Source organism: Strix uralensis, chromosome 8, assembly GCF_047716275.1.
Source record: "Strix uralensis isolate ZFMK-TIS-50842 chromosome 8, bStrUra1, whole genome shotgun sequence".
Taxonomy (NCBI): Eukaryota; Metazoa; Chordata; class Aves; order Strigiformes; family Strigidae; genus Strix; species Strix uralensis.
In genome coordinates this window covers 7995387-8067475 of record NC_133979.1, presented here as the reverse complement: position 1 = coordinate 8067475, position 72089 = coordinate 7995387, and the positions used below count along the sequence as shown (strand labels likewise).

The window sequence follows — 72089 nt, the reverse complement described above, 5'->3', positions numbered from 1 at the left end:
TTACTTTAAATTCCACTGCCACTCTTTTTTTTCTGGGCCATCAGCAGTGTCACTTACCCAACGACTATGTTTCTGAAGTACTGATGCAGTTATAAATATGAAATATAGCAGCTGTGCTGCAAACATCAACCCACACCTGTTGAAATACCAAAAAAAGGGAAAGACCTCTTCAACATCATTTCCCAAATTTTCCCATTTGGGAAACAGACTCATAAGAAACATAGCTACAGATGACACCTTCAGGGCCTACAGTTCATGTCTTCTTCAAACTTCAGTAAACCTGCAAACTCTCTAGAATTAGGACCTTGGGCTTGGCCAACCTAAACAATTGGTTTATCTCTTTCCTATTGATTACCATTACTATTGCAATTAGTTCCCATAACAGAAGTCATGCAGTGAGGTGTAGGCATCATTTCTATATAGTAGCCTTAAAAGTTATCTTTTAAGAGTGCTAAGAATACACGCTATGGATATTGGTACCTGCAAAGAGATTGAAATGTGATATGGAAAAAGAATGTGAAAGATTATTTCATAAAACCTCATGCTGCTTGCCAATATCAACATTTAGAAAGTGTAAATTAAATTTTAAAACACACATCTATTTCGGCAGAATGACAACAAAAATGTGAAGAAGCAGAAATACTTCTCATTCAGCTGTAAGCACTGTGGTGGAAGTCTGAGGACTCACTTATCTTAGTTACAGCATATTCCATAAACATGATTGTGCCCTAATGATACCACTGTCCTTTAGCAAAGCCCTGGGGCCACACAAAGTATTCAATGCCATGGACAGCAGCTAATGTTTTGCACACTGCCTAAGGCCTAAATAGGCCTTTCATATACAGGCCAGATGTTCACTCTTTCTTAGGCCAGCTTAAGGCTAGAACAAACCTTTTCAACCAGGGTTTATCAGAGTTTCTAAATTACATACTGGGAAGAAATTTAATTGGTTTAATTAAGAAAGTTTATTTCATGGTAATTCAGTTTTGTTATGCTGCAAGACTTAATGTGTCCTCTGGTAGGAGTGATTTGTTATAAATATTCATAGCAACACTCTTCCCACCCAAGCCAAAAAAAAAAAAAATCATTAAAGTTGCAGATAAAAAAAAATACCTTCAAAAGTCTGGAACATGACTAATCAAATCTCCTCACAGTAGCATCCATGTTTATTTAAGTTAGGATAATTGTCATCACTTTGTATAGTTCACACAGTGCTCACAGATTCTCTCTCTTTTCAACAGAAATGTCAAAGGCAACAAGGTGACATCTTGACTGCTTTCTCCCTATGAAGTTTTAGTCATTACTTTTCTTGACCAATTGCTGTGTGTTTCTGAGTTTTTGGATTGTTGGGTTTCTTCCAAAAGTATCATAGGAAACAAACTGGTTTATTTATTATTATTCACAACAAATAGCTTAAAGTTGATTTAATGTGTTTTGAAGTGGGCCTTGCTTGATTGAGATGCCTAACAATGCACATTACTGCACCACACATCCAGGGTTAGAAAAACACTGTAAACTAAAAACCATTCTACCTGTTAAGGTCATGATTTAATCCTTCACATTTAACAGACACCATGACTTAGCTAAAAATCCAAGTTCACATGCATCTGTCACTACCATAATAGGCCTGCAGGTCAGGAGAGACAACAGGAGGAAAACTAATGTTGATTCAGTTAGGTTCTTCTGAGACATGAGCATCCTTCACACTGTTCTTTTCCTGCCCCTCATCACTAATCATTACGAAAGTGAGGAAACTCTGAGGAAAGTTCATATGTTGAATGTATAGCTTTCCAGTTGCAGCACAGATCTATATGGATCAATAGTGGGTTCATTCTTTCAGCAGCAAATTTAATGCAGGCAGATGGCGCCCACTGACAGCACTGATGTCCTCTGCTCATAACAGATACTGCACCAGGAGACCAGAACAATTGCTGCCTATCTTGTCTCATCACTGTAACCCCAAGCCTACCCAAGCTGTAGGCAACCCTGCTCAACCCTGTAAAACAGAATTAGAGGGAAGTCTGCAAGAACACAGACCAGCTATCATAGGACAAATCCCTCAGCTTTTGTTATCATCTTTGTCAGATTTTGTATTAGACTAATCCACAAACACCACATTCAGGACTCAGGATCCTTTTTGCTAGCTGCTGTTCAAACACAGGTAGAAACAGCATTTTTCAAAAGAACAGGTAATCTAAAAAACACAAGAAAAAGTAGGGAGAAAGAGGTATACCAGAGTGTTATACACTAGAGTGACGAGGTAAATATTTTGAATCAGAACAACACAAAGTGCTAGTTCTTCTTACATTTGACTATTTACTAGTGTTTTTTCATAAAAACCAACTAGGTAGTACCCAAGACTTTCCAAAAACCTTATGTGCCAGTCACAGCATGACTCTGAAAGTCATTTATTCCGTGGGTCTCAGTTTGGCACTGAGATAAAGAGATTTTTTTTTATACATGTTACACAGATTTGCATGATTTCCTCAAGGCTTATAAAAACTGCAGCTCTCCGATATGACAAGACACACAGGTATCTTTTCAAATACTTTTACATTTCTGGGAAGTTAGGCAATGAAAAAATATCAGGATTATTTACTGGGATCCGCAGCGATTATTGAAGTTGGAAGTTACACTGAACAGACAAAAACAGAAAACACACACTATGCTCCAAGTCTGTTTTGACTTGTATGATTTGCAGCAGGCCAAGCACAACTCTTGATTCTCTGAGGTAGGGACTGACGTAGCATCAGACAACACAAAAAGACTCTTTGACACCATTTTAATTGATTTTAATCTGCTTCCTCATGTTAACAAAAGAAAAAGAAAAAAATGATCTGTAGGAATGACAACACCAGTATCTACAAAAGGGTTATTTTTAGCATCCATCAGTTAAACCACCTTTATAGGAAAGGCCCTGGGCTGGCCTCACTCATATGTACGGCCAAAAGAGACTCAGAATGAAACCCAAGACCAACTGTATTTTAAAGGATGTATGCATTTCTTCTCTGTTAATACTATACCGTGGAGAAGAGTTTATCACCCAGTCCCTACAAAAACTGCAATGCTTTCAGGAATTCATGCCAAAAAAAAAAAAAACACCAAAAAAACCCCAACCACCACTCTTTAGCAGGCAGATCAACTTTTTCTCACCTGATTAAATTAAGTGATGAGTCTTCCCTAGGTTACTAAAATCCATAAATCAGATATCTTGACAACACCTCTTTGCCAAATTATAGCAAGAAAAACAATTCCATTTACAAAAAGACCGGATTGATACAAATGGCATTTTCTTTTCAGTTCCCATGGCTATATGGGTATTTTAGGCAGCAAGAAGGTGGAATTAATATCCTTTAATACTGCAAGGGACACATTTCAGAATAAGCAGTATTATCCATCTATTCTTCTTATATCAAAACAAAAAGGATTTAAAAAAACAAAGCTGAGTCTTATTGTCAGAGACTGGAGGAATCAGGAATATGCAGCTGATGCTACTAATAGGGAAGAAACAATTACCTTCTTAGCTGGCCTACCAGCATTTTGAGGTTAGATAAGTGCAGTGAAGGTTAGAAAAGTGTAGTTTCCTTCCACAAACAAAATGTGCCAGCCTGTCATAGTGTTGCAGACAATAGATGGTTGTGTGACTACTTACTCTCTATCTGATCTTCTCCAGTTCATGATGACAGCTCTTTCTCTCAAGTTTACCATATCCACACTGCCATAATGGCTTATGACAATGCAGTAATCCATGACTACCTGCATAGATGCGCATTTATTCCTTCTGTTGACAGAAACTGAATTCATTTTTTTCAGAATCCACAATATAGTTCCCTACAACCTGAGCTAGTGAAGAACTGTCAAACCACAGTGATTTGAGTCGTTCTGAGAACAAACCATTGGAAGGAGACATTATGCAATAAAAGCATCCCAAATTCAAACATCCTCTTTCCAAAGAAAGAAAACAAAAAAGCAAAAAGAAAAAGTCTCAACCCAGAAAGCATCATCTGACATATGGGTGCCAAAAAATGTGTTGTCCTCCTGAGCTCCCAGGGTCAATTTCTGTATTTGACTGTAATTTTTTTAAACATTTGTTTACATTTGTAACACTCCAAGAATTGGAACTATAAGGAGAACCTGGTTGCTAGAAATCTGATATTTGTGGATGAGATTAGAAATCCACTGAAAGGAATGTAATAAAGGAAGTGTGGGGATGGAAGAAAGGGGAAACTTGGAACACAGTGCTATGGGACCATTATATGAATTTTAAAAATGATATAATGGACGGAGGCAGAGGTAGCAGGGCCGACAGGAGAAGTAAGAGGTTTAAACTTAGTATCGTGCAGAGAGGAAAAGCCCATCAAGAGCAAAGTATTCCAGATGATGGAGGAGATCATTTCTGCTATGAATTTTTTAATACATCAGAGAGAAATGAGCTACCTGCCAAAATAGCCAGAAAGAAAAACTCACGGAAGTCTAGCCAAAGACACCAGCACATGTCAACAAGATGAACAGCTGGGCTTCAAAAATCTTAGCTTTCACTTTAGACAAACTTAGCTGTTCTTCAATAATATCCACTTGGACACCTATAGCTTAGTTTATTTAATTCACCTCTCCCACCATCAGTTAAGTCACTGTATTAAAAATTTACTGTTAATACTTTCTAGTCTTCTAGGCTGTATAACTTTCTTATGAATCGCTGTGCATTACCTCTAATTCACCTGCAGATTTATCTGGGAACAAAAAAATTATTTAAAAGAAGTCATTTTAACATTTTCCTACACTTCTACTATTGCTTTCAATGGAATTTGGTATAATATATAGTTTTGGCAATGTATTCTGTCACTCTGAGTACAGACACACCATTCAACCACAAATTATCTCCGCTTCTCATTACTAATATTCATTCACTGCGTGTATTCTATGCAGGAACTACACCTTAAAGCAACATCAGTTCTCTGTGAAATTAGAAACTGAAGACTGTTTCATTAGCCACTTTTTTATTTGATGCCGACAGTGAATGGGTTTTAGACTTAAGTTCATAACATGTTCATAAGCGGTATTTTTTCAGTTCACTTGCTAACATGGAAAAGAACCAAACCAATTAAGAATGCTAAAATTGCCATTTCATTTTCACTAAGGAAAGAGAGAGATTCTGCTAAACTGACAATAAAGAAAAAATATCTCACTGCGGGAATTATCCAATTTGACTAGATAGGTCATTTCATTAACTAAAAAGTAACAACATCTCTAATCAGTCTTTCTCACCTATAAATTACCATTTTTATCTCTTCAAATCTTTAATTCACTGTTGCTTTTCTTTCCATTTGCTACCAGCTACAGCCTTTGAAACACTACCATCAACCACATCAAAAGCAATTTTAAATAGAGGGGGAGTTTATTTTAGAATAAACTGCACTTAGACCATTTTCCCCAGTTGTCCCCCACTGCTATATTTTACCACAAATTTGTTTAAACTAGAATGACAGTATGTCATTCATAACATACACTAGGCATCATGGGAAACTGTCTCTAGCTCAAGCAAAACTTGTCCAACAGACTTTTCTTCAAGCACAAGGAACAACATGAGAAGCTTTTCACTATGTGGAGAGTGAGGTAAATACAATCCCCAAGGAGCTTACTGCATGAAATGGTGCAAAGAGGTGGGGAGAGAAAAGACAGACACATCAACAAGGAAAGCACAATGCCCAGAAAGAAATGTTAAGAATTAATATACATATATATGTATGTGTATTTTAGTGAACGAGAATGCGTACATACCTATATACATATAGATAAAAGAAACAGGCAAGTTAAAACTGCTTCCAGGAAGTCTGAACTTATGGGACTGATAACTCATGCAGACATTGACCTTGATAGCACTGGGACCCTGGTACCAAATACCAGACATAGGTCACTGCTGTCATCTCTTCAGATATGTTTCTATCTTGTTAGTTGTCTCAAAGGAAATTAAGATTGGTTAAGTTAAAGCTGAGAGCAGAGACTTATCAGTTGAGGTCCCTGTCTATGAAATTCCATGTGTTCAGCAGAGCCCCTTCTTTGACTGCCTTCAAAGCTCAGACTGAGACCTTTCAATAGAAGTGTCTCGTATTTGACTATTTCGCCTGCCCTCTCTTTTCTACTTCTTTTTTGGCTATTTTTCCCTCATTCGGCTTGCTAAGAAAGGCTACTCTCACTGAAGCATTAAGTCCTCCTTTTTTCTGAGGTTTTATATTTACATCTGTGCAGTGTCCCAGATATAGACAACCAGCACTCTAAACAGTAGCAGAATAGATATGGAACTTCAGTGTTTCACCAGGAACCTCACAGAAGCTTCCAGCTGAACACAGACATAACAAGACACCCCAGTTATCCTTTAACAACATTTAGAAAAGAATCTAGAATCAAGTCAGAGTCACACAATTGCAACACTGGTAATTCCAGGCTCATACCATCGTCAGATATTAACCATCACTCTCAAATTACTGTCAAGGGTTCACTTCTGTTTATGCTCACTGTAGAAAGCAAGTAAATCCACTGGTACTCTGCCCTCCAATTCTGAACAACTTACTCTAGCAAATCTTCCACCAGAGGCCTCAGCATCCTCTTCTTTGGTACAAGCAGTACAATCAAGCAATGAAGAAAAAGGCAAATTTCTCTATAAAGGTGAGAAAAGTCTTTTTTTCCCACCCATAAACTACCCGGACAGAGGATTACTACAATTTACCTCTTCATTGCAAGAAATTGCTTCCTGCATATGAGTGAATGTAATTTTCAACTTTTCAAAGTACTATAGAAAGAACATGTCACTGGATTTATGCAGTACCTTTAGAAGGCCAAGAGCAGACCTATGCACCAATGATCTATGTTCAAATCAAAAGAGATTTGGGCATGCAAATTTCCCTGAATTTAACTTGCGCACATGCTTTTTCTTTCATGCAATCACTACCTATCCCAGAATAGTTAGGTATTCATAAATAGCACCCTCATTGTGTACATCCTAGCATGCTACTGAAGTGACCTGAATATTCCAGTCCCATTCCCAGGTCCTGTTCTCCTACTTGTTCCAGAAGCGTCAGTATGCTGGTCAGTTTAATCACTAATACAATAGATCATACATGGGGCACAATCCATCATGTGGGAATAGGTTTCAAAAAATTTTTATTTCACCTACCAGGGGTCATTTCCTAAGGCTAGAAAGCTGCTCAAGCACTCTCTTGGCAGATCAAAAGTCTATTTACCCTTCAGCAAGGAATTATTTTTCTCTGTTCTCTAATCTCTTCAATATTATATGATATAACTGATACTATGCAACAGTTTTTGTAGCTCTTACCACTGGCTCAGTTCTCTTGTAGAGATAATGAAATCCAGGAAATCTCTATTTTTTTCCTGCTTTAGTCTCATCATCATTTGAATGGAAGGTCATATGTAGATCATATGAAATCAGAAGTTTCTGTAATGTTATCTCAGATACGTACATTAACATCCTTTCTAAGCAGTACTAGTATGCTATCTTCAAGCAGGCTACCATGCCTTGTTAGCAATGAACCTTTTTATCTGTCAAATGTTCCATTCACTTTATTCTGTTAACGGAAGGGGTTTTTCCCCTAGCTTGAAGTACTTTCTACCAATATCCAAGCAACAATCAAAATAAAAGCCTAACAATTAGTAATACTACCTGGCATTTGTTTCAGATTTTTTTCCATGTAATTCAAACATGTCAAGATGCTGGATAATCATTATTAACTGCAGTTTATAACAGATAGAAAAAAATTACTTCTACAGAAGTGAAGCACTCTGTCACGTGCCACACAGCCTGCCAAAGGCACAATGAGGAATAAAACATTGGATTCCAGTCTCCAAGATCAATGTTTAAGCCAAGGTGAGATTGTAAATGGTCATTTGCCTACCCAAATTATCACTAAAAGCTACATGTATCAGTTTGTTGGAGGAAGCATTAGATGATTTTGGTTCTTTTCTGGCCTTTGGGACTAACTTTCTAGGATCTTCAACAAATAATCGCTATATGCCTTGGTTTCTCAGTCTGTAAAATGTGAATATCTACATCCACTCCTATGCATTCACATTTTCACCACAGGACCAAAGCTGTTGTTCTCTTGGGTTTTTGTATAGTACATCATGTTAGTTTTACATTTCTTTTGACTGCACTGTGAAACTGTTTAATTCACGTGGGATCTAACAGGATGTGAGGTACTGAACTGAACTATCTTTCAAATATCATTCAGTATTACAAACAGCAGCACGAGGCTGCTGAAAATTATTACACTTAAACAATGTCAATGAAAAATAAGGAACCAGAGTTTGTCTTCTTGCTTGGATGCAGTACATGACTCAGTGCAATGATACCTGACATTACAGGTCAAATTGAAAACAAATTTGCTGATGGAGCCATAATTTGCAGAAGATTTAAAACAAATTTTAAAACTTCAATTGTGTAAACATTTTAAATCACACAGAGGAAGAAGCAAATTTTTAAGTCATTAGTAAATATCAGCTGACATCCCTGAAATCTGGTAGAAATATATCTTCTCTACTTCCATACTCCAGCAGAACTTCCAAAAGGTTCCTGCTCCTCCAAATAAATGAATTTCATGGTCATGGCAGTTATCAGACGTATTCTATCATCCCCACCTTTGATTCCCATCATAGCAGTGAAACATAGATTAAATCAGAGAGAATGCTACCTAGATAAAACCTCTTCACACAGGGAACAGGTAAAATACCAACTTTTTCTGCTGTTACCAGACTTACACTAAGAACCTATAATACATCTCGTAAGCCACTTAAAGGCAGGGGAGGAATATGTCACTTAAGTGGAACAGTTTGTTCCAAGTGTGAACGGACTGAGCACGCAGTTCCACTCGTTCTGTTCCCAGTTCTGTCACTGCCTGTACAAGTTACGTGACTTTGTCCTTAACATTGAGTCTTCTTTGCCCTCATTTATAGATCCATGTTAGCAATGCATAGCAAGCCTGCATAGATTACACCTGATTTCCAGACACAATATGAATTATCATTCATGTCTTGATAATTTTTATACAATTTTATATAAGTACAAAAGAAATTCAGTGCATTACTTAAAAACAGAAAAGAGAGATTTTAGTGTTTCATCTGACAATGAAAAGGATAAAAATATGACACAGGACAGTGTAGGTTTGGGGCTTTTGGTCCTGCTCTGAAGGCAACTAAATCAAAGAATTTTCAGACTACAATGTGGTCTCTCAGACTTGTGTTAGATTTCTTTTTTTAAAAAATAATGTCTTCTGTGTGATATCAGAAGGCTCAATGTCACACTGTAATTTGGTTTCTGTTTGCTTCCTTTATTTTAGAATATTTTATACACATTATTCAGAGATAACTTTTTTAATTTCCTGCTTGTTGTCAAATTCTATTTGGTACATTCATAAAAAGCAGTGCCACTTTTAGGGGAAAAAAAAAGAAACACACACTAAATTAAAGCTTCTTACCCTGTGTTTTTGTTCTGCTAAGATCTTGGTATCTTTGCTTAGGACTCTGGATTGACCCCCGTCATCAGTCCTAAAACTAGAAACAGTTTTCCATACACAGATTTGAAATGTTACATCTTTGTTTTATAGATATCTACTCCTTTGATTTAATAGTACTACAGTCAAGAAGAAATTTTTGTGTAGAATATTTTAGTCTGTATTGATATATTTTTTTGACTCATCATACTGTTTATGAAAATTTAGTCTGTTCTGTGATTTAGCACCCAGACCGACACCTTCTATACTTCTCATTTGTTGAAAAGTACTATGATTTTGCATTTTACAGTAGAATCACTCTCTCTCTCAAGCTCCCTTGTACTTTCTGAATTTTCTTAAGCATCATGGAAAGAATGAATACTAAGCTCTGACATCCATCCTGCTGAAAAATCTAGCCTAAGTTGCTTTTCAGTAGAACCATAGAAAGATTGTCTGCCAGTCAAGCAGCAAAAGTATATTATTCAGAGTATATTTGTATCCATTTCCAAAAAGCAACTTGCAAATATGTCCAAGTGCAATAAATTTCTTGTGCTCCAATATATTTATGGAAGTGGGCAATCAGCACTTGATTTTAAATGAGCTCTTTTTAATTTCATGTCTTCCCCAATTTCACTCCAGCCTGTGCCAAAGAGGGAGCTACCCTAAAGAGCATCATTTTATCGCACTGCAGCTGCCAACAACTCAGTGGTTTAAAAACTTGCTTATGGGGGGACAGGGGAGAAACAGTACACGTGACCCCCCCCTTTTTTTTTAGTCTGTGTTTTAAAATACCACAGGGAATGCATTAAAATTACATAAATTAAAAAAAAAAAATATGTTAGAAGATATGCCTAGACTAACTACAGTTGCTCCTTCTCCCATCACACTGTTTTTCTCTCAATGCCCTACAATCATACAATAAGGCTTCACCTTCCTCACGTGGGCAGAACTAATTTCACTGGAAGCAGCTGGAGATCAACAGGAACTGAAGCCAGTTACCACTTGAAACCCTCTCCCTCTACATTTCATGTCTTGACCAACTTTGTAGCAGAAAAACTCTGCTCTCTGCAGGTGGAGAGCTCTTGAGGCACAGAAAAATGCAATAGCCCTGCTACACACAATAACCAACGAACATACAGAAGAGAGCTCTGTATCTTCCTAGGTTCTTCCTATGAATTCAGGAAAGGTACATATAGAAAAACAACAACAAAAGCCTCTGGAGAGAAGAACAAAAAAAAAAAAGGAGTTGCAATTTCTTCAGGAAATTATGACTGATGATACAGAAATGTCCTGGAACAAGTGCTCATTCCTTCTCTACCCACATACGCAAGGTCTGCACAAATCCAGTTCACTAACCTGTACAGCTGACAAGGGTTTCCATCCTTAGCTCCAGGTTTCAAATTCATTGTGGACAACAGGAATATCGCCACAGAGTTCAGCGTATGCTGGCTCAGGCCCATCGTGCACAGGGAATGACTTTGAGGGAGATGGCTGGGCCTGTAAAGGGAAATGTGCATCAAATGTAGATTACTATGAAGTAATAGGACTAGGAGCAATTGACCAAAATGAGAAATCCATATTAAATGGAAAAATTATGCAACATGCAGCCAAAAGGAAAGGACTTCAGGACAATTCCTAAAAGCCATAATCCTGGCTTAGGGCTGCAATTAAAGAAAAAAAAATAAAAATAAAAGGGCAAATGCATTTCTGTGTCCCATCTCCCACCAGAGTTTAGAAGAATACAAATCATGTAAGGATGTTGTTGCTTTACAAGGTACCAACTAGACCCTCAGTAGAATAGTCACCATTTTTCACTGGTCAGAGAGGAACATCTCACTGCAACTGCCCTAGAAGTGGTGCAGCAGCACTCAGCCAAGACAATGCAAAGGCAGGGAGGCTGAACGCACATGCCACATTCTCAGATATCACTAGCACAAGCGCAGCCAGCTACATGTCTGCTTATACAGCAGATGAGCTTTACTTTTTCCTTCCAATTCTTCCAGCATCTAAAGTAATCAGGATTCCATTCAGGATACAGAAAATAGGGCTAGGACCTCTCAGGCTCTTTCTATGCCTGACTGAGATAAAAATAAAAGGAACAACTGTGTTGAGCTAAGTGGCTTTTCCATTCTAACAGTCTTCATGCCCTTGAAATTTAGTTTGAAATGGAGCAGCCTGCTATTTCCACATCAAAAATCAATACAATCAACAGGTTAAAACATTCTCAGTTACAATGAAAAAGTATCTGGGGAAATAATACATGATACATTAACAACCGTCTGAAAACTTAAAGGCCATCAGAAAATAGAAAAATCTCTTCATTTGCCCAAGGCAATGACATGGCACTATAGATGAACACCACACAGAAACTTGAGGAGATAGGGTGTCTATTCCCAGCAATGCCTGTTATCTGCTCTGTGACCTTGGGCAAGTCACTTAACTGTCCTCTGCTAGAATGAATTAAAAATGCTTCCTTACCTAAAGTGGCTCAAGATCTGTATGTAGAAATTGTATTTCTTTTATGTACAGTAATTACAGCCTAGTTAAGAATCATCTAAACATCAGATGTATACACACAATATAATACAACACCACCATTTAGCACAGGGCTGTAGCAGAAAGGATCTTCCACAGACTATCTCTGACTTGCGCTAACTCATTCAAATAATATTCCAGAAAATATTGTGGATTTATGGTAGAATTCTAATTTTTATTCCTGTGAAACAACAAGGAAGCAGCTTAGTATGAACGCAGTCAGATGAGTCAACGTACCTTTTCCCAGTCAATTTAAGAAAAAAAAAATTATTAATCTCATGCTAAAATATTGACAATGGCCTGGTTTAAATTTCTTTCTAAATGACTATACTCCCAAAGCATCCAGCTTCCTTAGAGGCCCGGGCTAACACACAGCTCACTGCATTTCATCAACTGAGTATCAACTCCTGACCACAGGATGGAGGGACACATTTTTCCCCTCACACTGCCTTGAGATAATAAGTAAAAGAATAATTTTTTAATACTGTTTTTACCCCTCTTTTTATGAGACATCTGGCATGAGGATAGGAGAATGAGACTTTTTAAACAGCCTGATAAAGTAGAGATTATAAACTCTAGGAATCCCATATACATCTCTAAGAGGGTGAGTGGGTGTGTGCGTGTGTGTGTAAATAAAATGGCCTAGTTTAAAATGTCTTTAATAACCAATATTTGTCAAGTTGAACCAAATGGGTGTGAGCTCCCCCTGCTGACTCTCAAGCTAAAATGAATCGTCTTCAGATACTTCTGCAAACACTTTTGATATTGGCTCAAGGTCAAAGGAGTGGACCACTATAAAGATGTTAACTTAAGCATCGTTAACAACACAGACCAAAAACTAGCAATAAGGACATTATGTGTTTTATTTTCATGCCACTGGGGTACTTCTACAGTGGCTACCAGTTCAGATTTCAGTAATACTACTCTTGATTTACAGACTAATAGAATAAAACCATTTTGTACAATCTTCATGCTTCTAAAAAACATATATCAAATAAAAGATTTAAAATTGGATCATTAGAAGAATATGTGATGCTGTCTTATTTTAAACATGAACGTATGAAACAATATATATCCAGCTACAGGCAAACACTTACCACCTCTTTCATCAGCTGTAACATACATCTGGAGTACTGTACCATCTAAGCTAAAAAAAAAATAACAAAAAACCCACGAACCACAGTCCTCACATTTTAAAGACTATATCAGACTTCCACAAGTATGAAAGCTATGTATTGCTGTGGCCCAATCAAAGATTATACCTTTAAAAAAGACCCTAATTAATATTTTATGATTATCAAGACGAAATTTTTCCACATTTCTTCATGCCACTCTCACCAGTAACTAGGAGGAGGCTGTCCATCCTCATTTGTTGGCTATATTTTATACAGTTCCTGATTTTTTGGGCAAATGCTTTTATATCACAGAGAAGTTTGGATGTGAACAAGTCAGTTCATGTACTGCCGCATTTCCAGAGCCATTTCAAAAGGAACTGGTGACATCTACTGGTTCGAATTCTAAAATGCTCGATTTACAGTTTTTTCTTCTCAGATAAAATCTAATGGCTCTGATTTCTCTCTCAGATGATGGCAGAAGAGGCAATTCTGTTGAAATTAGGAGAAATAAACCCATTTGCTCCCATTTAGCAGTTCATCTCCTCTCTATGCTTTCTTGTAGACTGAATATTTGCTAGGCACCTACAATTTTTTGAACATGAAGAACACAGGGAACATTTGGCTATCACATGAGGCCGCTCCACCCAGAACAACACAAAACTCACACATTTTGCAAATCTAATGCAGTGCAAGACCAGCATCCTCATCCTTCTCAGAAGGGACCCAGATCCCATTCAACACTGTATTTGTGAACCTTGAGGCTGCTGCTCAGAAGCTCCGGTGCCAAGTTGGGCACTCAGGCTCTCCATGCAATGCATGTGATGCCAAGGACTCGGGGAAGGTGTGGAGGAGAGGAGCAGCGCTGAAGTGCTTCAGTAACTGATTTGATATTTCACACTGAGGGATATAAACAGACCTGCTCCCCTTGCCCTTCGCTTGGGATCAATCACCAAGCACTCATTCTTTCACAATTCAATACTCAAACCAGGTCAGCTATTTCAGGTGGCCGTGTATTAGCATGGACAATATCCCCCTTATCCCCACTCTGTATTTATACATGCCTCCTCATTACTGTCCTTTCACTTAGCACTCCGCCCTTGCTCTTTCCAACACATGGAACAGCAGGTGCCAGGTGTGCTCTGAGCATGCTTATGGAGTTGCACACATTTACAAGACAGGCATTTCCATGTGGCATTCCAGACACCTAGCTTAGGAGCTCTGGGGTTTTGGCTTGAACAGGAACAGCAGGTAGCTTGGTATTACTACACAAGCAGCTTTGCAGATGTCAGCCCAGGAAACTGTAGGCACCATAAGGCCAGGAAGAAACTCTGACTACTTTGAAAATTTTTCTTCAATAGAAGACTGTGGCAATTAGAGAGGCATACAGGTACATGAGGGTGTTTGGAGGCACAGGTCAAGAGCAGTCTATTTAGCATGCAGAAAAACTAGATCTAAGAGACAACTACCTACACCAAGCCCTAAGGTTTTCTCTCAAAACAAACCTTCTCTTTCTATACTCTTAAGGGCAGCAAATCCAATTTTTACTACTTCTCCAGACATCCAGAATTGTACTGTTGTCAGCTACATCACTACTGGCAAATCAGTACCTTTCACTCTCATTGCTAATAACTGGCCAAAGCATCAGACAAGTGGGAGGGCAATTAAAATATCACTCTGCTCCAGGAAACATTATCAAAAGCACACAGGCTTCAGTGATAACATTTAACTAGGCTAACATCAAAATACTGCAGCAGACCTAGCTAACAAAAAGTACCAGGCAGCTAAATTGAACTTCTCTTTCTGTGGTTCTTTTTCCTCTTCACACACATCTATTCTGCATAATGCAATTATTGTTACAGATTTACAAGATCTTTACTTCCGTGTAGTCTTTCAAACATATTCAAGACAGAAAAGTAGTTTTCACTGCTGTAGTTTTCAACACTTTGAACAAACTCTTGAGACAGTACATTAACATAGGAAAACAGGAAAGCACCTGACAACAGTAGGAATGCAGCAGGGTTTGGGATGGCTGGAAAACACAAACAGAATAACCAAAACCCCACACAGAGAAAAATGTGAAAATAGATGCCAGAGAGGAGAAATAAAGCTTTGGCAGACCGGATGCTGATCACAGCTAGCAGAAATACAGTACAGTGTCTTCCCAAGTCAGTTCCACAGTACCTGTACCAACAACAGGAATGTAAAAGGCTGTGACTTGCAGCCTCAACTCACTTTTACAGAAGAAATCTTTCAAGAGATGACATGTAGGATAGAAGTCACTACAGAAAGTTACTACAAATAAGAGAAACTAGCACAAGAATCTGTCGTTTTTCCTTACATCCACCAGCAGAAAAAGATGAAGAAATGGCAGGGTTGGCACTGGCTCTCTAGAGAGCTAGACTATGTTCAAGAGGGGAATGTAAAAGCATCTCCGAATATTTTGTTGCAGAATTGAATTAGGAAGTTGGCCAGGTAAAGAGGACTGAAAATTGACAGAAAATGAGAGTGTAATTTTGGGTCAAAGAGAACTGAAAGAAAAAACAGTAAGAGAAGAGATAGGCTGATAGACACCCAATGAATGCACTTTAATGACCACACAGACCCATTTCAAACAGTGCTTTATAACCTTCCTGCTGCTCATCAGGTCTCAGCCAGCCAGTAGAGGATGTGCTTGACATGCTGCAGTGAATAGAAAGGTTCAAACATTAATTAATACACACTGAGGTGTGCCCTGCCCTAAGGGCATGCAGTTTAAACTGGACAAATCTAGAACATGAGAGTAGATAAAGAAAAAACAACAGAGGACAGACAAAAGTTGAGTGCTATAAACTAAGCAAGTCATATGCCTTTTGTGGTTGTTTGGTTTTTAATATTAGTATCTGTGGTAGAGCAAGAATAAAGAGCTAAACCACAGTGAACTAATAGAAGCAAAAAGAGACACCTTAGATGCCTGACTTCACATTACAGCTTAAGGTGGTTTTGATCAGAAAAGTGAGCTCATCACAGACATGGGAAAGGTGTGGGAGTAGTCATTTTAGATGGTAAAATGACATTTTATTTCCTGACAGTGGTTCAATAGCATCCTGCTTGTTTACCTATGGATTCAGCTAATGCAGAGATATACAGCCAGGCTAAACAAGATGCTTAGTCATTTGTGCCTAGTTTGAGTAGGAAAAAAGCCCAAGATGAGGTAGACACAAACTTTTTCAAAGTCAAGAACAATTTACAATTTGAGTAAAAATAGTATACAGATAAAAGACCAACTGTGAAAAGTAAGGTCCAGACTTGCATTGTCCAAGACTTTGATTCAAGCCCATTCAAAATTCCAGGGTGTTTGTTGTATGTTTCTGTGATTGTGAAAAGAGAATATGGCTTAAGATCAGTCCTCAATTAGATAGATTGTCCTCTATTCAGAGGCCCATTAAGCACAGATGATTTTGCCAAAGACTTGATATCCAAATAGCAAAACTGCTAGAAATTTTGGAAAGGGATGAAGTGGGAGGCCTTAAAGAATAAATAATATTTTGGAGAACTGTACTTGGATTTAGTTAAAACAGAAGCATATCTCCTCAGATTCAATGTACAAAACCTTGAGAGATTGTGGTGCATGCATGGCCAGGCTCTACAGATAATGTAAGGCAGGTGGTATTATTAACTGGCCATTTCAGTCTTTTATTCAGTTACTTTTGTAGACAAATGTTCTTATGCCATTTGGCTGCATCCACGGCAAGGGTAGAAGATTGTCATCATTTCATCACGCTAACAAGGTAGTAATAAAAAAGAGCTGGCAGTGTGGAAAGAAACTGTAGAAAATGTTAATGGTGGAGCCATAGCACTGATGCCAAATATTTCCAGTAAAAGAGTAATTAATTTCAGGTACTTACTCTATGACAGAAAAGAAGTGGCTGAGAGCTTTCCTTTTTGGATCTTTGCTCCTAAAGCAGCAGTGACAAGATGTACTGAGTACGCACAACGGGCCAGTCTTGGAGCTTCTGCTTCTGGCATCCATAGTTGGAGTGACTTTAGAGACCAGGAGATTATAAAGATGCTGAGCTTTTCAATTTGGATCACCTGATAGTTAACACATCCTTTAAGGCCAAGCATATGGCTAGGAAATTCTGAGCAACTCAGTTTTCCCTCTTAATCCTTTGTCTGACTCGTGACAAGTGTCTCAGGATTAATATAACAGGACACTGAGAGAGAATACACTGAATACAAATTACCTAAGAGAGGCTACATAGCATTTCTCCCCACTTTCAAAGAGCTCAGCACTAGTGTTTTGAAATTTGCCTGACACTTTCACTAAGATGTTCAACTTCTACAAGTATTTAACAAACTAGGTGTCTGTCGGTGACATCTCTAAAGGAGGCAAATTAACTTAGTGCCAAGTAGACATTCACTACCCACCCCAAGAGGCTGTATATTCTCCAAGCAGGAAGAATAGCAAGTTCTTGGGAATTCTGCATTCATGTGGGAAGCAAAAAAATTAGGAAAAACATTGAACAGCAAAATATATGACAAAAAGAAAGAAAATCTGCTATAGGAAAATAATCCTTGATCAGATACTGTAGATTTTTTTTTGGAGCACGTAGTACGCAGACAAGGAGATATCTTTCCAGTGTTAATGGCCTTCCCTACTAGTTTTCAACAAGATCTGCATTCTTTTGCCTCAGTGAGGAAGCAAACAGCTCCTATCTGCACAGACAGTGCAAATCACTACAGCAGACCTAACAAACCTTACTCAGATGGCCTCAGGCTTAAAAATGGAATAATGCAGATCTCACCCCAAAAGCACACCCTCAGCAAGGCTGAGTTTATCCCATTTTTAGCTTTATCAGACTTTGAAATACTGGGCAAACCACTTGAAGGCTACACTTCTCACCTGTAAAATGGGCACACTTGCCCCTTGCACATAGTGCTTCAAGGCCCGATTCACACATTCACACACCCTCTTAAAAATACTAGTACCCCATCCTTTCAGAATACTGTTCTGTCTTAAAACTTTCAAGTTTCCATTTCTTTTCAGGCCATCTGCAAACGTATGCATGGATATAAAATTTACTCCTAAATAGTGTGAGAATGGTTGTGTTCAGAAATTCATCTGGAGTCCTTTACTTGCTCTCCTTCGTCTACAACTTCCTGAAATAAGTATAGACTATGCCTCAGGAAAACAAAGCTATTTGAAAAGAGAACAGCTGCCATGGTGCTGAGTCAATACAGACAGACAAAATAAAATAAAATAAAAAAACTACACTGCATCTGTGGCAATGTGTTTTTCCCCTTCCATCACAATATCCCCAATGCATAACGCCTTGGCAACAGTTTAGCAAACAACAGTTCAAGCGTGTGTTTCAAAGAAATGCATCCAAACCCTGAAATCATTAAAACAATACACTAATTCCTGCAATGGGGCATCCACGCAGCTGGTATTGCAGTACTTCTCTTTGGAACTATTTCCTCTGCCTCAATCAGGTTCCTCTTAGTCATCTGCCTCTTAAGCACTTACAAGGATGAACTGTGAAAAGGTGCAATAGTTATTTACTGCTGTTCGCAGCAACAGTAAAGACAAAATGCTCCAAAAGCTCCACCATCTTTTGCTAGCATTAGTAGAAAGGTGCTGCTCATCGTTTCCAGTGACAAGCATAGGTTTATGGGGAATATTCGTCAATGTTTTCACAAGAGAAGTTTCTCTCCACTGCAGCTATTTTCCCAGCATGGTGCAGGATTATCTACACTTGGAATTTATGCTGGTAAATCATAATCAACTAAAAGAATGCAAACCAGCACTTAACTCTTGGTCTACACAGTGACCATCATACTCATAACCAGTGTAACCTAGGGAAGACACTAGAAATGCTTGCTCAGTGTTAGGATATTAACTGTGACATCACTCATTCACTCTGTTAACTGCATTAGAACATGCACTGACCTAGAGGATATAAAGTTGCAGTAAATACAACCTCAGAACCATCCAGAAATACTGAATAAAACAAAAAATGTTGGAATTCTGGCCAGGGAATTAAGGCATTTGGATCATCCCTTCAAACTTTTGCTTCATTTGAGGCTGGAGAGTGTTCTGTTTATCTAAAAGACACCTGCAAAAAAAAAAAAAAAAGGGAGGGGGAAAAAAACCCCACTGCTTTTAAAAGTGGGAAAACCATGCCATGTGTTCAGAAGCAAAGTTTAAAAACGGCAGCTTTGTGAATGTTCTGAACCGTAAACTGGTTTTGTGAATATTATGAAAAGCAAAATGTACATTAGCAAATTGCAGCATTCATACTCTGTGAAAGAGAATTTGTACAGCTGTAGACCGGTACATTTGATCTGCAAATCTTCAGTAGAACAGTTTTTCATAGGAACAAGCCAAATTCTTTAAAAATCTTTCTTTGCTTTGGGATAGGGCCTTTTAGAAACTAATAAGCTCGCTTTTATTGTTATCCCCTTATTCTGAAAAACATTCTCATGGATGTAAAGGACTTTTCACTGGGGCATAAAGCAGAACTCCAGACATGGTTGAACAAGCACCTAATAACACTAACTCTTGTAACAGAATTTCTTATGACTTTGTACACTGCCTTTTATTCCCTTCACCACTGAAGAGAGGTCAGGGCACTGTTTCAGTCTGTTCCCCATAACTCTTTTGGAGGCCAAATCATTTTTTAAGGCTTCTACTGCATTCCTCTGCTCTGCACCTCCTTGCAGAGGGAAGGGTGGATGGGACCCTCCTCTCCGCAACTGTCTGACTGCATGAGTGAGTTTTACACAAAAAATCGAGGAAAAAAACACAGGAAAATGTATTTTATGGACACAGATTAGGAATACTGACACCACCAATCACTGTTTTATGGGACAGGTTATAATTTAAATGTCAAAAAATAATAAATTAGCACCAAAATAGAGCAAACTGTTATTAAAGCTTTCATGTTCATAAAGAACGTTTCCTATTGCACAAAAGCTTCTTTAACATAACAGAACAAACTACATTAGACTTGAATTATCATTTATATCAGCTTCTCCACACCTTTCTAGCGGCATGAAGGAATCTATACTGGGTACAAATAACTTACATTTAGCCTTATCTGTTGATATTGCGGAAGTGGTAAAGAGAGGCATTGTGGTAAGGATCGTACCTGGTATATTCACAATAGTTTTATCTAGGGATGAACTTTATTAATAGCATGAAACTGTATAATATGTATTCTAATGAGAGAAAACCACAAAGATGTTTAAATATGCTTTTGTATGCATGTAAATCAAGCACCTCTGAATTTTTATCATGCTCTATGTATCAACTACTACCTCCTAGGAGGTATTCAGTGTTGAACAGTATGGGATCTGCATTCCCAGCTCTAACCAAAAAACCAGAAATCTTCATACCCATGGAGTAACAGCTCAGTTTTCCTGAGCCTCTCTGACAGAAAACACTAAGGTACTTAGGTAACTGCATCTTAAGTCCTTTTTGCAAAGATTTCCTATAACTAAACATATGGATTACAGCCCCAGAGTTTTGCTTTCATTCTAGAAAATCAGCAATTATCAGCATGGATATTTCTAATAATAGGATTGTATTAAAATATTTGCTTAAGTCTTTTTGTCATTGACCATCTATAACTGGAAAGTATCTTTGCTTCTTACTGCTCTAGTAGAGAAATATTTTCTTTGAATGCTAACCAGGTATCTTGAAAATAGGGTTGTTATAAACACAAAATATTTCTATCCCATGTTCTTCTTATGCTACAAGTAAGCAAGCACAAGTAACTTTACTCATACAAGTAGTGCCAAAGAAGGCTATTCAAATATATACACTGTGCATCTAACGCTTGTAGGACTGAAAAGCTGATCTAAAATATTGACTGAAAACAGCATGCATTTCTTCTGTTTTGAAATATAATAAATAAAACAAATAAATAATTGATGACAAATCATTCAGCTATTTTACGTATGCCTTTTCAAAAACAAAAATCGGATTTCAATGGTATATCCATTATTAACATTTCGATAGTTGTACAAAAATTCTGGGTAGCAACATATTTCCAAAGAATGAAGGAACCAAAAAACCTCCCTGAGAATACCTGAAACTCTTAATTAAACTTGACCTTGAAAGGTGTAAGAAAAATACACTGCCAAGAAACCACTTCATCATCACAAGAGAAGTAGATTTGTTATTTCATATACCTACTCAGATGACAAGATCAGTGTTCTTTATGCACTCTTCATAGTAACTGCAAACTATTCTTATTGCTGTCAAGAGACCACATAAGCAAAAAAGCCTGGCACCTCTTTATTTTAAGGCAGGGGAGGCATTTTAGCCATTTTCTTTGCATCAGGTAAATGCCATCTTGTAGATATCACAACTAAAAAGAAAACAGTGACCAGAAAAGTTATGCTAACTGTAAAAGTACATTATTTAGCTGCACTGTCACTGCCAAAGCCATTCTAATAAAAGTCTGAAACATTTAGACTCATCAATAAGGACTGAATGGAGTTCTACCTACCAGCTCTAGGCCTATTCAAAGGTTAGGCTCAATTTAGTGTCAGTTCAAATTCATTTCAAATCCCATCCATGAATTGAGTTTGCTGCCCTTGCTGCTGGGGTAGCTAAACAAGGAGAAAGATAAGATCAGAGCAATACTTCAGTTATCTTAACTCACTTTTGAATAAATGTCCAATATTCTTATGCATAAAAACTGTATCAACTCCTGTAATTTACTTTTATAGTGAGAAGGTGCAGAAGATCAGGATATGTTTCTGTTTTCAACTAGGATCCTGTCCCACTTACAGTGAAGCTAAATGCAAGATTTCAATCACAGAAGTGTTGAGTCACTTCAAAAATCTCACTCTGGTGTTCTACATCCTCACACACTATGAAAAATAATCTACTGCTACTTCTTTTTGCTTCTTTCTTTCCTAATTGTTTTGCATTCTCAAAAGTACAAATTCTTGCTAGAAGATGTCTAGGCAAGGCAGAGGCAAAGCTTTAAGTCATTCTCTCTCTTTAAAATTATAGTGGAGCAAGAGGCATCATTAGCATAAGTGGAAGAGTCAACAACTTAAAGTGGTTTAAAAACCTTGTAAGTTTACCAAAAAATATTTCACAGGGAAATGAAAAAGGCACATAAAATACAGAAAGCCATAACAATGTCTGCCAAAATCTAGATGCAAATATATTTAGGATTTGTTCCACTTTATGTTTGTTTTAGTTCCGCTGTAATGCTTAGATTTGCCTGGAGCTGACTCACACTGCTTCTGAAAGGAAACAAAGTTTAACATCTCAATTGAAGAGTGCAATCTGCCCAGAGACTGGATCTCCACAGCTTTTACTGACCAAGGAAAATTTTCTGATTTATAAAATGCTTGACATCTCTAAGAGCTTCTCCACAGGCCCAAATGCCTTGCCTAGACTGAATTAGCTGCAGTGGGTAATTCTGCAGAAATGTTTAGCAAGCTTATTAGGCCCCTGCATATTAACACAGAAAGAAAAAAAAAAAACCCTATTGCTATGGTTATTGGATCCTTCATGTAAAATATTTTTCGGTAAAAAGATGACAGCAGAGTGCTTTATTGCTATTTGCTTCTCAGCCAGTCTCAGCTTAATTCAAAGTTTATTAAAGTAAACAGGAATCAGAAGTTTAATAAACTCATAAAATGCAACTATTTTATACATTCCCTTGAAAGGGTGCTTCAAGACAAGGTATATCTTCTCAAGAGAAGGTATGGGCAGGCTGGTTTACTGAAAAACCTGGCTCACTCTAAAGATTTCTGACTGGAAACAGAAATTGTACAAAAGTTAGAAAGAAAAACATATGAAATGAGAACAAAAAAATCATCTGGTTTAAGGTCTAAAATAAAACCTAGCCAGATCAAAAACTCTCCTACAATTTAGTTACAGTGAACTCAGCAAGACTCAGAGCCAGTCCCAGCTGTCACGTCCCATCAGAAACATTCCTGGTCTCTGTCATTTCCTTTCAAGTTCACAGAAACCCTCCTCAGTGTTCAGCTCTTAGCTGCGGCCACCCAAACTCACATGCATATTAAAGCAGTCAGAGATTATGTCTTAAACTGCTATATTGTCAGACCAGGTAGGAAGGCCTGTTCTATAGAAAGGGTTTGAAAGTAACATGAGGCTCTTTCACAGGCCAACTCTTCCAACCACAAATCTTTGCTCATTTTCATCCAATAAAAACTGTGGGACTAGTCAAACTTATGTGATAACATCTGAAGGTACAGATGGGTGCATCTATCTGTCTGCCATCACCACTCCAAGGTTTCTTCTCCTGCTGAGGATCCCATTAACATGTAAATCTTTCCCATCTTTGCCTGACATCTGAATTTTTCAAAATAATTTAGCATCCCTTTTTCTCACCTGCAGGGCAACTCTCTTCCTTTTAAATGTTAATTAGATATTTGGTGGCTTAGTCTAAAGTGTTAAATTCAGAACCATTTATCAGTTTCCCTCACCTCCCTTCACCCCCATTCACCTTTCAATCACCATTTTAGAGAAGATCAAACTGTCTTTGGTTCTCCTCCATCGAGAGTTCTAATCAATAACCAAGGATATTAAGCAATATAAAATATCCTGTGGGCAGGTGACAGGAAGGTTTTGTTGGTGCTTTTTGGAGATGGACTGCACAATTTCACTTCTGGGTTTACCATTCAGTCATCATGAGAAAACTTGGATTCCGCTCTGCTCTTGTAAAATGGCAGCAGTCATGAAGCTCCACATCCAAGCAAGTACCACCTCCTGCAGACCAGCTTATCAGATATTCTTTGCACACCCTTAGCAAAGACCCATCAACTTTGACAGCATCAGGATTTTATCCTGCATGGTTTGCACGTTGCCTATGACATGGCAATGATCCACACTGCTTCAGAGTCTGAATAGTTCCATTTACTATACTAATGTATATTTACCTTGTTTACACTTTGAACTAAGAGATGCTAGGAGGTCTTATAATATCGTAAAATCTGGCAGCTTGAATTTGACTAGTGACAAGCCTACAGATAACTCTGCTGAAAAGCCTTGAGTAAGGCTTCCTTCAGCTTCAGAAGTTTTACTGCACCACAAGAAGTTTCAGACCACACAACACTGGCTAACCAAAGTCAGTGCCATCACCTGCTCCTGCCTGCCAGAAGGTCAACAGCAGAAAACAGTATAAACTGAACAGGAAAACTAATGTTTTTTTCTGTCAGCTGCACTTGCCTATCAAATCATGCTGCCCATTAGAGATTATTTTCCAAAATCTCTTAACCTAATAAACTGAACAGACACAATGATATTTATGCTGCTATGAAATACTGCAGCCTGTCAGGGCTGGAATACTTAACTACCAAATCTACCAGTTATCTTTCATCTCCAGAGGATTTTAACTCATGACAGGAGTGAATTGGAAAGGCAGATGTTTTTACTGCTGTTTTTAGGAAGAAACAGATCCCACAACAGAGCACAGGGCTTGAAAATAGCATCCCCCCCTCTCCTAGTTACATAAGAATTGTCTCCCTTAAGTGTTTACAAACCACATGATCCAACAGACACAGAGCAATAGGTTTAAATAAACAAAGCCAAGGGTTTGTGCAATTTAGTATCAGTGTACACACACATATAAAACAGGTTTGTTTTAGTCTATTACACAAAATAACTGCCTCAGATGCTGTTATGGGCACTCATCTCTGACATGGGACATTTAATTCCCCATCAGAATCAATTAACTCATGGTTGAGACTACAACTGCAGGGAATACTAATTAATAACTATTAATTAGTCAATTAAAGGTTGGGACAGCCTGTCAGCCTCTGTCTCAGGTGAGTGTTATACAATACAAAGCTCACTAGAACAACCAGTTTGAAACTAAGCACATTTTCCTTTTGAGGAAAAGTAATTAATCTGCTGCTTGTAATTCTCCTCAGTTTCTTCATTAAAAGCAATATTCATTCCCCTTTGCTGCAGACTCTGCCCAGCAGATAACCTTCCTTGCTGTGCTCACCTGCATCACAACACCTCGAGATGCACAACTGCGGTCATGGTCCATTACATTGTCGTTAGATCCTACAACAAGGGGAACTACTGCCTAACCAGCTACCGCAATGCTGGGCTGTAATCCTGAAGTGCTACTGGAAGCCTAGACTACATATTGAGAGGAGGGTATTGCTGCACAAGGAGACAGTGGTTTATGTGTTTGGTAGCTTGGAAGGGGAATCTGCTTCGCCTCCAAGAACCAGTCGAGAGCTCAGGAATTCCAGTGGCAAAACAGGAGGTCAAAAGCTCCAAGTCCCAGGTGAGGCCACCAGCACTTGGAGCTGCTTCTAAAAGTAGAAGCCACCTTCCAGAAAGCAGAACGATGATTTCTGCACAACGTTGCTCACTGAGCTACTTGCACACCTGTGGAGCAACAAGAACAGCTCTCTCAACAAGGTTATTAAAATAACTTGTCGGCATCTCAATATAAAGGAAAGCAGTGACAGCACAAAAGCCCAAAGACAGCCAAGGTTTACAAATAACTTTGGGGGGAAGGGAGTGGAACAAAAATAACCCAGAACCCAAGAACATATTCTCCACACTTTTTCCTATATGAGATTTCATTACAGCAGCCTTGAAAATAGTCTGTATGAAATCCAGTTGGAAAACAAATGAAAGCAACTACCATATACTGCTCCTGCAGAAAATGTGTGTATGTTATGCAAAGAAGTTAAAGAATAGAAACTAATGAGTTCTACTAATTCTTTAAGAGGACATAATCCTAATAAATTCAGTGGAGAAAGCCATGCCAAGAGCAGGCAAAGAAGCTGAAACCCCTGACCCTGGATCAACCTGTGTAAATACACATTGCACCACTGCATGGTTATGCAATTAAAGCACAGAGAGAATGCAGATACTAAAACCACTCCAACTATAGTGGCAGTTATGAAGTTTTCCTCCTTTATGAAGGTATTTGTGCTGTTCCTGACAAGGAAAACCAGCAAAAGGCAAACTCTATTTCTTTCAGTGTAAAGGAGACAAACCAACAAAGGTATTTTTTGCTGTGCATTACTTGTCTGCCCAATGTTAACAATACAAAAAGAGAAGATGGCCAAGTCACATATGCTACACTGTTCTCTAGAACCATTCCATATACTTCCTCTGTGATCCGGATCAACTCTGATGTCTAAGTGAAGAGTACCTGTTCCCAGTCCTTCCTTGTTCAAGTTTGGGATCTTCTATCAAAATTCTAGCAGAGGCTTCTTCCCAGAAGCACATAATCTCTAACTGCACACCCTTGTATCTTCAAAATGCTCATTCTCCATTTAGTCTAATCAAAAATCACACCTCCCCAAAGTTAATAACTTCAAGAATTTCAGACATACATAAGTGTGGGACCACCAGACTGGGAACACTGCAATTATCTATCACAGAGAAATGTGTCATGGTTATTTGGATACAAAATAGCTAAGACTTCTCAAAATTTCTGGAAGTAATAAAAGAAAAGTCTTTATTTAAAGCACAGAGGCAAAAGAACAAAGGAAAGAGGAAATTAAAGTAAATCCTGCACCACTGAGCTGGCACAGACCACTAGATCAATGCCAGCACACAGCTCCGCTGTACAGGAGCTCTGCATTCTGATCACTAGCAGTCTGCATGCAAATGCATCGCTAAAGGAAGAACAAAGAACAAGGAGAGAAAGCAAATACAAATGCATATGCACAATCATTCAATTTGTGTTTATTCACAAAAGGAATTTCATTCCTTCCTTCCTCCTCTGAAAGATTGTTTCCAATGTGATGGCTCTTTCCACATTTGCAATATAGAAAATTTCAGTAATCCACAATTACACATTCACATACACACATGTGGCAAGGATGCTGCATTCACCTTTACTTACAAAAAACAAAAATGTGTTTTATTAGAGAAAAATGTGATGTCTCTGAACTAAACAGGTATTCAAAGAAAACGATTTCTAGTAGTAACCTGTTCTCTTGACAGCATCACAGTATGCACAGGTGCCTGGGCTGGGGTGGAGAGGAAGTAGTACACGTTTTTGTGAAATTTCTGAAGTACTGAAGGATTCCTGCCTCCATTATCATTAATAGCTGGGTGCTTTCTGGTATTCCCTAATGTCTGCAAGCCTGTCTCAATCACTCCATCAAAGGCCATAGAGCTTGATTTCTGAAGAAGTTGTCAGCTTTTAATAGTCTCTCCATAATAGCAATATTTTCAAATAAGATTAGGGAGAAGATTTTTTGAAGGTTTTCCAGCACCAAAAAGAGTAGATAAGCATGCAGCGGCATTTTCAAAAGCATCAGGGAATCCAGTTCCCATTACACTTGGACATTGTTTTATATTTCAAAAAGATACATAAATGTTATTCATGTACTTACAGACAGGACTGAACTGGACTCTAGCCAAAAAAACAGCAAAGTACAGTTCATTCACTCCAAAACAATGACCTTCAGGCCAGATCATATCTTTCCATGAGGCTAAAAGTAATGTAGATAACTAGGTAAAGCACACCCCCGCTCTACACAGTATCTATGCTCTACTCCAGCTCAGCCACCAACTGGGAAGACAGTTTTGGGCCTCTAAGCCACAACCTCCCAGCTTAATGTTTTTTTTTCATCTGTGTCTACTCTCAGAAGTACCTTTGCAACAAAAGCCTTCCTCGCTACATGGGTGTAACACATGCTACTAGCACAGCATCAGCTGCTCTCAGAGGCAATTCATTCAGATCCTTTGGACACAGTGGCAGTAACTCAAGGACCTGAGGTGTACACTCTGGATAACACATAGGGAATCCCTTTCCATAGAGCTGGACATGAAACTAACTGAAAGCAAATGTTTACTGAGCAGTCTTAAACAAAGTCAGTGATTAGAGCCAGCCCAAATAATATGACACATTTTGTTCTCTCTAATCATCAAACTACTGTCCAGATTATCCTTGACATGTGAAAAGATTGAATGTTGAGTTTATTAATTTACTTCTTTAATAACTGACTGTGTGATGCCCCATTTGTTACATATTTTTTTCCCCTCACACTGTTCCAAGAGCAAATACAAGTTTTAATATTGTTTATGTTGCTATCATTTGAAAATTAATAGCTTTTCATATATCTTTTGACTTCCTAGTGGCTACAAGGAAAAAATCTGAAATATATTCAAGGCTAAGTGTCATTTAAACTGCCTCTGATATACATGTATTATAGTAAATTACCATAAACATGTTATGCAGTGATGGAGACAAATGCCCAAAGAGAAAACCCATGTAAACAAGATAAGTAAAACTGTCTTATACATATTTAAGGGATCCATAAATGAGCGCTAGTCATAAACTTGACAAAGGTAATAGGAGATATACGTTAAACTTCATTGCTATAGAGATTCAGGTTAAAAAGGTGATATAAATATTTTAGTCTTTTATCTAAGACTCTATCATTAAAGATTTAGTCCCTCTTCAACTACTTCGGGAGGATTTGGAAGGGGTTTTTCTTTTTTTCACATTTTTTGGGCCAGAGGGGGTAAACTTTTGCATCTTCTGTTAGCTGTTTTGAGTTCCACTTCTTTCCTCCCATGTTTCTTAGCTTGTTAAACACTGATGCATTATATACAGGTATATATGCCATGCATCCACAGGGTTACTAAAAAATAGCTGCCAGCTCTCTGATGAAGAGGCTTGCAAACACAGGGGTCAATTTTCTACTAATTAGAAATCCATGTTAGTGGTATTATAATTGAGACCGACAGGCTACTTCTGCAATGGCAGAGTGATTTCCTTCTCAGCCCAGAGGAGGGCTCAGAGTTGGTTTTCACCTGTTCCTTGAGGTCCTGAACAGCCTGCTGTAGCTGACCCTGCTCTGTGCAGGGGCCCTGGACTGGGTGATCTCCAGAGGTGCCAAGCACCCACAGCTGCTCTGCAATCCCTATATCAAAGTTCCTCTCTTGCCACCCAGCACAGACACCAGGGAGCCTCCCAGCACTGCTCCACTCCCAACTCTCCCGAGCATCATTTGACCCCCCAGGTTCAGCTGTTTGTTTAAAAGCTTCTCAAGTGTTTGGTCACTTCAGCCCTGCCATTCTCACAGTTTCAGCAACTGTAATCAAAAAACTAGCCTACAGAAGGACAGTGGGATCTCTTCTTATACTATAGATGTTGCAATAAAATAGACATGCAAGATGATGTGCCCTCCTCCCCAGTCCCCTACCTTCTGTGAGAAGGAGTAGCTCCTTCTAACCAGGCACAAAGACCAAATGATGAGCAATAGTTGCCAAAATACTATGATTTTATCATGGCTTTGTGATATTTGGTATTTTTCCTAAATTCCCAGGTACCCAAATACAATATCTGCATGGGAATCTCTCCACATTCAATTTCTAGTTCCCAGGGTTGCAAAGGAGAGTTTAAAGTGTGGCAGAAAGATAGAAAGGATACTTTAAGGGTCCAGAAAAATGTCAAAAAAATTATTTTTCAAAAAAGAAAAAACAACACCAAATAAACCACTTTTATTTCTTAAGGTCAACCTCAAAAACTGTGGCATGGCTTCTAACCTTTTATAAGTTAAGCATACTAGCCAACACTGGATACAATTGCAGATCCTTATAATGGGCTTGAATGCTCAACATCCTGACTCAGAAACACAGCTGCCACTGTTTTACACCAACATCTGCCCCAGCACAATTTAATGACAGATATTTACCCTTATATAAATAAATATATCCCCCTGAGGTACGTAACTTCCACATGTAACATGGAAATAGCTGTTAATGCTCATTATGTTTACATTTAATTTAAACATCATGTTGCTGTTGATCCTGGGTTTAGCTTCCTGTAGCCACCTTTAAGTTTAAAAAAAAAAAAAAAGGGAGGTTGATTTATTGCGTCTAAAAGTTTGGGCTAGATCTTTATATTCTACTTATTATCATACAAACAAAATTCCACTGGAGCACTGTGAAAGCACATTGGTATTTAGGGTCCTGCTCTTTTGCTCCATCTCTCAGCAATTTCCTCATCAAGTCAGCTCAATTTTCAAGTGTTTCCCCTCTCACCTCCAACAGCCACTCCTGCTAATTGCCTAACTCTGAAAGCCAAGCAAGGCCCTTTCTGGCTTATATACTAGTAGCAGTAGACTGTGAAATCAGAGGTTAGTTAATAAGCCATCAGGACAGTCTGGACTGTCACTACAGCCCTGGCAGAAGTAATAACACTGATTTAGCCAACTAAGTAACAGAATGTAACTCTGAATATACCCAGGTAGCAGAAAACTATAGCGTAAAAAAAACCTGACATTCGTGAGCAGTTGCTCCTGAGTCAGGAACCATGGGAAAAAACACTAACATTCAAAAATATTCTGAAATATTTTGCCAATAAATTTAAATTCTAGTGTTTATTTTAGACCATATATTTCAGAGGAAGAGAGGAACATTTTCACCCATTTTCCTGTTTTAAGCTTTTCTTATTTAATTTGAGCAAAAATGGGCCAGAACCAAGGCCCTTGATCCAAATATTCCCATGCTTTCTCCTCATCAAAAAAATCAAAATCTGTACATTATGCCTGTGATCCATTTCTCCCCTCAGTGACTGTCTTGTAGTTTCCTGCATTCCCCCTCTGAGCCTGCTTGCCAGTCTGTTTATTTTCTCTTCATCAGCTTTTTTGGGAAGAGGCCATTTCATTTTCCATCAAGTCTCTTCTCTCTTCCATTGATTCTTATTCTGTATTTTTCCCTTTTGCCCTCGCACAGCACTACACACATTTTCCTCTCCATTAAGTTAACTCACAATTCATCAAGATTGTGCACTCCAGAGCCAAACAGATATGGAGCTGTTTTAGAAGAAAATGCAGGGATTGCTCCAGCTTGCTAATAAAGGGTATCAATCTTGCTCCCTTTTAAATGAAACATGTTGTAAGCTTCTCTTAGTCACACTAATGAAAGTATTTTGCCAAGTTTATCTCTAACACAAGTCCCAGACCAAAAAGTGGGGGAAGGGGGGTACAGCATTGAGAATAATGGACCTATATTTTTAGTTAATGGATATTATGTATTAGAAGAACTAAGAACCTTTTGGGGCTAGAAATAGGGTAATAACCTGCACTTCTGTACTTGAAACAGAGGGCCAGGACCCTCACTTGAAGTGGCATATATAATGATTCTGCAATGTTTTCATGAGGTCAGAGTAGAAAACAGCTCTTATCTGCGAACATCTGTGAAAGTCTTGGGGAGGGGTTAGGGATTTTGTTCCATTATTGAAAGGGTTTTAGACATTCGAAGCCAGGAGTCATAGTTAACTCAAACATCCTCCAGAATTTCTCTTGCATTCCCCCCAGAGTAACCACTACTGACACTTAGCACAGAAGTGCTCACCTAACTGGATGGTTCTCTGATCTCACATGGCAACTCAAGTAGTGCAGCTTCCACTAAGAACTATACATGCTTTCTGTACACATGGAGGAGAAGACTCTCTGTAAACTGCTTCAGGAAATTAGGGCTTTATTTACAAGGATGGAAAAGGAGCTATGTGCACACAACTAAGGACTGCATTTCTGAAGTCACTTCACTTTCTTGCTAACATCATTTCAGAGACTTAAAATCCATTCCTCCCTACCCCCTCCCCAATCTAATTCTACTTTCCCAGTTTTTATCTCCTTCTTTATCTCTTTGTTATCTCCTCCCCCCACCAGCACTTAGTGAGCATGGATAGAGTCTAATGACAACTGTGCAGTCCATGACTTGCTCTGCAGTCTTTATATATTCTTTACATTTCTCAAGACAGGAACTGCATAAGAGCTTTTCCCCCTTTCCAGCTGTAAGGGTTACTCAGCATGGGCCTGCCAAAGCCCGCATGAATCCTTTGTTTCTCTATCATCAAATTCTGTATAAGGCCACACCAGGGCCCTGTCAAAGGGCCCAAGAGGAAAGGAAACAGGCAGAACTGAATTAGCTCCCCACATACCTCACTGTTTTTCTGAATCTACCTAGTGCTCAATTCCCATGTTACAGATGCATTATTGTAAGTGAGAAAGATTCAACCACTTCAGCCTTACCTGGTGTCCCCCCCATCTCCAGCTAAACTTCCATACCACTACAATAGCCCAAATTACTTAATGCCTTATTCTCCCTTATTCCCATGAGAGATCTCATTTGCCTTCATTCTGAAATAATGACACATTATCACCAGTTGTCACAAATCACAATTTCTCTGTCTCTCCTGGGGAGTATATTTTATACCTGCCTCCTTTTCTGCAGCTCAACAGGACAGATCTTTAAGAAAGACTGAAAACAGAAAAGCTGATCTACTCGAGTCTTTAACTTGACCCCCCCCCCAAAAAAAAGCAGGATGGGAAAAAAAGCCAGGTAATCATCAGAATACAGGATCTTAGCATCCACAAGTTCACAACTGTTAAAGAGATCAACTCATCTTGATGGGACAATGTAAGTGGCACTTCTTACTTTGATAAGCACAAGCTGTGATGATGATATAAGTTGTTGTGGTTGGGTTGGGTTTTTTAAATGATAAATTAACTCCTTGGCTGTTTTCTCTCTTCTGATAGTCTTGAAAGGAGAGACTGTACAATGGCAGGGAATAATTGAATTGTAAAGACAGAGGGACAGATGGATAACAACTCTCTGTCATTTGTTCCTGAAGCTTCCTAAATGAAATTCACATCAAAATGTGAAAATCTGTAAAGCATCATTAATTTCAAGGGATCAGAGTAAGATTTTAAGCAGGAACTATGAAATAGTTTCTGTGTGTACTCTTCTGATGTCTTTCCTATTTCATCTAATTAACAATAAAACAGATGTCCCGTGACAAAAATCAGCTTTTTCATCCAATAACACTCTGACAATCTAAAAATGCCAATCCTTTACATATGTAAGTTAAATGTCACTGGAAACAGTTGATTCAATTTAGAGATAAAAGCAAAGTGATTATTAACATTGGCTAACTAGCTACAGGGGTGCAAAAAACCTATTGTCTGCCCTTCAAAGTTAGAGATCTCTAGTGAGGTGACTTTTGGACTAACCCTGTTCACAGTTCTTAAACGTAATCTTACAACACTCAAGAAGGTTAAATAGGTAAGTTACAAACCTTAATATATATAAGTTAAAGTACTCAAAGCTCTTATAAAGGCTCATATTCTAAAGTAAAAGCAGTCTGGTATTTGCTGTAGCTTGTTTGTAATAGCCAGGAATAAAAGAAGATTAAACTTCAATTCAGAAAAATAAACCAGTAATATAATATCAAAAAGGAAGTGACTTCCCTTACCTGACTACATAAATAGGGGAAAACTCACAGCGCTGGTATGCACTTGCAATATGTGGCTCAAATATTCCATCACCATGAACATTCACTCTTAATTACTCATTAGCAGTCTATATCTACTGCTAATTTACCACCTGCCCAACTCTAGATAGAGTAAAGGTAGTTCACATGCAGATTGGCATCAAAGACAGGCTGTTCTCCAGGCAGGGAATTCTCCATTTGTTTACGTTGTTGTTAAGAATTACACATGGAGGAAGGTGGTCAAGACTGCTTCAGGTGGAGATGCCTATTTTAGAAATATTCACAACTTTCAGTTTAAGAATACCTCCTCCTCATATGTCCCCTCAAAGAAAATGAAGTTATTTTTAACATTCAAAAGATACCCTTTAGCACAATACAATTATTCTGAAGATGCTACATCTCTTTATGAAATGTGATATACAATACTCAGATTGACTCTGGAGAAGTTAATCATAGTTGCAATCATGTGTCTTTCCCAATTCACACAGTTGTGTGATTGACAGAAACTCCCAAAGCAGATTTCAATTAAGTATAATTTTGATTCTCATAAGACAAGTCTGCCTTTGTTGTAACACCAAAATCAGTTCTGAAACACAGATAAAATATATATTAAATAATGCAATCTGCAGCTGCTCAGATAGAATAAATGCCACCAATAATAATGCTGCCACTGTTACCTTCTGCAGACTTCGGAGTCTGTTTTCTCCAAAACTTGAATATAAATAACTCAAGTTATAGGACGCTATGGGGCAGATTTTCAAGGTTTTTCGGTACCTGGAAGCACAAAGACTCCCAGGGATTTTCAGAAGCACCAAGACTCCTACTCTCACTGAATCAAGAGAACTTGCAAACTAATCCTCAGAGTATCAGAGCTAGGAACATATATTGTGGTGGCATCACATTCAGCAGATTATAATGCCTATGACATCTTCTGTATAAAGAAGTGCTTTTATAATGCTGGGCACAGGGATGACGGTACAGGAATGCACTGGTCTGGAAACAACCACCATGATTTGTCATCCAAAAACCTTAAAAAATGACTATACAAATATTTTTCAATCAGTTAAGTACTGTCCAAGATTTGATCAATTCACCCACTTTAATCTTTCTTGCCACACCAAAATCCATTTAAGCAGTATCAGGTTCTTCCACACAATCCATGATCTGCCAATGCTTTTTGCCCCCCACTCTCAGCACACTGAGGTATGAGATAAAAGAGCCCCTGAGTTTGTCCTTGCGAAGTGGCTTCTGCAAGACTGGGGTCAGGAACTAATGCCACCTCCCCTTTCAGTGCCCACACCATGCCAGACACAGGACTGTTTCCCATTACTTGTCTGTTGTAGTTACCTGCTACCTCTTGTTTAGTGGTTGGTGCCAAAGACCCTGACAGCCACAGTAATAACATTTTAGAAGTAGTACAGACAATTTTACTCCTTTCAAGCTCTTTCATTCTGCTCTTTTTATGGAGAATATAGTCAACAGAAAGGATAAAAATCCCCAGTGTGTCATTACAGACTGGCTCACTACAGGAATGGACTAGCCACCACATAGAACATTTCTAAAAAGGGACAATTTCAGAAATTCAGTTTTACATCACAAGTGCCCTCACAACATATTTAGGTGATGGTCTCCTTCGCTAACATGCTATTTACAGTTAAAACAAAACCCAGACAAGGAAAGTACACTTTCCGGTCGTCTGTACACATCTGGTGTGTACATCGGGGGAAACCACTGTCAGAGAAACCTGACGGCAAGTAAAGCTGAGGAAAAAAATGGGTCTCAAAGTAAGAAAGCATCTGACAGTTGAAGGTTAGACGACAGGGAAGTGCTGCTTCATTGAAGACTAGGGACAACCGGTGGTGGCTTTAAGCACAGTCTCTGCTGCTCTCTAGTGGCCTGAGGCTCACTCAGCTGAGCACAGTGAGTTGCTGGAAAGTTATTTCAGTAGAGTCTCAGCCTCAGCTAGGAAGTTATATTATTAAATGTTACCAACTTAGAAATGTGTAGGCTATTCTTATTATATTTTCATATCGCTTTAAGTTAGGGGATCTTGTATCTTTTTTCCTACTTCGTACTATTTATCATAAATTAGAGCAATGTTAAATTATTTTCGTAGGTCACTAAATTCTTGAAGAAGATTGTTAGTGGATGTTTCCAGTATGCATAACATCATGGGCTAAAGAGGCTTTTTGGACATTACTGCAATAGAAGTAAATCCACCCTAGTCCTCTATAAGAAAAAAAACCAAACAACCCACACACACCACACCACCCACCCACCCACACCCCCCAAGGAGTTACATCTGTTTACTCCAAAGCTGATTTTGGTCTTCAAATTTTCATTTCCAATCAAACTTTTTTTTAGTTTCTGGAATGGTCAAAATTAACCATTGGCTTTGCTAATGAGTACAACACAGCAGGATGCGAGTATCACATTGCACTGTCCTACAATATCACAAGAAGCAAATCTTAAGTCTGCTTGTGCTTTAGTCACAGCAGCAGAGTTCAGACCTGGAGGGTGGTTTTCAATGTCCTGACATACAGTTTTATTCCTCTTCACCCTTTGGCTTGCAGTCCTGCATTGAGAGCAGAGGAGGAAAGGCAGAGAGATTCTATGCAAGAATCCTATGCAAGGTCACCACAGTATTTATTTTATCATTGTACATACAGACCCACCTTGATTGCAGTACGCCTTAAGCCTGCATCAACTTCAGTGGGTAACGTAACATTTTATTCCTTACACTAAACAACTATGAAGTGAGAAATATTACACAGGACATGACCAAAGCTTTCCTCAGTCAAAAACAAAAAGTAACAAAAAAAAAAAGCTAGAAAGTCATTAACATGATAAATTCACTTTTCTATTCACATGCTCACCTGTATGATAAACCATGATAAATTAAAAGTATTTCACAAAAATGTTGTGAAAGTGTAACCAAGATGCCAAGTAAACACAGTAGCACAGAAGCAGCATGAGTAGCTCAGCACACTCATGAATGAGCACAAAGCCTCTACTAGTTACAACAGACAAGTTTGGCACTGGAAAGGGTTTCTATTTTTAGCCCAGTTTCCAAAGGAAATGTGCTTTATGCAATCGTACTACGTGCAAATGTTGTGTGCCTGTCATCTGCATTACTATCACTGCTCTACCTAAACAGCCAACTGCAGCCTAAGTCTCAAATTATGGAAATGCACAGGAACTTGGTTCGTATAGCAAGTCTAATAGGAGAGAGTATCCCTGAAAATGCTCACTCTGACTGCAAAGCTTCCAACCAACTTCAAGACCTACACATAAGGCTGGAGGCTTTATTGCTAACTCCTCATTTTCTCTGTGTCCCAGCAACCAAATGCAGTCAATAATGCTTCCAGCGAGGATCTGCAGTTCATTGCATGCTTCGGTCTACAATCCATATTGGTGCAAAATAAATGAATAAAAATATTTTTAAAAAAAAAAATCAGTAAGACTCAAACTTGCCAGTTTGTTTAGGGACCCCATCATGCTGCAAATACACAGAACATGCTTTACATGCTTTACCTCAGAGCAAGTGGAGGGAGAAAGCAAACAGGTCAGCAAGAGAATGAAATGGAATCTGACAAGAAGGGGGTGGAAAAGGACCAAGTATTGTCAGTAGCTGCCCAGCAATAGGCCAGAATCCCACCTCAGCCTAATTTGTGTTAGCCTAGACATTGCACAGACCCACAGAAACGGTTTCTTCCCCAAAGCACTGTGGATTTAGCCGCACAGAAAGTGGGAGACGGGAGAGAGAACACATGACTTGCTGTTGAGTATAAAGCCAAGACTGGATCTGAGGTCATCAGATGATTGCGAGTCAGTTTAACATTTGTGGCATATTTGTTTTTGCCTAAATTAAATAAGGACTTTTGAAAACTGCAGAAATAGGCCTTTTTATTTATTTAAATTTCCTTTCATACTGTGTTAATAAAAGTATTGCATGACATTCTCAGCTGCTGTTCCCTTAGCTGGAATTTTCTCCCTCTGTCAATTTCTAGTGCTGACATTTTACTTTTTTTTAATCTTTGGGCTCCAGGCAAATTTTTTTCACCCTGATTTCCTTACAAATATTTGGGGCTTGCTCCTGCATTCCTTGAAGCCAGTGAAAATCCTGAATGAGCAAGGAATGCAGAACCAAACCACAGAGTAATTTACGTTTTCTATTTTACTTGCATTGGAAGTCCCTGAAGACATATCACTGTTTATTACTACAATAAAACATTTCTAATTCACTCAAGTGAGTTAATGACTGAGAAACCTCCTGGATATTACCAAACTGGCAAAATAAATGATTACCATATTATTTTCTAAAAAGCAAAGCTAATATAAGCTTTTCTTCTTGTTAAGTACACCTGTATTTGATTATTTGTTGTAATGTTTTACGGCTGAATAGCAAAGCTTCTGTAGCATGCCTGAAACCTCAATAATGTGCAAGGCTGCAAGAGATCTATAACTTTTCAACCTTAAAAACACAAGGAGAAACCATCATCTTGGGATGCCTATGAGTTGTGGAAATTACCACAACTGAGATTAATGAAATCCCACTAACAGTCTTCCCTTTTTGCTTGTATTTCAAACAGGTCAGTCAACAGCAGCTATTCATCACGGCCCTGACTTCAAGCACATGTCTGTGCTAAGGTTTATCCTTGCTGGGTCAGTTTTATTTACCTGTTACATATGGCCATAGTATCAAATTATGAGCTGACTTAGGGACTGTTTGTTGTTTTTTCCTAGTCTAACATCTACTCAGCACAATGGACCCTTATTGCTGCAGGTGCATCTGGCTGTGCCGCTAACACAAACAAAGAGTCTTAATTTCAGTGCAGTTACTCCTCATTTACAGTGGCATAGAAGCGAATCACGTGTAGGATGCAGGACTGTGCTGGCTCCACACAGATCACGGTAAGAAACAGGAATACCTGAAGCACCAAACCGGTTTTGACCACACAGTGGCAGCAGAATCAAGACACTGCTAAAACAAGTCCTGTAACAAACATGTCACAGGGGCAAAATTCCACTAGCTCTTCTTCGGGCAAAGAGAGAAATAGTTCAATAAAAACACATTAGATAAGGTGTATAACTGATAGCTGTAGCGAATTCCCCAAAATTTAAGCCCTCAATTCACCAGTTCCAGCTTGAGATTTGCAACTTGGAGACACCTCATTTTGTTGTAATGACCCAATGTATGTTTTGAGCCTAACTGAAAGCTGTGCCAAAGAACATGCTCCACCACTGACTGCCTCCTAAGAGCTCCAAAGAAAGAGTGAAGAAAATAAAATTAAGTTCCTTACCTCACAAACTACAGTAAACACAGGAGGCGGCAAATACCATTAACATTGTGCTGGAAGCCTTCAAGAAACATTCTGGAGCAAATTATTCCAATCCAGTTAATTGCACAAGGATCTTGCAGTTTAATAGGAGTTATGCTCAGTCAACAAAAGTAAAATAATAAGTTAATTAATAAATAAACCATAACAACAAGCACAAGCAGAGGGCCTGATCTGCTTCCCACTGCATCAGTAATTCAGGAGCAACTGACTCAGTGTCCAGATGTATCTATTTCTGCCACCCACAGCCATTGGGGTGACAAACCAGCTTGGAATCACAAAGGTGCAAGGTCAGCCCTGTCTCGTTCCTGGCTGTCATCACAAGAAAGATAGCACAGGACCTCTTCCCTACCATCAGATAGATAGTCCTCCATAATGGAATGATATCCCATGACAGTCTGGGGTCCCTTTGAGCAAGAATCTTAACCCAAGTCAGCAATGCAACTCAGCCATTGTACAACAGCAAAAGTTAATGTAGCTTAGAGCCTGCATGCCCCCTGTGCAGGCTGCATGGCCCATACTACACAGCATCCACTTGTCAAAACATCCAGCGCAAGACTCTTACAGTATTCAAATGGAGCAAGCAAGAGGCAGCACGGGAAAACAAACACCAGATGGAATGGAGGAGCAGGGTGGGGAAGAAGAAAAAAGCTCTGTGGTTTGCAGACTCCACAAAGCTGCTTTGAGGAAATGGGCTGAATGGCAGGGGTGGGAGGGAGGGGCAAGGTAAGAGATGGGGAACTTTCCCTCTTGTTCCAGAGCCCTGCAGGGACCCTGCTCCAAAGCCAGCACTGCCCATCTCTGTGCACCCCTGCTGAGCTGCTCTAACTCCCACTGGGGCTAACAGCTTGGAGGGATCAGAAGAGCCTGGCCTAGGAAACTGCCACAGAGCAGGCAACACTGCACACAAGCCAGCAGGGAACAGCACATCAGCTTCCACAGCAGTTAGAAAGGAAAAACGTGGCTTCTGGAGCTTCACTGCACAAGAGAACAAAACACTGTAAATTAATTAGCTGCCCTTCTCTAAACCAGGCACAGTGCTACAGCTAGATGTGAGGCAGGAAACGGTCAAGCACTGTCTAAGGGCAAAGTGAATCACCCACAGCATTAAAGAAGCTTGTCAGGGGATGAATGTGTGCAAACTTAGGGGAGGAGAGCAGCATGTGTGCACCACAAACATTTCTCAGTTGGCTGTGACCATTTAACTGAACAGAGAGTCATCTGCCTTAATCATTACTATTAAATTTATTATTCATTAACCACATGAATTATTTAAATTTAAAACTATGGACCCTGGAAGACAGTGAGAGACACTGGCTGCTTTCAGTTTCTGATAGGTGGCAAGAACCAGTCTTCTGGTACCGCCAACCTGGACTCCTAAACAAGTCAGATCTGATCTTGGACTGCTTTAAACATAACATTTTAATAGCTATGTCATGCCCTTCATTTTATCAAGCCTTTATGGTTGATGACTTCATTTTTCTTTCTTCCTCAACCAGATGGCTAGAAGTTGGATTAAAAGCAAAATCTAAGGTTCTCATGGAATACCAGGACTCCAAGAGTCAGATCTTACAAAGATCCTTTCTGTACTACAAAATATTCGGTAAATCACTAACCTTGGCCAATACTCACAGTTCATGTTTGCTAGATGCAGTAATTGTTCTTGTTTCTCTCTTTCAAACTCTAACTAGCTACTCTACACGAGGAACGTTTGGGCTGAGAAGGACACGGTACTTTGCCTTCCTCCAGTTAACTCCCTGAGCCCACAGGAGCTCTTTGGTAGAACAGGAAGTTTAACCAAAGCCTTCCAAGCTGCAATCAGGTGTCTGAACCAGAGCACCATTTTCTTCTGCATTTGCTCACAAGAGGGACACCTCTTAACCTCTGCATTTCCACTACTGACATTTGAACAAGAGCTCAGCAGGCACGGCAGGCACCTTTAAAGTTTTAGACATGATTGTTAAAACAAAGAGGATTAGTAGAAACTACCACTACTACAACCCCAATCTCCTGCATTTTCCTAATCATCTCTTTTAGTCACTCTCAGGAGAGAAGCTGTTTCCTGAGCCCTTTCAAGCATCCTGCACTGCTACTTGGTAACTAAATCTCAGGAAAAAACATGCTGAAGAAACAGTGCCTAGTGAGATTTTTTTCCAAAGGGATTTTAATGGCAGTTAGGTAGAAGACACTTTGAAAAGTATATCACATGCAGTTACAGGAGTCTGCTATCTAAACTAGAGAGATGGACTGAAGGCTTAAGGGCCAGAGCAAAGGACAGAGTTACTGAAAAGATTCTGTTAAAGATAGATGTGACTATTAAAATACAAACTAGGTGAAGGAGAAAATAGTATTGCTATAGAAGGACAAAAAACAAATCCTTTCTTTTGGCCAGATTATAAGCTGTTCATTAAAAGCTTTCTGTCCAAAATGCAGCATGCAGTCTTCTGTCTAGAATATTTTCATGACAATGATATCTTTAAAAAAAAACTAAACACTGGATAACAACTGTAATATTTAAAAACAACAAAAAAAAAAAAAGAAGAAAAGTCTGAACTATAATGTTCAGATCTAAACTCCTCAAAAATTCTGGGGTTCCCTTGGACCTCACTCAAACTGTGAAATATCTAAAGAAATTTTAAAGGGGGCTTATAAGAAAGATGGGGACAGACTTTTTAACAGGGCCTGTAGCAATAGGACAAGGGGTAACTGTTTTAAACTAAAAAAAGTTCAGACTAAATATAAGGAAGAAATTTTTTACAATGAGGGTGGCAAAACACTAGAACAGGCTGCCCAGAGAGGTTGTGGATGCCTCATCCCTGGAAACATTCAAGGTCAGGCTGGATGGAGCTTCAAGTAACCTGATCTAGTTGAAGATGTCCCTGGTCATTGCAGGGGGGTTGGACTAGATTAACTTTAAAGGTCCCTTCCAACCCAAACCATTCTATGATTCTATGAATTTTTTTTTTCTTTAATTTCAGTCTTCTTTTTTAGATGATATTTTCTGAGAATGCAGTTCCCTATTTTCGCAATTCTTTCATAAAGGGAAAAAAATATATTTGTAAAAACCATACAGAATATTACTTTTTAGAACAATAAAAGTGTAATGGAAAGATGGAGACAAACATATGATATGAGATTACTTTCAACTTTAATTCAGAATATATAATTTATAAGGACCAGATATGCCCAATACCTTAATTTTATACTGTTCACGGCCACATGACTTTTTCAAGTTATTGGTAGATAACCCTGTGACATATATTATGTGGCCTGCCAAAGCTGTTATTCTCCCTCAGTGAGGAATTATTCCCCCTAAATAAGTCAGCTTTCATTTTGACAGAGTTCCAATTAATAAGATGAAATTTAATATTTGTATTGTGCATCCCTTTTGCAATTCCTTGTTTATATACTGGGGTACACTTCTGGAAGAATAAGTAACCCATTAGCTTATACTCATATAAACCTGCTTGGTTATCAAGAAAGAACTGGATGAAGGATGCAAGAAAACTGAGAATAGTGACTTTTATTGTATGGCTCTCAGGTCAGTAAAATAACATGAGATGTCCCAGGAAAGCTAAAAAAAAAAAAACACCAACACACCACCACACACTTTTCTCGGCTATAGTTTTCTTAACTATAGTTACTGTCCTCTTGACTAGCAATTCTACTGTGTAGAAATTACTATAGTATCAGTCTTTCTATGTTCAAGCAGCATATTTACTATGCTAGTATTCACTTGCTTTTCAACACCAATATGAAACAAATTTCAAACAAAGTGAGTTCTAACTTGTTATTACTGTATTTTTGGTGAATGCTTGGAGCTGTCCAAGGCACACAGAAAAAGCAGTCCTGTGTTGTATAGACTGCAGAATCTTCAAAGAGATGGAAAACAGGTCAGTATGAAAATCACTGAGACCATTCACATGGATAAAATAACACAGATAGCAGTTCACAGGCTCAGGTCTAGCATACTGTCTTTCGTATTTCAAGTTTAAAATTGGATCTCAGATACAAAGCCATGTGGTCCACTACCTGATTTCATATCCTACCTTTGCAGAGTGGATTTCACAGAGCTAGTTCATGTCTTGGTTTTGGTCTTAATGTCACATTCTAATCTCTCTTATGTATCCTTTTCTTTCTAATCTGCACAAAACAAACTTCATCACAAAACATTCACTTCTCACTGATCTCCTGAGAATAAATTTGCCATAATCAGCACCTCAGCTAAATTATCCTCAACCTTAAATCAGCACATGGTCAGCATGTGTGACATGATGCAGAGTGAACTGCTGTGTTAGAAAATTTAATTGGTAAAGAGACTACAAATAGTAAATGAATTCACAAGGGTAAGAGAGATATATGGAAATAAGTGGGTACACTGACAGTTATATGTATGTATACATACACACAGAGAGATTACTGTCACTGAATTCAGCCAGAACTATTCACACATAATTGCAAGGATCTGCAAATTTACCATTTGGAATCTTTCAAAAATATATTGCATAAAGACATGGGCAATATCCCATCTTGGTTTCAGCAGTTTTCACAAAAGAACATGAAAATTAAAATAAAAATTATCAATGTAATTTAACATTGTAAGAGTCAGTGCCTGTTACCAGGCTTGTCTTATCTCAGATTCAATAGGTGTGCCTGAGAGTGTTTAGAAGTGTTAAGCCAACAGTACGCCAATAGCATCCCAAAACCTCAGGTAAAAAGATCTTCACACCTTGTTTTCACCAGCTTCTCTGTGTCTGGTCCAGGCAACATCTACTGTCCCAGCTGCCATCAAACACCACCAGTGCACTTCAACACTGTGAAGAAATTGGAGAATGGTTTAGGTCGGAAAAGACCTTTAAGATCATTGAGTGGAACTGTTAACCTAGCACTGCTAAGTCCACCACTAAACCATGTCCCTAAGTGCCACATCTACACATCTTTTAAATATCTCCAGGGATGGTGACTCAACTGCTCCCCTGGGCAGCCTGTTCCAATGATTGCTAAATGAAGAAATTGTTCCTAATATCCAATCTAAACCTCTATGGTGCAATTTGAGGCCATTTCCTCTTGCCCTATCACTTGTTGCTTGGGAGAAGAGACAGATCCCCACCTCGCTACAACCTCCTTTCATGCACATGTTTAACTGAAATCACTTAACAGAAGCTAAAAGTGAAGTAACACACCTGAACATAAATCAGACTCTCTTGAGGGGAGAGAGGAGGTTCTTCGTGCTGTAAAGGCTAATTTAATCCAGGTGAAAATTTCTCCCTGAGGGAACAGGAGGCCCTGAGGGAACAGGAGGCCCAAGGCCTCCTTGCCACCATCTTGTTTCACTCAGGACACAGGGAGAGGCCAAATGAAGCCATGGCAATGCAGTCAGTCCTCGCAGAGACTGAGCAGGGGATGTGAGCATAGCTCAACCTTGGGACCAGGGAATGAGGTGCTGGGTCAGGAAGGAGGCACAGGGACACTGCTGGGAGACCTGTGCTGCCCCTCATCCAAAGGGGACACCAGTCAGGTACAGTCAAGCAGGTTGTTACTGCGAACACACAATCAAGGCAGTGAGGAGGACACCATTCACCAGGAAAAACTCCTTCAGAGACAGATGGAGAAAAACCTGTCATCCTTGTGTTCTAATGGTCCTGCTGTGGAGGCTGACGGCTGCGCCTGGCCCCTCAGCCCCCTGAGGAGAGGCAGAGGCCTGCCCAATGCCCCACAGCACTACCCAGCCCAGCCACCTGCTGAGGCCATAGCTACAGCCCTGCTCACCAGTTGGCTTTGCCTTCTGTCCTCATGGGGAATGCCAGGGGATATTTAAAGGCTGGCAGGGGTTCAAGGCTTGGTCTTCATCTTGTCCAAAAAACACAGTACCTCCCAAGAGCTGTACTAACTGCACACACACCACCAGCCCACACATCCACCTCCAAGCGTGCAGGTGCAAACAGGCCCCCAGCCTGGCTGGGCTCTCAGGTGAGGCAAGAGTCTGCAGAGGGCCCATCTGGGTTAACAGCCCTCCACCCCTAGTGAACCACCTGTCGCCATTTTCCCTTTTTCCTCCAGCCCTTTCTCTTCTTTAGAAGCAGGCACTCCAGCTTAAGCAAGCTGCTGCACCTCAGCTTCACACTTTTCTGGACTCATTTGTGCTTCATGTTTCCTTTTTGTTCCAGCAAGATGATTAAACAACCCCACAGAACTCAACAATGAGAAATTCAGAATTTAGGAATAATGGCATTCTGACAAAAAAGTCAGTTAAACATTTTAAGCACTGAGAAGTGATTGAGTCAAATTTACCATCGGTATTTCATGTAAAGGAAAAAGAAATACTGATGATAAGGAAGTGTCTAGACCTGATATTATTAGAAGCGTAGAACAACACATTCTTCTTCTTCTGTAACATACAATCATTTAATAATGCTTTTCTTTTTCAGAGGGCACTTGTTTCCTACCTGTAAGTAAGCTTTTTGATGAGCAATTTTCATTACATAACACAACCGTAGAATAACCGCAATGCTGACAAGCCAAGCGGAATCAAAAAGTGAATTTCTTTAGAGATAAAGCAAAAGTCTATAATGGTAAAGTAGCAGTCATGGGCTATTCAAAAAAAAAAAAAAAAATCAAACTCTGTGGGGTTTTTGCCATCCTCTGAAGTAGTCTGTACTTCACATGCAATTCAATGCATTTCAATGTAGGTTAGAAATATTGTGTTGAAATTTTCCCTTTGGTTATATCAGCCTCAATCCAGTGAAAGAGAATTTCAGCCTTTCCTCTCCCTCCTCCCTGATGTTTAGGAATAAAACTACAAAGTAACAAAATAAAACAAAGTAACAAAGTAAATACAAAATAACCACCAGGCTATAAACACCAGTCATATCTTAAGAGTAACATGTCAAAGCGCTTCCAGAGGTTTCACTGGGCCATCAAGTCTTCTGCAAGTTCAAGTGTTACATTAGGTGGCATGGAGAAATTTGTAATATTTGAAAGACTAGGGCTAGGCCTGAATTTGGGACCCTCTTCCCATTAAAAAAAAAAAAGGTAAAATGCTTGTTAGTTTAATTGTACAGGATGTGACTGAAATTACTGGACATTGTATTTTCATCTTACAGTTGGCATTCACATAACAGCCCTTTTTTTCCCCCATGTTTCATCATAGGGAGTTGCTTGGTTTTGGTTTTATCTTCAGTCAGGTCTCTCTCACTTTCACCTTCTCATAAAAATATTGAGCCATCAGGAATACTTTCCCACCTGCTGTCATGTACAAGATTGTTTGGATGAGACAGCAATTATTCTACATTCTCTTGCCACAGACCAAACTCCACCTTCAATTTTTAAGTTGCATTCCAAAAGAAAAATCCTACTTAAACATCAGTGACATGCCATGGACCCATATCCTTACTTTCTTACTTGTCTTTTGCACTAGTCCCGTTGCCAGCACTGGAGTGATGTTTTAACAGTGAATCTCATGTTCCCACTTTCTTTGAGTACTCTCTCATTTCCTTCAGACTACAAAACCAAGATAGGTTTGCTGGCCTGCCAACAGGATTTTCCCCCTTCCAACAACATGAATGTCTTTATTGTTCATTAAATGCTGTTCTGCAAATACTGGCCATTCTGTAGCGTTAATGTTAGAAGCCTGTAGGATTCTGCAGATTATGTAAAGAAAATATTTTGTATTTTTGTACTCCACCACTCCATCCTGTTAAGTCTATTGATTTAATAAAACAAGCCACCTAAATTTTTTTTTTTTTTAATCGAGGAATGCCAGTAGGAATAGCTGTTTTCACTGCAAGTTCTCTAGGCAGAGGAAAAACTCATAATTCATTGTCTGCCTAAGGGGCTCTCTAAGGAGAAGATTTTTACTTCTTCGTCTTGTTTGCTCTGTTGGCTGATTGGCATGTATCTCTGTATATAACTATATCTATGGCACAATGTTATAATAGCAAGGAAAACAAAATTATTACCTCTGCCTGACATTTCATCAGCAGTACTTGGGAAATACTGTCCCTGAAAAACACAGAACACAGGGTTACAATTAACACTAAGAAGTGTTAATTAGACAGAGCTGGAATGACTTATTATAAAGCAGAGGGTATTTTACTTTCCCATGTCTCACAACAGTGTAGCTTCCTGAATGAAGTCAGGGGCTCTGCTCGTGTAGCTGAAAGTGAGGAAATATATAACCCCTTGTTGCTATACTTTATCACTGAAGAAGTACTTATTAACAAGCATATTCTTTGGCACATGTTGGTATATATTCAGGACATAGGGTCTCTTTTGCTGTTGTTAGAGCTCTGCTCTAAACTCTGAGGAATTTGACACATTTTAATGAATGAAGACAGAGTCCAGGAGAGCTTTCCTGCAACAGAGATTGCACGCTTAATTAGGACCCTTATTAAAAATAAATACTCAAGTAGTACAAAAGTCTGCAATTCAAGCCTTATGTGTCTCATATTGAAACTGGAGACAGTCAATATCAGTAGTCACTTTTTAAAAAGTTACAAATTGTTTTGAGTAGCTCAAGGTCACACAGTGTTGGTAAATCAGCAGCAGAATTTAGTACACAAACCAAATCTTCCGAGACATATGTTCAGTTTTCACTACAAAACCTCGCAGCTTCCTTCGTTTGCAAGGTCCCAGTGCTCCTCTGCAACAGCACTATCTCATTCTTATTCCATAAGAATAATCCAGTGAAAGTTAAACAAACCACCCTGCAAAGATAAGGGATAATTGTACCTTTCAAAAGGCTTGATATAAGAAGTTAATATGCTTTACTTTAAGCATACCACACTCAGCTGAAGCATCAGTTATACCTATTTCAAGAATCATTTCATTTTCGGATTAATCTCAGAACGGATCAGGAGCTCACACCCACTGAGCACTAGCAGCATGTTGCTACCACAGGAAGCACTTTGGTGCTGTGCATCCTGCTTCAAGATAATATTCTGTGCTTAGGTCTATGAAGAAACAAAGGCGGCTCTTGCCCAAGTGAGTCCAGAATCTATTAGTGTAACATCTGAGAGCCTCACTTACACCAGAAATTAAACTGGGAGGAAAAGAGACTAAGCCATTGTCATTTGTGGCAAAATAAGACCCAGTTACCATCAACTAGGGTGATACACACTAATAAAATATTTTCATTATTACTGTTGTTCATAAAGCCTTCAAAAGCTTTAGGAAAAATAGCTACAACCTATTATTTCCAAAAGTTAGAAGCAATACTCAGAAAACAAAGAACAAAACAGTCAAAACCAGTCATCTGTATGCAGAACTTAAAAAAAACCCACACAACTTAAAAAGCACAATGGTAGTCCAGGGGTTAAAATTGTAAATATTTCAGATTTGTATGGTCTAAGGATCTGTCTAAAAGAAAGGTTCTCAAGGGTAAAAAATTCATAGAAATTTTATTTCTGTTATAACAAAGTTAATCCTTGAACTGCAGGACCATGAATTTCAATTAAGGATGGGGGGAAAAAAAGATTCATGATACCATAAACATCTGCAAAACAATAGAGACAGTCAACAAAGATGGCTCTGTACAAAACATTTACTGAAAATCACCAACAGGATCCTTTTTGCTGTTGCATTTTGGATGCCAGATGGCTGGAGGGAGTTCCAGCAGGCAATTTCTTAATGAGAGCGCCTCTGCCCAATATCATCGACATCCATCAGATGCAGCATCTACCCTGCTGAGGCATCCAAGAAAACCAGACATTTTACCAATGACTTCACCAGGTCAGTCTTAGCTTTTTACAGTTTATGGAACATCATTTGCCATTTTTCAGTTCAGCCTATTTAATCAGGACTGATTTTCCTTAGACATTTCAGTGATGAGGAATAAAATCACTCAGGAGATAAGGCTCCTAGGATAGCCTTAGCTCCCCGGTTGGCCCTGCTTTTAAGAGCACACCTATCACTTGTCACCTCCATCACCACAGACTTATAGCTTAATAGAGCCATTTCCCACTCCAGAGCCAAATAAGCCATTTTGTCAGCCCTGCTCTACAGTTAGAAATAACCCTGCTAGCTAAACATGTTGACATCCTTGTCTCACACAGGTTTCAAGCTCTTTCCAGATCTAAGATGTGCATATCCTTGCTTGCCAAGATAAAGCCTGTTCTTCTTTTGGTGATCAAGTTACTAGACTCTGAAAAATAGCTCAGCCCTCTCCCAGGAGGGAAATTAGGAAGTGAAAGATGCACAGGATGCCAGCAGGCCAGTTAACATACATTTCAGCCTGGCATCAGAATCCATAGGCACTTTCATGTAACGCTTAGGAAATAATTTAGTAATGGTGAAACATACCATAATGTCTTTGCCAGCTTCTCCAAGTATCCGACATGGGTTTGGGGTACATCCTGAATATTTTGATACCACTACACTCCTGATAAATTAGAGTTGGGTTAACTCATTTGTCTGGTGTACTTTGGGCAACAGATTATGCTTGTAAACCACATGGTGGATGAATTCTCCCCCAAATCCAGCAAGTCTTATACTACTACTTATGTTCTAAGATATTTTCCAATAGATCTGAAAAATGAAATTCCACCAGTGTTTTGGGATCCTTTTCACCCATTGAACAGGGAGAAGACTATAACATAACTCTTGTAGAGAAGAGATCCTGAAAACACCTCCCTAATCCCTACTGGTCAAGGCAAAGCTTTCATGAAGAAGGGTACAGATTGTAGTGAGGGGCTGGGGCCATGTTTTGCCTGCCAAATCTACTGGAGCATTTTCCCGCTCTTGGCCCCACTGCATTAGGATTATTTTCTCTGTGTCAAAGTAAAGCTTCATAATGTGGATAAAAAGCACGATTAGAGAAATTAAACATAATTCATCCCTCTAAGCAGGAAAAAGCCAGGAATTACACAACTCCATTCTAGCACACTGGACCGAGAACTGCAATTTTAGTTCGTCTTCACTGTCTGATCATTTGCTATTTACTCCTATTGAACATGTCCTTAATTAGATTCTCCTAACCAGTATAAGATATCTGACTCTCCCCTTACAAAGCAAAGGCTCTTTAAGTTATAACTTCCACTATTTGCCCCATTCATTTGGCTGTAAATATCTATGGCTAACCTTTCAAGCAGCAAATTTAGAAAACTGAGGAAATCCATAGGTTCTACCCAAGGTAAACCACGGGCTTCCCCAAGCTGTGAGAGAAAAATCAATATCCCATATCCCACTTACAAGAAAGTGAGGTAACATTTTGATACCTTTGTTCCCTACAAAGCTGTTTCATCAGTAAGTCCCTGCTGCACAAATCCAAGCTCATTCTGACTGTCTTCTCATGCTGCCATTGCTATGCTTGGATAGAAGCTCACGGTCTCTGATCGAGCTCCTTTTAGCAGAGGTCGTACCCTCCTTCCTCCCCTGACTCCAGGTCCTGCTGACCTTTAAGCCCTTCTTGGATCTGCTGAATGGTTTACAGGGGCCCTGCCTTGCTGGCCCTGCTCCTGTCTTGTTGAATCTCTGTGAACCTCTCCTATATTCTGATCCAGGGCTAGTACCTCATTTCACTTCCAAACATCTGATTTTAGCAACAACCTCAGCATTTTAAGGCCAGCCAGTCTTGTTAAATCTCTCTGTAAACATAAACCCCAAGCAGATCCTTTTAAAAGCCTTTGTAATTCATGCTTTCCATCTGCTTGTCAGACCACACGAAAAGATCCACTCCCTGTTTCTGGTTTCTTGTCCGTTCCCCTCTTCCCCCCCCGCCTCCCCCCAGGAACCTGCCCTGCTGTCACAAACCTACTCAAATTTGCACAGATCCTGCCCATCTATTATATTTGCCTGGTTAAATGGTCAACTACCTTCTGGAGATATGCATAGTAGATTTGTAATTATTGACAAGCAATAAGACTTTGGGTAACCTGCTTTCAAGAGATTTTGACATCTTTTTCTGAAATTCATCTATGCTTTTATCCAGTCATTTTCCTCAATTCATGTATTGGGGAAAAAAAATTTAACCATGCAGAATCAACCTTTAGCATAACTCTTACAAGCTTTACAGCACATTAATAAGATCCAAAACAAGAAAGTAGGGAATACAAGACAGAAAAAAACTCTCCAAATCCATACTAGCTACAAGTACACCCACACTGAGAACATGCTAAAGGATCCATCCTTACCCCTCACAGATCTGCATTACAGAGTTCATTTAGGCAGAGCTTCTGTGTGAAGTCAGGAATCAAAATGTATCCCACATATCACCATCTCTTACAGAAAATTAATCCATAAAGCAGTATATGACAAGATTTTCCTTTTCCAGACCATCAAAACAGAGTTGTCAGGAAGCTGTGTTCCCCCCCTACCCCCCAGCTTAGAGTTTGCAAGGAGTTAAGATAAAATCTAAGATTAGACTTTAACTCCCACATACAGGTAAATCCAAGACTGCACAAAACAACATTCCAAACAGAATTATCCCCCGGGCGGGTGTCTCATCGTGCCTTTGTCCACATCTGCCAAATTCACACCTGGGGTGAAGTCGAACACACATTTACACTAGCATTTGGATAGAACAGGCCTCAGACTTTGTTATGGCTGGAAATGGTTAGCAAGTGGTGCGTTGCCGTTTGGACTAGTAGTAATATCTTCTTGTCTTTAAGCATTTTCATCTCTCTTGATGTACTTTCTTCCACATGAACAATCAATGAGTCACTGTAAAAACACCCATCACTATTTTTCACTGATGGCCACTCGCTCAGCCCTTGGCCTGTATTATGAGTGTGCATGTAATTGAATCTCCTGACCTCTGTACAGCACCCAATATTACTATAGCTGAAATTAAGAGCTTTTCATAGTTTCCTTGAAAATGTAAATCCTGCCACATAGTACCACCTTGCTCAGCCTGTGCAGAGTATAATCAAGTCTTAAAGGCTCCCTCAGGAAAGGCATGTTACAATAGACTTTTAATACAGTCCAAGGAGTTGCCTTACACTTTTCATTAATATGGCTGTCCTTCAAACTCAACACCCAGCAAGTGACACAACGTTTTCATTGCACTCTTGTAATACAGACACCAAGACCTTATTTTAGTGATTCTTAAGTATTTGCCCAGCCCTTACTACTTCATACAAGTTTTCCATTAGCTCTCATGAGCCTAAGACCCTGTCAGCCCCTTGCCCTACTCTTCTGTGCTGGAATTCACCCCTACCCTTCTCTCCCTACTTCTTTCACCTTCAGCATTACCCAACACTAGACTTCCTTGCAAACCTACCTTCTCCAGCTCTATCACCTTACACCCGTGTTAGACAGAGTGAGCTAGCTCCTTCCCCCACCCTTTAACCTCTTCCCCACCCCTGGCCACCTGCCTCGCATTAACACCACCTCCCCCGCATCAGCACCCCACCCTCCTTTCCCGCCGCCCTCAACAATTCCCACTAAATCCAGCAACCAGCTGCACAATCTAACGGTGAAGTCAAGGCCACGGCGGGTTGCCCAGCTCCCGGGGCTCCGCTGGTCGAGCCTCGGCCGCTCCCGGAGAAGGGCGGTGGCCGGTCGCAGCGGGTCCCCTCCGCCGGCCCAGCAGCGTGCTTGGCGGCTTAAGTCGGGAGCATCTCTTCCACTGATTATTAGGTTCCCTAATAACATAGAAACGAGGAAGAGAAATAGTTTTTCGATTAAAACGTCTGTTAAAATTATTTTTCTCTTTTTTTCCTTTTTTTTTCCCCCCCGAAGAAGCTCGTTTTCGAGACGAAATGCAAAACAGCATTGTGCGAGTCAGGGTTTTTTTCATGGTTTTTATTTCTATTTTTCAAACTTACGCCCAACAGCGGGTTTCTTTTCTTTTTTTCGCTAATAAAAAGGCATAGAAAAATAAATGGGAAATGGGAAAGGAACAGTAACAGGGCAAAAATCATTTTTGCAACGGAGTTTTAGTATTGTTGTTGAAACGCGGGAGGTGGAAATCGGAATGGCTTTTTACTCGCCTTCATTGATGCTAAAAGCAACGGAAAACAGCAAAACGGCCCTTTCCGCTCCCGTTGTAGATATTTGTACTCCTCTCGGTTCCATCTGTTGAGCTCCAGGCGCGCCGCTGCTCCCCGGGGCGGGCGGGAGCCCCCGGAGGCGGCGGGAGCCGGGAGCCGCCGAGCGGGGTCCCCCCGGCAGCAGCAGCCGCGCTTCGCCGGCTCGTCCGCCGGAGCCGCTTCTCCTCGGCTTTTCCACCTGCTTAATCACATTTAAATATATTAAATACTTTCCTATTGTTGTTCTGGCATGGGAGTAATTGCTGCGGTTGCCATGGGGATGTTGTGACAACACAGGGGGTATGCCCGCGCGATTCGAGGAGGCAGAGGTGTCCCCTCGCCCGGGGGACGCGGGAAGTTCGTGTCCCTGACGCAGCCGCCCCGGCGCTGCGCGACCGCGGGCGGGCGAGATCCCTGGGCTCGCACCCAAGGGGACACGGCAGAGGAGATGTCAAGGAACGGGGGCGCGGGGCGGGCGGGTAAAAGCCGCTCTCGCCCCGAGCGGTGCCACCGCGGGCCCGGCCGCACCGGCAGCAGCTGTGTTTGCTCAGCGCCGGCACGGCGGGAGGGATGGCGGCACCGGCACAAAGGCCGCCCCGCCCCGGCCAGGGGCACCCGGGGCCGCCCCGCCGCGCTCCGGCCCGTCCCTTCCCTCCTCTGGCTGCGGGGCGGCTTTCAGGCCGGGAAACGGGGCAGCCAGACCCGGGGCAGCCGCGGCGGCGGGGCCCGGAGCCCTCCCGGCTCCTCGGGGGTCGGGTCTCGCTCCTCGGCCTCCAGCAACACAAGTCACCGCTGCCCCCGCCGCAGCGGCCCGGGGGACGGGACAGGCTGCCCGGGGAACAGCGCGGAAGCGGGACCGTCACCCGCCCCAGCCCCCGCGGAGGGTCCCCGGCCCCGGCGGAGGGGCCCCGCGGGGCTGCGGCAGGCGGCGGGGCGCACGCCGGGGGCTGCTGCGGAGCAAAAGGCAGGGCCGGAGCCGGAGGGGAGGCGACCTCGCTCCGAGGCTCCTTTATCCCCAGGGCCCCCGCAGCAAGGCGGGTTTGCGGGGGGCGCAGCGAGGCTGGGGGGGGTGGGCGAGAGGCGGCTCTGGCAAAGAGTGGGAGGGCAGCGCAGCCTCCCCCCTCGGTCTTCAAAATAAAACCAACATGTGAAAGAGCCCCCCCACACCCGTACCCTTCACCGCCTCGCTCGGCCCGGTGGGCCCCGGCCCCGGCGGGCTGCGGCGGCGGCCTCGCAGCGAGCAGGGCGCGCAGAGGTTCATTTTAGGTGAAGGAATGTCATTTCGCTACTAAATGGTTAGTCTAATTTGATCTTTATTATGCTGTGGATTAGGGCTGATTCATATTAAACACCAGTGCAGTTAATATAACTCCGGAACGTGTCCCGCTCTATGTACAGCAGCCGCTGTTAGAGCCCCGCCGCTTCCTGCGACCCACGGATTAAGATTTAATTAACAGGGAAGTTTGCTAGAGCTCGCCCGCAGCCTCCCTGCTTTACAAATAATTTATACTCGGTTCCGCGGATTTTTATTCAAGCGACAGCATTTTATTTTACTCTAAAAGGGACCTGAATATTTTATGTTCTGCTAGAGGCTGTATACGAACCTCTCCGAGGCAGTCCCAAACCCAAGGGATTTTTTAATTTTTTTTTTTCAATCTATGCGAATTACCTCAGTAGGGACAATGTATCAGATTCTCTTACCCCCTCCTCCTACTCCCCCCAATTTAACAGCCTAAACTATCCATATGAAAGTTAATCGTCGTGATCCCCATTGTCGGTTGTATAAATCCAAGCTCAAGCCAACCTCCAAGACACGGCAACAATTCTGATAAATTGTCCTGCTCGCCTAACTACACAAGAATGGCTTTTATAATTAAAAGGGGAGCTGAGTTAAATCAACAGCTCCTAAGCCCTTCTCAACGGGGCTAGAATGGGAGAAATGTGGCGACCTGATTTCTTTAAGTAGCAGCTCTTTGTAGCCCATTCATAGTCTTAGATATGGAAACCCATCCTGCACAAAGTCAGCTGCCAACCGAAAAAAAAAAAAAAAAAAAAAAAAAAAAGGAAAAAAGTTTATTCAGATGCTCAAAGTCCATCTTTTTTATCCAGTCTAACATAACCCTGGCACTTTATAACCAAACAGACAACTCCTTTTCCAATTAAAGTGGAATTAGGAAACTCAATCAAATTAGCTCACTATTAAAGCCCTTCTTTATTAAACCGTTTTATTGTAGTAATATTAAGTTTCACTCGCTCTTGGAACACGAGACTTTTAAAAGTTTCCCTTGTGATATTGATTTGGCTGCTCCCAGGATGGATCAGGGTCAAAAGTATTTACCTAGGTGTAATCTGTAATATTTACTTTTTTTTTTTTTTTTTTAAGAATATCTTAAAATTGTATCCAGATTGATCAATTGCGCGAGGGAAGGAAGAATTGCATTTTACTTGCTCCCGTCCTTTGATTTTACCCAGGGGCTTCCTTCAATAGCTACGGCGGGACGCGTCTCCTCCCAGACCCACCAGTATATTAACTGGTTGGTAGGAGCCACGCTGTCAGCTCCGAGCCAATGTTTACACAGTTATATTTGAAGTGAGAAAGTAAACAGTCCAGCTGTGCCACGGAGCGGTTCGGTGGGATTAGGTTTCCATACCAACCAACTTTAGGAGCTTTTACAGTCTTAATTCAACCATGCACTGAACTTGGTCTTTGTGAGTAATAGTTTTCCTGGGCCAAATACTCCCAGGACCGGTAGGAAAGTCGCGCTCCGGCTTTCGGCAGGATCGCCTCTCTGGATGCACGGGGGGCACGCCCGCTGCCCCGCCGACTCATCGCAATAAATGAATACATAGAGGGAGGAACGCCTTTCTTACTTTTTGAAGAATAGTCGGACACCACTGGAAAAAAAAAAAAAAAAGAACAAAAAAGAACACCCAAAAGAAACCAAAAAAAGCTAACAAAAAAAATAAAAACCAACCCACGCGTGTAGCCTTTACTCTTGAAATGAAGGGGAAGATTTGGAAGGACACACAACTCCAAAAGTAAACCAGCAAAATCTGTCCTGCACGTACCCCCCACACTGAGCTCGTGGTGCTTAACTCATTCATGCCTGTCGCAAACACGTTCTTACGTTTTGGAAAACTGTCATTATTATGTATGTCTCGGCTTATCTTGATATAGGAACAATTAAAAGGCACATTCAGATTTCAGATACGAGGGAAAAGTACCTCTCCGTTGCTACAAAACCCGCGGACGGCAAGGCGGGCGTTTGCTTTTCTTCTCTGCGACAATGGCAGATTTCCTAAATGTGACAAAAATCGGTGAGATATCGAAGGAAAAAAGCCTGCTTAAATTTACACCTCTGATATTTTTTTTTCCTGGCGTAAATAATAAAAAGACCAGAACCAGAAATAAATGTATTTGACAATTTCGGTTGATAAGGAAATTGCTCTGGTTTGTACGCTTCATTTTTATTTATAAATTTTCCGAAGAATATCTGGTTTGACCATGATAAAAATGTAGTAAACATGTTTGTACTAATTGCATAAACTCCTTTAAATACTGACTGTACTTGTCAAACGGATTTCCCAACACACACTTCCACCGTCTCATAAAATACCACTTGCCATTTATAAGACCGATTTTTTTTTTAATAGAAAATAACATTTATTTCTATGAAATGGAAACACAGAATTACCTGTTAGAAACAGCAAGAAGTTTGCTACATCGGAACAAGAAAGCAATTTTCTTGCAGATCACAAATGAAGGAGGCTTATTAAACCGTCATACACCATTGGCGCCGGGGTCCTACGGACAGTTACAAATATATCTACTTTCCAATGTTATATACAGATCGTAACATTTCTGGGGGCGGGAAGGAAAAGGCTTTCAATTTGACAATATGTTTAATCTATATGCCTGGTAAGTATTACAATGAGCTGTCTAACCTTTAGCTTAACGTTAATACCAAGTTCACCTACGAGTTACATTAATAACTTAGATTTCCATTTTATAACATTATACACTTGCTAGTATACATATATATATGTATGTGTGTGGGAGAGCGTGTGTGTGTGTGTGTGTGTACACCCCACGACGCACCAAGGATATCCATGCTTATGGCCATAAGCAACAAAGAGTGACTCATGTCTGGACAATGAAAGTGCACCTTTATCACCGTTTTAATACACCTACGTCTGTCCGTGCCGGGCTCCGCACGCAACCATCGCCTGTACGGGAGAGAGCAAGCCACCCGTGTCCGTCCACCCCTGCCTACCTAGCTACCTCGACACGGGGGAGCTTTAGGAAGCCGCCCCCCCTGCTATTGCTTCTCGGGGGTGTTGTTGACCATGGGCCCGTAGAGCCCGCCGGAGTAGACCTGCTCCTTGTGCACGGCGGAGCGGTCCCGCATGAGGTCGCTGAAGGCGTAGTCCACGGGTGGCCGGAACCCGAGGGTGGGCATCAGCCCGGCCGTGGAGTAGGGGGTCATGAAGGCCAGTCCCCGGCTGTGCGCCGAGTAGGCGAGGCGCAGGGGGTTGAGTCCCAGGTGGGTGCCCAGCGGGTAGGCGCCGGCCTCGGCCCCGAAGTGCGTGGCGTTGGGCTGCAGGGGGGAGAAGGCGGAGCGGCTGCCCAGCGTGCCGATGGCGGGGGCCATGGCGCCGGCGATCAAGGGCCGGTGGTGGGCGGCAGCGGCGGGGGTGGGCGGAAGGCCTTGCAAGGCGCCGTCCCGCGCCCAGCCCTCCTCGGGGCCCTTCTCCGGGCCGCGGTTGTTGAGGATCTGCTCGATGGCCTGTACCACGTCCCCGCCGCAGCCCTGCAGCACCAGCTCCAGCACGCTGCGCTTGTGCGCCGGGAAGACGCGCGTCAGGATGTCGATGGGAGTCCGCTGCCGGCCGCCGGCCGAGGGCGACGGGTCCTGCTCGTCCTTGTCCGCCTCCGAGCCCGAGTCCGAGCCCAGCGGGCTGATGGAGCCCGGGCTCTCCTCCCCCTCCTTCGGGCCCTTGGAGACGGGCGAGCTCAGGAAGGACTCGCCGTCCCCGTTCTCCGAGCCCGAGCCGTGGCGAGCTTCTGGGGAGGAGGTGCCGGGCACGGACTCGCCGTCCGGGGAGAGGGGCTTCCCGCCCGCCTGCTGCGGGGTGACGGCGCGGCTCGGCAGCAGCGTCTTGGGGAACAGCTCAAACTTCTGCATCTTGGACTCTGCGGGGCGGGGGAGGGGGGGAGGGAAGGAGAGACACCGTCAGTGCGGCTGCCCAGGCGCTCCCCGGCTGTCGGCGGGGCCACCCGCCCTCTCCCCGGCAGGTCCGCGTGTTCCCCCTCCCCTCGCTCCCCGCCGCCTCTCCCAGCTCCTTCCCCCCCCGCCACCCCGACCCCCCTCCGGTCCCGCGCTGTCCCCGAGGGCGCCGAGCGCGGCCTTACCTGAGGCGCCGGCGCCTCCCTCGCCGCCGCCGCCGGCGCAGACGGAGCCGAAGACCTCGTACGCGGGGCGGGGGGGGATGATGCCGTTGGCGGCCGCCAGGGCCAGCCCCTCGGCCGTGCCGTAGAGCAGCTGGAGCTCTCGGGCCTCGTTCTCCTCCTGCGCCTGCTGGCGGCGCAGCGCCACCTGGGCCGCCATGACGCGCTGCCGCTCGGCGATGAGGGTGCACTTGGCGCACATGCAGTCCTTCCAGCGGCAGTACCGCTTGTGGCCCTTCAGCGCCGACACCACCCCGTGGTTGCGGCAACGGGCGCACTTGGGCGTCCGCGGGTACTTCTCGGCCGCCCGCAGCAGCAGCGGCGGCGCCCGCAGCAAGCTCCCGGCTACGCTCACCGGCAGCGTGGCCGCCGCCGCCGCTGCCGCCGCCGCCACCGAGCTGGGGGGGACCGGGGGGGGCGCGGCGGGCACGCTGGGCAGCTCTGACCGCAGCTCCATCCTGGCGAGCCCGCCCCGAAAGAGCGAGCGCCCCCCTCCCTGGCTTCCCCCCAAAGCCCCCCGCGGCGCACCCGCGCCCGGACGCGGTGGAGCTCCCGGCGCCTTCAGGCACGATCACGCGTGGCGGGCAGACGGAGGCCCCCGGGGGCGGGCATGCAGAAACCCCCAGCGCCTGTCCCCTCGCCTCGCTCTCGCCGCCCCTGTGTCCGTGTCCGTCCCGTCCCACCCCCCCCCCGCCCCGCGCCGGCACACGGCTCCGGAGTGGGGGTTCAAGTGAGGAGGCGACGGTGAGGAGCCTTTCAGCGCCCTTCTCCCCTCCCCTCCGCGCCCGAAAAGCGAATCTAAGACAAGAAAATCCAAGAAAACTTAGATCTCTCTCGCTTCCTCGCTCTCCGTGCGCATCTGGCAGCGCAGCGCCAAGTCCATCACGCCGGGCTCAAAGCCGAGCTCTCCCGTCCGCGCTGGCGGCACCGCCGCTCCCCACGGCGCCCCGGTGGAAACCCGAGCTGCTCCCTAAACTCGGCTCCCCCTTCCCCCTTTAACTACGATCACAGATTAAAAGCGTCCCTTCAAAGAGCAGTCCGGCACCTTCAACGACAGGATCCCTCGCCACAAGCCGCGGAGGCTAAAATCCAGGAGAGAACATTAACAAAAAAAAAAAAAAAAAAAAAAAGTAAAAAAAATCACCCCGTCTGCCGAGCAGCAGCACCGCAGCCGGGCGGAGAGGTCGGCAGCCCGCGGCCAGGGGAGCCCCCGCCCGCGGCCCAGCTCGGCTCAGCGGGGCTCACCCGCCGCGGCGAGCCCCGGGCAGGCGGCTGGCGTCGGCGGAGCAGGCAGAGCCGACGGCGGGCCGGGAGCGAGGCAGGGCCGGAGCGGAGCGAGGCGAGACAGGGCCGAGGTGCCGCGGGCCCCCCGCGCCCCCCGGGACACGCCGCCGCCGCCCCGCGCCGCCTGGCGCGTGCGGCCCGCGCGGCCGGAGCTGCAGGCAGAGCGCGCTGCCCGCCGCGCCGCCCGCCGCCACTCGCGCTATTGTTGCGCCCCGCGTTGCCATTAGGCAACATTTGACAACAATGTGGCGCCTGCTATTGGCCAGGGGCGGGAAGCGCCGCTCTGATTGGCCGCCCGACGGGCCGCCGCGTCCGCCCGGCGGCTGCCCGAGCGCGCCGCGCCCGCCGGGAGCCGGGAGGGCCCCGGGGGGCACCCGCGGGGTCCGCGCGTGGGCGTGGGCGTGCGCGTGTGCTCCCGCCGCGCGCGGGCGGGCGGACAGGCCTGCGCGCGCGGAAGCCGCTCCGACCTCTCGCTACCGGAGAGTTTGGCGCTCGGTTTTAGTCAGCCCGGTGGGACCCGTGTTTGCCCGGCCGGCTGTTTGGGGTTTGTTGTTTGTTTTGTTTTGTTTTTCTCGAGTGTCACTTGTCCAAAGGGTGGGGGAAAATATACTGTGGAAGGTGACAATTCAGTGTACGGTCTCCCCCTCCCCTCGGAGATTTTGTTTTATAATAGTGCGCAACGATGCCTCTCTCCTTCCTTTTTCCTTCTTTCCCTTTTCCTCCCTTCCCTCCTCCTTCCTTCCCATTTCCCTCCTTCCTTCCCTCATTCCTTCCCTTTTCCTTCCTTCCTTCTTCCTTTCGCTCGCTCTCCCCCCCTTCCCCTCCCTCGCTCACTCCACAGCTGCAGGTGACTCTCACAAGCGCTGCTGCACTGGGACAAGCCCGAGGTGAGTATGACTTTCCGTATTTTGTTGCGCTCCGTGGGCTGGGCGAGCCCTGCTCGCCCGTCGCGCCCCAGAAAGTGCAGCTCGCTCTTTCTCCTCCAGCTGTTTGCGTGACTACGTGTTCAACAGGCGCCTTCCCCGCGGGGACAAGAAAACCCGAGGGACTGATTTTTGAGGAGGAGGCTGTCGGGCTGGTAACTGTATATTAACCCCGAAGCTTTTGTTTTAGCATTAACCACCCGGGTTTGACGTCACCTTCGCTGGTAACGGGGAGGAGGTAGCAGCACTTCGGCAGCCGTGGTGGGAAATTACGCCGACTCCTTTCCCTAGGGCTCTTCCCTCGGTTTCCCACGAGGGATCTCCATCCTCCTCGGCACTTTTTAGAGTTCTTTGTTACATGTGTCCGTAAGTCCTTCCCCGTAGCGGGAACCGTCTGCAGGGGGCTGGTGGCTGAGGCCCCCCCTCCCCGCCGCCTCAGCACCCCCACCCGCGCGGTCACACGCTGCGAGACCTTCTCCCGGCGCCTCCCCGGGTGGGCTGCCCCGGGGCCGGCTGCCTGCCCCCGCCGCGCTCGGGCACCCGAGCCGGGAGGAGGGAAAGCCCCTCTCTGCCTTTCCTCGGAACATGTCGGACCTGCCCGCCGCTCCCTCCGCGGCCGGGGAAGCGCGCAGGGCCGCGGAGTGCCGCGCAGGGCCGCGGGGCAGCCCCGCCGCAGGACAAGCAGCGCTCGCTGATGCTCCGCAGCCCCTTCCCTTCAGTCACACTCCTTCCGTGGCTGCGAGAAGCACAACTGCAAGGTAGCAGAGCCCTCAAACTTGCCAATATTTTTATTACACTTACATCGTTCTTCCTCTTTCTTTTTATTTTTTTTTTTTTAAGAAATGAATGCTTTCCCGCCCGACTTTCTGTGTGTGCAGCTGCCACCCACTCCTCGTGATTTAGGTGTTATAACACCTTTATTTAATACAGCCGCGAAGTCAAAATATCCGATTTAATTTTATTCGCAACCACTAATTTTACTCTCCGGGGAGAATTACTCAGATCGTCTGATTTAATTGGGAATTCGTAGAACTCGATCAGACTGAATGAGAAAGTATTAAATTATTGCTTTATGTCGGCTTACCATGGAGAAAATGTTGTCCCTTCTTCCTGGCAGTTTTGTTTGGTTTTGCGGTGCGGTTTTTTTTCTGCAAACACCTTCCCCTTTCCCCCCCGAGGCAGTCTGCCATCACCAATACAGGACACGGGTTACACTGATGTCCCCGGTTCCCTTTTCTTTCAGTTTTGATTTAAATTAAAGGGCTGGGTTATCCTTTCCGTGTATGGCGGTTTTAAACGATCTATTTTGGAAACAGCTGCGGGGGGAAAAAAAAAAAAAAAAAAAAACACACAAAAAACCAACAACCCACAACCAAAAAACATAACAGTGGGTTATTAACCAGGCAGTGAAACGCGGTGATTTCTGTTCAGAGCCTCATGCCGTTAGTAACATTGCAAACGGCGGTGTGGAAGTTTGAACACATAATGTGGAGCATCTCTATCTCTCTATCTCAAGGCTGGTGCAGCACATCCCCCGGTGACTATGTAGGAAGAGTTAGGACACAATGTCCTAGCGCTGTGCACGTAAACGCGCAGCGCCCGTTTCTGCTGTTTATCCCAAGCCAGCGCTACAGACACCCTCTCATCCAAAACACTGAACCCTACGTCGCTTTTTAAATATCACGCTCAGTTTCAATCTCAACGCCGAAATAGTCGGGGGTTATGAAAAAAAAAAAAAGTATATAAAATGATTATTGCAAGAATACGTAACGCAGCCCCAGGCATCAGCAAGTCCTGAGGACATTTGCCAAAAGCTCCCCCAGTATTTCACGAACGTTTAACGGTTTCGCACCCTCCGCTTCTCTCCTCCGGCCCCGCACGGGCAGGCAGCAGCCCCGGCGCGGGCGGGCGAGCGGGGGCTGAAGGCGAAGCCGCGGCCCCGCCGCTGCCGGGAAAGCGCCGCTCGCCGCCGAGGTCACTCCTGACCCCAGGGCCGAGGCCTCCCCTCCGGATTCGACACACGCCTCCCGGCCCCGAGAAACTCCGCTCTTTCCTCTTTCCAGCTACGCTCGCTGAAGGGGGCACTTTCAAACGGGATGCAACTAATTTTTTGTTGTTGTTCTCTTACAAAGTGCCTTTAGCAGAGGAGAGCCTCGGAGCCCGGAGCCTCACTTCTCGCTAGTTTGATATTTTAATACTAATAATTTCTCCCCTCTCCTTATTTTCCTTTGGAAGCTTTCACTGTGAACCTAGACAAACAGTGCGCACATTTCACAGATTTCTATTCAAACAAAACACAACTTGGCTGTGAGTTAGCCCGGATCAGCAAAGCCGCGGCCAGGGCTTGCCGTGGGGTAAGGGCTTTCTCCAGTTTTGTCCCGGCCTGCCAGAGCCCTGTCTGTGTGCGTGAGCATGTACGGGAGGCGGGGGGTTGCTGTTGCTGACCCCCCCCCCCCTTCTTCCCCCCTTCTCTCCGACTGCAATTCATCTCTGTTTGACGATGCACAATAAAATCTTCATGTACATCCCTGCTCTTGTGTCTTTCTTGGAGGGGGGGGCTGTTTGCTTTAGGAACCCCCAGAGTAGCCGCGCTCCCGCTGCACGGGAGGGTGTGCCGGGCAACGGGAGCGGGACGCCGCGAGGTTCGGAGGAAAGAGAAATTAATTCCTCCAAACCCAACGAAATGCAACTTTAAAGCCCCCGAGGCTTGTCTCGCTCCCGGTTTGGCTCCGGGAGCTCCTTCCACGCCCGTCAAAGCCACGAGAAGAGCCGAGGCGTGGACCCAGCTCCTTTCTTCCCCCCCCCGCCCCCACCTCACCCCCCCCCCCCCCGCAGGGGCTCGCCGGGCCCCGGAGGAGCAGCCCAGGTTTGGCACAGGGCTTCTGGGCCAGCTCCAGGGCCCGGGGCGAGCGGGTCGCCCCGCGGCGAGAGCCCTGCCCGAGCCGGGCGCAGGCGGCTGCCGGCCCCGCGGAGCCCCCCCCGGGGTGGGGGGTCAGAGCCAGAGATTACGGGGCGCAACGTCGCCCCCGGTTTGGGCAGCCTGCGCCCTCCGGACGCGTGAAAAGCGACGTCACTTCGTTACAGGAATTAAAAGAAACGTCGCGTTTCGTTGCGTGGTGCACCGGTTTGCTGCTTAATTATCCCCGTTATGTGTGTGACTCTGGCAGCCTCCCGAAACGCACGAAGTCGGCGCCCACGACTTAGCGCTCACATCTGGGTCAGCTCGATAAAACACGAGACGGCTTTTTTATATTTATTTTTAAGAAGACCCGATCTTCCCGGTGTTTATTTCTCTCCTCACTCCCATTGATTCACCTAAAGGCTTCCTACGTATCGCTGCTCCCGTGCAAAAGTTTGAGAGGGCTGCATGCAACGGTGCTGCTGCATCTTCCCCCAATTACAGTAGTAAAATCTTAATTAAAAAGAGCCCGTCTATTGGCTGCCATGTAGGGGAAGGCAGACACGCACGCCCGGAGGCAGCGCAGCGCCCGGAAGCATCCCAGAGAAATATAGTTCTTGATTAGTGTATTTTCATCTCGTTCTTAGCGGAAGACAGTTTGTAAGTACCTGCTAATGTTAGTGCTCTTTAAGGTTTCAATTGTTCTAGGGGGTTTGCCATTGACTTTTTCATTATTTACCTACTGAATCAAAGTAAGCAAATGCCATCTGTTTCCCTGCTGCTATCATCTTCACTTTTAATTATCCGCCCAGCAGCCTAATAGAGATGATATTAAACTAAATCTTTTTGACATTAAAAGTAATTATCCCCAAACCAATATTACAAGAATGAAAATTACCCACACCCCCCCACCCCCCACCCCCACCCCAAGAAAAAGCCACATTCCTCCTAGTCCAGGCAACCTCTTCAGATCCCGGAGCGGGGAAAGGTAGACGGAGCTCCCGTTAGCCCGGACTTCTCAAGTATTTGAAACATTATTAACTCGATTTCCCGGCTCCCAGTGGGGGAGGAAAAAGACAAGGCAGAGAGATTCGTGGAAGGAAATAAGGGGAAATCGGGGCTCCACGTATTCCTGCGTGGGCTCCTCTCCGCCCCGCAGCCCAGCGGCTGCCCGGCGGGGAGGCGGGCGGAGGGGCCGGGGCTGCCTGACCCCACCGGGCACCCCCCGGCCCCGGTGCCAGCTCTTGGAAACCCGCACATCATGGGTACACACCCAGGAGCTCTCTCCAAGTACTTTGCACCGTCCAACGGCACCGGGCGTGTGTAACGCGTTGGCGTTGAGGGGACGGTCACTGCAGAGACATTAGGAGCGGGTTCGTAATTAAGGGGAGGACGGCGGGTCCGCTAACAGATGGTCGCTCGCTGAATTACCTCTACAGAGTCATTTCACTTAGACTCAAACTTCTCCGCCATTTCTCCTCCGACTCGCTTTAATATGAGCCGGAGCCGCGTCCCCCATTTCCTTTAATATGTGCTAAACTGAGCTAATTTTAATTGCATGTTTCAACTTTGCTAATTAAATAGAGTGGTCTAATTAAAACTGACTAGGGAACAGTTTTAATTCAACCCTCTACTTTTTTAACAATCCATTATGCAACAAATCCAGGGTAAGCCCTCCCTTTAAAAAAGCTACAGATGATTGAGTTTTTACACCTTTTTACACGCTCACAATGGGGAGACTTGACCCAACATATGTAGCGGCGGGGCTGGGCCCCCCCGGCTCCCCGGTGGGGTATTGGAAACGGGCTGTCTCGCTGCTGCTGCCCTGCCTGAGCGCTGCTGGACCCGGTTGCCTCCCGGGGCCTCCCCGCTGGAAGTGCTGAGACTATTAGCCCAGCAGAGGTTAGAGTAGCACATCCCCAAGACAGCAGCCCAGGATTTGGGAAAATCGGGCTCTTTACACGCTTCATCTCTTCACCAAGTGCTCATTAGGTTGTTAACCTCTGGTTCACATGAAAGGGGCATGTGATGAATCCCCTCCCGAACAAATGGGCGCATCCCCCTTCAGGCAGTGAACAAAGCCCTTAAAATAACTGCACAAGAAAGCCTTTAGTTGTTACTCTAAAATTTCTTTTCTCTGAGAGCTCGTACCCATCCACACACACGCACACAGACACACAGAAAGACGAAAAAAAGCACACACACTCAACCCCCCCCCCACCCCCCCACCCCATGTGCTGGAGCTAAAAATTAAAAATCCGGGTTCCGTCTCCCGGGCCTTTGGCGCTGGCTGATGTCCCCCGGGTTTGGCAGAGATTCGCTCTGGGGCTTCCCGAGGAAGGGGAAAGAAATCTTAATCGCTTTAGCGGAGCGGGCGGGGGGAGGCAGCCTCTCTCTGCGGAGGGGGAAAGCCAGGCGCCCCCAGCCGGGGGGCAGCGCCCTGCGCGGGGGGGTGGGCTGTGGGGGGGTGCGGACGCCGACACCCCCCCCCCCCCCCCCCCCCCCCCCCCCCCCTTCTCCCACCCGCCTCCGAGAGACAAGTTGAGCGAATTCACAGCTGAGAAAGACGCGGGCAGGAATTTCCCTTTCTCCCAGGCGGAGCCCAGCACGGGCCGGGGCCGCCCGGGGGTGCCCCCCGCTGCCCCCCGCCTCCCCCCGGAGCGGCTGCCTCGCTCTCCGGGGGCAGCAAGAGCGGCGGAGCCGATCCCCTCCCAAACCAGGCTCGGAAGGCAGCTCTCCCCTGTACGGGGAGCTCACTGCTAATTGAGGGATGGCCGGGGAGAGCAGAGCCGGGCTCCCGCATTCCCACAGCTCTTGTGTGGATTTTAGGCTCTTTAAGACCTTTCCTTTTCTCTCTCTCTCTCTCCCTCCTTCTCCCTCTCCCTTTTTTATTTCCCAGCCCCTCGGGCATGGATTAAAGTGACAGACAATTTTCCCTTCGCACCTTATTGATGGTTAAATGCACTTTGAGATAATGCGCGGAGGGCGCGGGAGGAGGGCGGGGGGCGGGGGGTGCCCCGGGAGCGCGGAGCGTTTGGGAGCGCTGCAAACCCCTGCGGGACGGTGGAGCGGGCCCCGGGCAGGCAGCGGCGGGGCGGGGGGGCGGCTCGGCACAGGCTGCCCCCCGCCCCCTTCCTCTCCCCATCACCTTGCAGGTGGCTGCGGAGCAGCGAAAGCTCCGCTGGGAGCCGGCGGGCCACGGGCGCTTTCCGTGGCACAGGAAAACACGCGTGTGCCGCAGCCTCTGCTGTAGCCGTGGGCCTGCGGCGTGGAAACACAACTCACACTCACACACACGCAGGTAAAGAGGAGGCAGCAGTTCAGAAGCAGAATGACTCAGGAAAGCCCCGCTCCGCTAATTTACTATAGGGCGCTCCGAGAGGTTCATTAAAAAGGCTCTTGTCAGCTCCCTAACGATCCGAGAGCTTTTTAATTATATTTTATATTCCCCTACCCGTCTCCTAACTTCAAACACATGGTAAAAAGGATTTGCTGTTTTGTTTCAGGTAAAACCTAATAATTAAAATTCAGACCCCGTCCCATGCATCTGCTTCGCCTTTGCCAAATGAATTGAAGGGAGAGAGAAAAGCGATTTCATTGAGATCACAGATGGGGTGCAGGTTTTTGGAAGAAATTTGAGAAACACCATTGTCCAGAATCAAAACTCTATGTCTTGCCCCACAAAGGGGGCTGCTTTAAGCCCCTCAACTTCTATGGGGCTTGTTTTTTAAACTTTAAGTGTTCCGCACAATAAGCTGCCACCAAAATGTCACAACCACTCTGATTCCAAGTGTGTCTCGCTGCAAAGGGTGCAGAAAAATGAAGGGAGCAAAGGGAAGGAGTGTAATTAAAAACCCTCGCGCTCCCTCCTGCCTGCTGGGGCCCGGCGGCCCGGCCGGGGGGGGGGCGGGGGGCGGCCGGGGCAGTGCCCCCGCCCGTGGCAGCGGGACGGGCGCCCCGAGCCGCGGGGCCGCTCCCCTCCGCCTGCCCCGGCCCGGCTCAGCGCATCGGAGCGCTTCCATATTTTGGAGGCTAAATTGTTTCGTTAGCCGAAAGCAGAAGATTAAGCCTTTTATTTTTATTCATGATCATGACAGCCCCAGTCGGATTTGCCGGAGGATTTCCCCCCCACGCCCCCCTCCTTGTTTGTTGCCCGAGGAGCTCAGGGGTTTAACGATCCTGCCGGAATGCGGTAGATAAATACAACCTATATCGTTAAAGAGACATATTGAGAGTGTTTGCAGAGGGGCGGGAGAAGAGAGACGATGCAGCAGCATCATCAAAAACCCCACGCATTTAGGGAAAAAAAAATTGTATTCTTTTTACAGTTAACATACGCTATTTAATGGGCCCCTTACGCAAACACAGACTACTCTTAAGTTAATGATGGACCATCCGCAATCTACCGCCGCACCGTTCAGCCCCGTCCCCGTGCCGCGCCGCTTGCCACCAGCCCTGCGGGACCGGCCAACGCTGGGGCAATGCCAGGGCTTTCGGCTCCATGTGTTTGATGGTTTGTTGTTTTTTCTTTTCTTTCCCGGCAATGCCCATTTTTTGCGAGCGCGCCCCCTCGCCCGGAGCGGGGCTGAGCGGCCCCATCTCCGCCCACGCCCGTGGGGAAGGGCACACGCCGCCGCCCCGGCCCCACGCTCGCCAAAGCCACAGCAACGAGCGGCCTCGCTCCAGCTGTTGGCTTTTTTTTCCCCCCTTTCTATCCTTTTTATTAATTTTCACTATTTTTTTTTTGGCGAGGGCACATTCCCCCGCGGCTGTGCGGGCGGAGCCGGGCCGGCGTGCTGAGCCAGCTCCGCGCCGAGGGTCTGCGCCGGGAGGGCGGGCGGGCAGGCGGGACCCGGGGAGCGGCCTGGCACCGCCGCCCCGGCTGGGCCCTGCCCCGGGCGGCCCCGTGGTACCGTAAAAGCGTTTTGGCTTACACCCGGCGCGGCGCTCCCGGGGCCGGGCCGCTCGGTGCGCGGCCTCGCTGCTGCCCGCCCGGCGGCCCTGTGCCCGGCCGCTCGCTGCTCCGCCCGGGCGAGCGCCGTTCGCGCTCCAGCCCGCCCGCCGCCGGCGCTCCGGTGCCCGGGGAGGGATGGGGGGGGATTTTTCCGTCGACGGCTCCTCCCCACGCCAGGAGGGGCGGCTGCCGGGCGCGGCGGGCTCCCCGAGGGCACGGCACCCGCTCGGGCATGCGGGGCATTTTCTCTCTGCACCCTCTTCGGGTTTCCATGGGGGAGCCCGCCGGCCCCGAGGTGCGAAGGCGCGGTTCGCCATGCCGCCTCCGGCTCCTGGCCGGTGCCGCTCGATCCCGGCCTGTGCCGGCAGGGTGACGGGGGGTGTCCCGGTCCCCACCGGGCAAATCCCTCGGGAGGACCGGGCAGGGCAGGCGGTGAGCGGGGGGGCGACGGCGGCAGACCGGGCGGGCTGTTGCCGCGGCCGCCATTTCCTCAGCCGCCGAGCACAGGCGCTTCCCCCGTGGGGACCCCGGAGCGGGCCCGTCCCTGAGGGAGCAAACTCCGCCCGAGCGGCCGGGGAGGAGGAGCGAGGGGGTCCCTGTGGCGGCGGCTGCCCGGGAGGGGCCGGGCAGGCGGGAGCCGCTAGCGGGGCCGGTTCCGCTGCCCGCGCCGTCCCGCCCCAGCGCCCCTCACGCCCAGGCGGGTCCCGGCGCAGCCCCTGCCCTGCTCGGGTCTCTGCCGACTTCCCGCCTCCCTGCCCCGCCGGAGCCCCCCGCTGCCGTCGAGTCCTGAGCGGGAGCCCCTTCTCGCACCCACCGGCGGCGGGAAGGCCTCTAGGGCGGCTCCTCCCGCCATTAGCCGCCCCCGCCTGCGGTAGACGGGGGACATCGGCGGACAGGCCGCCGGCCCTGATCGCTAACGGAGGAGCCAGCGGCTCTTCTGGGCATCTCTCTGTGCTCCGGCCCTGGAAGTTAAGAGGGACCCTGCGGGGCAGCAAGGCCGAGGTGGCCTTTGGCTCCCTCAGGAGCGGCCTCGGCTGCGGCCTGCACCCGGCGCTTCTCGGTAACGCCGGTGCAGCAGCCAAGTGATAGGGTGTCAGCCCCCCCAAAACGCGGAGGAGAAAATGTCCTGACTGGGTTGTGAAGCACCCGCTTGTGAGGCTCTGGGAGAAGTGATAGTGAAGGTGCGATGTCAAGAGAAAAGGATTGCTGGCCATGGGCCTAGTCCTGCTCTGAGGGGAGCTTGACAGCAGCTGGTGTCTGCAGGTTAGGAACAACAGGAAGGTGGTGTTTGAAACAGGTTAAAACCATGGGATGAGAAGACAGAATGGCTAGTTTTCAGGTATGAGTTATGCTCTCCCACTAAGCACATGATAATACCTAACGATTACTCAAAAAGATTGAATTTACAGGACACAGAACAATGTTATCACCACAGGAGGGGGGAAAGGTGAACTTGAAGTCTTGCAAATTTTTTTCCCATTATTTTCTGTTGGTGAAGAACTGTTGTGCTTTTTGTTTCCAACTCCGGAAGTTTTCATTACTTCAGATAGGACAAACTGGTCGCCAAGAAATCCTCCCTCAAGAGAAGGACTCCATCTTTTTTCACAGTTATTGCTGCAGTAGACTTTTTTTCCCCCCTGAGATAGTGTGATTAGAATTTACCATTCATTTTGAGACTAATATTACAGTGGGTCTATTTTTCTCATGTAATTCCAAGTCTGGATAATAGTTTCTTTTAAGAACAGAGCTTTCTTCGTTATTAATAACATTTTTCCCCTGTAAATTCATTTATTTCCTCTTTAGTTGGGAGGAGGAACGTTTTTCTGCAATGCTTAAACAAAGATGTATACTATTACGTTGTACAGAGTATGTAAAGTCTTCAGCTCTATTCTGTGCTTAAAAATCATATGAACCTTACCTACTTTATTAATAATTATTAGTCCTTCTTCCTAGTGGCATATAAATAACCTGAAAATCCATTTTTCTGTTTGAGATAAGTGGATTGACTAATTAAATATATCTGTGATTATAGTAACTGAAAGATTTTTTTGAAATCCACATTGCACTTTGAGGGCAAGCAATTCCACTTTCTCTTGGAAGATAGGAAGATAAATTCCTTATTAGAAGATTCTCATAAGCAAGTAATTATTAAAAAAAAATCTTATTTTTAATAATGTTTTTACATTAATGGGAATAACCATTTCTTGAAAGAAAGAATCCATTAGAAGCTGAAATTTTAAATCAAAGATCAAACCTAAGTTAATATTTCTGTAACAACACTTTATTCTTTAACAGCTTTTTTGATGGTGTAATTTCTGTTGTGCTAACTCTACTTCAGCTGCTCTTCATTTAGGAGCTTGATTCTTATCTTGCTGTGACCAGCCCCTTTTCACCAACCCAGTAGTGCATAACTGCTGTAAAGTTAGTTTAACTGGTCTCTTAAGGATTCAGTCTGCTTATGGGAGACTATTTTACTACAGGATGGTATAAAGGCAACATCGTTACTCTTAATACTATTGCCTCTTTCAGCATTGAGAGAGCGAGTTGTGTGTAATGCGATCGGTTGTGCTGTGCCATTGCTTAACTGCAGCAGCCAAGTACATATTACAGTATTTTTTTTATTTGACCTCGGTGATTCTTAAAGCGGGCATCAAGCAGCCACTGGGTTATGGAATCCAGTGGTGTTAATCTAACTTTTCTTTGCTTAATTATTTCTGCATTTTTGTTTCAATGAAAAGTAGAGTTATCAGATCACTACTTTTCTTCATTTTGGAAAACGACTGTAATTTCACAAGGAAAGTTGGTTTGATTCCGTAAGTAGACTATGATGGCAGCTGGATAAATGTTAATAAAACTAGGAGGGTGTTTGTAAAGCAAAGTTAAGAATTCTCAATGGGTTAACTGGTTAGAATGTGTATTCTGTTGAATGTGGCGAGTTTGGATTGATAAGAGGTACTGCACGTGCATAGTGACTGCATGATGACAAGGTGACAAATACGATAGTAAGCGTTATCTGAAGGAAAAAATACACTCGAAAACATCTAAAATACAGGGAATGATGAAAGAATGCAGTAGCTGCCAAAATATAATCTTCAACAGAGTAAACTGCACATTTGCTTTGAGATTGCTCATAAAATGAAAGGAATGTTTTTATCTACTAAGACTTCCCAGTTGAGAGTACCTGAATGCTTTTAATAAATGTGCATCAAACCCCTTTTCGTAGGACTAGGGAAGATTGGTTAAAGTTAAAATGGATTGAACAGAATTTAAAAGGAATTGTAAAGCCTCAGTTTTGGGTTTGGTTTTTTTGCTACATTGGAGGATACCACAAGTTACACAGTGTCTTATTTACCTTCATCTAAACCTTGAAAAAGTAGGTGTTTTTCAGCAACAGAGTTCTCTGCAATTCATAGGTTATACTTACATTCTTAAAAAAACCCTAGATTTTAAAAATTAGATCCACAAAATAATTTATTAAGTTCCTTCTGCAGATGTGATTTTATAATTGTAATTCAAAAAAAATCCCTTCTCAATTGCCACCACATTTTGGAAATTCTTGCTTTTCCTTACATAATGAAAGCCCTAATTAATCAGGGCATATGAACCAGGCAAATAGACCTAGACAAAATGAAAAATGTTTCTACGTACACACTAGAATAATTTAAAAACTCCTAAAATGGCTGAAACCGAATGGGAGGTTTCAAATGACAACAAATTAGATATACCAGTAAATTTAGAAAAGGTAAAATCAGGAATAGGATGTTGTAGTTACAAGGTATAAAATACCTATGAATGATAGTAATTTATGGTAATAGGGACTGTGACTATAGGTTAAAGAAAGCATAGAGGCAAATAAAATGATAGAAAACATGCTGAGGTGA

The 72089-nt window shown here is 43.7% G+C and overlaps 1 protein-coding gene across 1 annotated transcript; it reads right to left on the bottom strand.

Moving 5' to 3' along the window:
• Positions 1-56378: 56378 nt before the first annotated feature.
• On the bottom strand, positions 56379-58765 carry DMRTA2 (DMRT like family A2). Its single transcript, XM_074877172.1, has 2 exons — positions 58113-58765; positions 56379-57893 (listed from the first exon to the last, which is right to left on the bottom strand). The coding sequence occupies exons 1-2, from the start codon at positions 58603-58605 to the stop codon at positions 57019-57021; spliced, it is 1368 nt and encodes a 455-aa protein (XP_074733273.1). The 5' UTR covers positions 58606-58765; the 3' UTR covers positions 56379-57018.
• Positions 58766-72089: the final 13324 nt, after the last annotated feature.

Excerpts from the sequence above, each read along its gene's own strand:
- DMRTA2 (XM_074877172.1), bottom strand. The coding sequence starts at position 58,605 with ATGGAGCTGCGGTCAGAGCTGCCCAGCGTGCCCGCCGCGCCCCCCCCG. Across the intron at positions 57,894-58,112 it reads GGGAGGCGCCGGCGCCTCAG|AGTCCAAGATGCAGAAGTTT; the intron begins GTAAGGCCGCGC and ends CCCGCCCCGCAG.